At 39.8% G+C, this 72089-nt stretch overlaps 2 protein-coding genes across 2 annotated transcripts; both read left to right on the forward strand.

Annotated features, from left to right (window-relative positions):
* The first annotated feature begins 16424 nt into the window (after positions 1–16424).
* CCDC112 (coiled-coil domain containing 112) lies at positions 16425–25147 on the forward strand. Its single transcript, XM_041484140.1, has 10 exons — positions 16425–16533; positions 16868–16983; positions 18138–18259; positions 19865–19954; positions 21225–21300; positions 21878–22268; positions 23059–23466; positions 24208–24303; positions 24811–24929; positions 25007–25147. The coding sequence occupies exons 1-10, from the start codon at positions 16486–16488 to the stop codon at positions 25035–25037; spliced, it is 1497 nt and encodes a 498-aa protein (XP_041340074.1). The 5' UTR covers positions 16425–16485; the 3' UTR covers positions 25038–25147.
* Positions 25148–25391: 244 nt separating this feature from the next.
* Positions 25392–59615, forward strand: PGGT1B (protein geranylgeranyltransferase type I subunit beta). The gene is given in 10 exon segments (XM_041484141.1): positions 25392–25522; positions 30410–30528; positions 38813–38880; positions 44616–44767; positions 46199–46331; positions 51907–51952; positions 53621–53805; positions 54118–54226; positions 57483–57617; positions 57620–59615. Coding segments are annotated over 10 exon segments (1122 nt in total). The 3' UTR covers positions 57664–59615.
* The last annotated feature ends 12474 nt before the right edge of the window (positions 59616–72089 follow it).

The following is a 72089-nucleotide window of genomic DNA, read 5'->3' on the forward strand; positions in this document are numbered from 1 at the left end:
TGTAAACGGTTTAGAAAATATCATATGTTGAAATATTACTCTGTAATAATAATACCATAGTCCTAATAATGCTACCATGTTGATAACAATAATACCACATATTGATAGTAATGCCACAAAATTAAGAGATCCTGGAAAAAATCCACACAAAGCTGGATCCCCATGAAAGAGGGACTGACACTGACTAAATATTTAGCACATATTTGCACAAACACATTCACTCTGTGTGGGCTTTCCTAGCTGGTCTGTTCATTCTGTTAACACCATGACTGACCTTTTCATTAATCATTCAATCCAAACTCCCATCGTTCACCCCTAACAATTCCCTCTGTAACAAAACCCTCTCAACCACAAAAAAACCCCATGAACTGACAATCAACTTTGAACAATTCACAAGCCTGTCCCTCTTAGGAATCCCCCCTAATCCTTCTTTCAGTACTATTTTCTGCCCTACTACTTCCCACAACACCCATGACAATCAGAGAACTGCCAAACACCTTTTCACTCTCCAACTACAATTCTTCCACTTAATTACTAAACACTAATGATCCCACTAAACAAGGGAGGACAAAAATTATTTTTAAACCTAACATCACGTATAACACTCCTACTGATAATTTACCTTCTAGATCTACTGGACTATACATTCACCCTCAGCAATCAATCACATTTCCCTGTTGTGTATTTTACTGTCAAATTCTACAGCTCTTGGTGCCCAAGTCACTGCAAGACCCTTTCTGTGAGACTGCTGACCAACTTTCCTTTTACCAGATGAGAACATCCGCCTTTCAGTCTGGCCCAAGGACACTCAGTGACTCCTACACTATTTTAGTAAAAGTCCTCTTCTGGGCAGAGATGTAAGAAAACACAAAACTAAATGCACAAAAACTAAATATGCACTTTGGATTTTCTCTTGTGGCAAATGTCCATGGTTTCCCCATTGGCCGAGCATGTTTCCTTTCTTGGAAAATTAGTTTTTAGTTCTTCCCTTTTCATGTGCAAAATAAATATATCTAGCAATGAGTAAATATATAGCCACCCTGGGTAGGCCTGTGAAACGTTCTCAATGGCACTGTAAGCCTGTTCAGAACAGATATAGGAAAAATTTTGGGGCAGTATGTGCCAACTTGCTGTCGTGGGCATGACCCATGGGCTCTTGGAGGCAAACTGTGCACTGCCAGCCCTCTGCCGTCCATGCAGTCACAACCTCTGGGCACAGCAAACAGCCAGCCTGCACCTACAGCTCCACTACCATTTCGGAAACATCAGAAACTGATGGCTCATTAGAAACTCATGACTCAGGACATTTCAGAACTGATGACTTCTTTCTACCTCTGTGACCTTTTCCATGGCAGGCAGTAATTTCACAGTATTTATGTGGTATTAAAGGTATGGAAATGGTATGGTATTAAATAATAGGAAACCCAACATGTATGTATTCTATTTTAAGTAGTAAGATGGTGATCCTTTATTATCAAAGAGACATTCCTGCACAATCTGGAGCCTCATAGGAAGCTCTAACAGGTGAAGCTGTGTCTGTAGCACTCTTGGCTTGCCTGTGTGTCAGTTCAAACCTATGTCATGAAAATGCCCTTCTAAAAAAGTGTCAACATTCAGAAATGTTGCAATACTAAAGTTCTAATATGGTTATACTCCTAGAAATTGCAGATTTATTGGCATGTGTTTTTGTTTCAGGTTCATTTTAAAGTGTCTCCCAGGACAAAACAGGACAAAACTTCATGGTATTTTGCATTTAGGTCCAGGTATCTGAAAGTAAACTTCATTTATATTTATGTTGTCTTCTTCTATTCTAATAAATATGTATGGGATATGTACACACTTTTTATGAAGAAGTGAAATTTTCTAAGATGAAAAGCATCATGTATGATGAAGAAAGAAATTACCATAATAATACTAATTTGCATTTGCAAATATCTTTCATTTCAAGTGGCTTTACAAACCCTAGCTTTTGCTCAGGCTCAGTCTTTGTGTGGGCAGGTCTAAAGCTCATACACATATTTGCAGTAAGGCCCATGAATTTATTTGCACAGAATATGCAGAATCACAGGTATATTTAGTGAGCAGTGGAGTCACAATTGTATAAAGGAAAGCCTCCTGTGAGAAAGAAGGGATTACATTACAACAGTTGTTTGCCAAAGTAATGTTTTCAAACACTTCCCAGGTATCACTTGCGCCCAAGGCTCTCTTTCAGAGAAGCCAGGAAAGGACCATCCCTGAGTCCAGAAGGTGTTGGATCAGGCCTTCCTGTATATCCTCTCATGTCACAACATTTGAAGCACCACTTAAATAGCTCGTTTCATCTCATTGACATGGCATCTGCTTTATAATCACCAACTCTCTTTGTGGCAGCTGTCTCTTCATTCCCCAGAACATTAAACTAGCTCTAACTAACGAGAAAGAAAGTAAAATTAGTGTAACACTTCAGGCTTCAGCAGCTGGGTCTTCAAATAGGATTCCTGGCAAATCTGTGCTTGTCTGTAGCACATTCTGCTGCAGATGTACTGCTGTAGGTAGAAGGGCCCTTTATTGCACAGTTTCTAGCTGGATCTATTCGATCAACTGCAAATGTTTAAAATTAACAGGAGAACACCAGCCAAAAAAGGTGCTGATTAAATCAGAGTTAGCCCACTACACGCAGAAAATGCTGGTAGACAAGGGAAGTTGAATATATACCCAAAAATTAAAACACTGATATTGCTTGGTCAGGCGGGAGGAAGATACTTGGCACATTTGCAGCTTCCTAAGCCAGCAGAAAGATTGACCTGAATTAAATAAATTTATGTCTGCTGTGAACTGCACTCAATCAAAAGAAATAAAAATGATCCATGTTAGACTAATGACCCTTTTTATTTGCTATAAGAAATTTATATTTTACTTAGGAGCATCAGGTCTTTCCTCTAACATCTAACAGGCTTGGCCTCTGCTGGCAAAGCAAAATACAAAAAAAACCAGGTAAGATAAAAGATAAATCTTTTGCTGCTAAAGAAATCAAAATGCTAAATTTAGAATATATCATTCATAGCAAGAGGTACATGGTGCAGAGAACAGCAATGGAGTCCTTTTCTGCAAATACTTGTCAGGCGCCTGACAGGAGATCCCAGGCAAACGTGCATTTGGGAAGTGTGCAGTCTGTTCATCAGCTTTGGAAGCTATTTTGGGACAGCCATGTGTCTCCAGGTGGTGACCAACCCAAGAGCAGATTTCCACCAGAAATGCAACACTTCAGCCCTTCAGCAGCCTCTGGAGGCAGCGTCTGGATCTGTCCCAGTGTTAGCTTCCAGGTGATGATGGGCACCCTGCTGCAGCGGGTTATTCCCCTGTGAGCTGTGGCTGTGGTTTACCAGCAGCCTTTGCCTTTCTTGTTTCCCTCCCAGGCTGCTCCTCAGAGGCTCATCCACCACCTCTGATGAATTGGCCACACACAAGAGCAGAAGGCAGGTCTTGTCTTCTCCTGTGAAGTGCCTCTTGTGACCTTAATGTCATGTGCATTGGGACAATAACTTCTGGTGTTGACTTATTTAATGCATCTAACATTTTAGTGCATGCTTAAATTTATGTTAGTGTACCTTCAAACTGCAAGAGTAAAAACAATCTAGAAAGTAGAGGTCTGTATATTTATTTACATCATTTGAGCTCCTGCTCAAGCATTTAGATGTTTGATGCACTTTAGAGCAGACATTATAGGAACATATTGATATTGTCTAGGTACTGTGAAAGGGTGCTAACATTTTTCTGCAAGATAAATTTCTTGAACACCTTTAATATACTGATGAAAGGCCAGAAAAATGAAAATGTCCCTGGGACTAAAGAAACAGACAACTTGGATAGCAGTTTTAATGTTTCTCTTCCTGATCCACATTGTAATAGACCAGGTGTTACATTCTTACTTGTCCACAGGCCGAATTTTACAATGATTTAGAAATAAAACTTTTACTATTTTCATCAAAAGTCACAAGCCTGTACATTTCTAGATTGTGCATAAAACTTTCAAAAGGTGAGCATTCATTCTGTAGGACCAATTCAACATATTATCTGATTAATTTCTGTATCCATTATATATTTTCCTGTATCAACTTATTTCTGTTTGCCAAAAGACGGTTAAGATTTTTTTCAGTTAAAATTTTTATATTAATATTTTTATCAGATTGTATTGTATTCAAAATATAAGCACCCCTAACCACTGGTCTGCTAACAATTTAGGAAATTATGAAGATAACAGCAGTTCAGTGCCTTAATTCAAAAAGCACCAAAAGTGTTTACTGCCTGGTTTCTGGCTCAGTCATTAATACTCTCAGACTATGCAGCTTTCTGGAGCAGTTCTGCAAGCAATGCATTAAATTTGTAATACTGACCCGTCTCTGGCTTTTAGACAGCTGGCTTTTGCTCAGCAATTTCAAATGAAAATGATAACTGCTTTAAACCAGCTTTTTAATTACATCTACTGGGATTACTAATGCAAATGCATGAAATGTATCCATTTACTATTACTGGTTTTTACAATCAGGGGAATATCTGATTAGTCCATTTGGCTTTGGAACAAAAAAGCCCAAGGTGGGTCTCTCCCCCATGGTACTGCTTTCTGTAGAAAAGACAGCTATGATTTAACCCCAGATTAGCAGAGATTTTTAAAGGACTTGTGTATGTGTCCAAACTGATTTATAAATGGTATTTCTGCAGGGATAAGGTATTAATTGTTTAACAAAAATAAATGTGATCCTCATACACTGTTAACATAGTACAGCATGTCTGAGACTCAGTGGTCATTGTCTCCATTTTGCAAGGAAAGAGTGAACACTTCTATTTTAAGTAAAGTACAAGATTTACTTCCCAATAGTCCTTAATCACTGTAATGAAAGGTATTTCAATTTAATTATGTCTTACTTTAAGTAATAGGCCAGTTTTTTAAAGTAATGTAACACACTGAAATGTAGGTGGGTGTAATGCAGAGAGAGGTTTGTAAAGACAGAGGTTACTGCCACTATCTAGGTACATGCACAGATACTGTGGGGAAGAGTTCATTCTGAAACTCCAGGTAAATACTTGACAAAGAAGACGGTATAACAGTCTATGCTTTTTTGGTTTGTTTTGGGGTTTTTTGTTTGTCTGGTTGGTTGGTTTTTGTTTTTTGTTTGTTTTTTGTTTGTTTGTTTTTGGTACAGTACAGGAAGTATGTGTGAACATTCAGGGTGTCCATCTCTGGGCACCCAGCAGTCGTGTCACCACAGCAGCTGTGTGCAGGGCTGCCCCAATCCAGGACAGCATGGGGGAGCTGCACAGGCTCTTTTCATGCCCCCAGTCAACACCCAGCAGATGGCAAACATGGAATGAAAATGGCCTCAGGACTGGAGCATGACAGAAATGGCATTTACTGTTTACACTTTTTGGTGAGCTGTGACAGTAGCTACCATCTCAGGTGCACCCCGCAGAAAGCTTTCCACACTTCAGAAGGAATGCTTACAGGCACAGGTCTGGGGTTTAGTCATTCTGTGCAATTTTGTATTGCACTTTCTTCTAGATACAGTTTAATGCAGCATTTTTTGGTCAGATGGGGCCTAAGTCAGAAAAAGGGCCTATGGAGAGACATGGCCTGACTCACTAAAAAGGACACTATGATTGAAATGTTCAAAGCTTTACTATTATAAATTAAAATAATCTGGAAGAATTTGATTCTTTTGTTTTGGGTTAATACCAATTCCTGTGCATTAAGTCTCAGGATTTACACGAGGGTTGCATAAGGACCTGTAAATTCCCTTGCCATTGTTTTTTCCTCTAATTGCTGATTAGAGCAGCAATGGTCCTAGCAGTGATCTTTCTTTTAATTTCCTTTCTCTTCTGTGACCTTTACAAAGAGCATTTCAACCTGTCTGGCAAACCAAACACAGCAAAATAAGAAAACATTTTGAAGACATACTTTTAAGAAAGATAAGATAGAGCTGTTAGACAAGGAATGATAGTTAAGGTCATTTTTGGAAGTGCTTAAAATCAGACTATATATAGATAGCAGCAAGTTCCCACAAAAATGTGTCCTGAGGCTACCAATTAGTATTGGCATGGGGATTGTGTTACATATTCCTCTGTACCTTGGAATCTGAGATCACAAACATTTTGCTTTATGGGAGACCTACTCAACCATGTCCAGTTATCTGTGCATGTACCTGGTTACAGGATTTGGCATTTGGGTTAGGATTTAACACCAACAGACACTACATGTGACAGGACAGAGCTGACAGGCACAGGCTCAGCCTGAATGGGTGTCTCCACAGCCAAGAAGTCACTCTTATTTCCTGCAGATGGTCCAGCAGCAGTGCTAGAGAGGGCTCTGTCAGCATCTGCCTCTTCATCCACCCAAGTGTAATCTCATCAATAAAAGCCAAGCTATGTAAAAGCTGTATGAAATGAAAGGGTTACAATACATTTTGGTCAGTTCTCATTTGCATATTCCTGGGAGTAAGTCACGATATGACATAATAACCAGATTTGAAAGGTCCAGCATTGTGTTTTGACTTCATGGCTGTGACTGTGCCTGTCCCTTCACCCCTGCACGAATGTGCAAACATGATCAGAGCAGTTGTGAAGTGAAACATAATCTGGCAGTCAGACACACACATCACACTGATTGCACCCAGAAAGAGACTGAGGTCAGGATGGAAGGCAGAACCACAGATGCTGATCTGCAGGAACAACCATGTTCCCCATGGTGGGAACTCATTGTCCCAGATCCTCATCAAAGTCACCCATTTCCAAGTATGTGGCCTCTTATTTTGGAAAAAGCTTTGACCCCTGGCAGTGGGGTTCTCTCAGCTGGGGAATGGAATAGACAACACGTCAGCTCTTAGCCACCTGGGACATGGGTGCATTGGGAAAATCCTTCTGGGCCTTTCATATGGCTTTGGGAAACAACACCAAGTCGTCTTTAATGCATATCAGCATCTAGTGCCAAGGGCACAAAAGCAGAGTGTTAGAAGGACTGCTTTTTTTTGGAAGAGGTAGTGAAATGCTAGTGTGTGTGCTGATGTGTTAATAGAGGCCTCCGACACAAAGATCGTGCTGAATTCATGTACCTCACTGCAGGATGGTTCTCCATGTGGGGGAACTCTTCAAATCACATTACATCAGCATTGTCAGTGCAGGAGCGTGCCTTGGCTCATGTCCCTGAGTCCTAGCAAATGGTACTCATTTGAGTGCTCTGTGCATTGCTGTGACAAAACCCCACCACTTTGCAAACAAAAACCTGGAAACATCAATAGAGGCAGGAAAAAAAAAAAAAAAAGAAAGAAAGAAAATTACTCTTAGACACACTAGCATCAGAAAAGTCACAGTATTTTGTCATAAACTTTTATTATCCTCAGCACTGCAGGATACAACTGGGATACTAAAAGTTCTCAGTAGAGTGGCAGGCTCTGATTTTGTAATCTGACTAGCAGGAATGATCAGGATCCAGATTTGCTCTCCCTAAAAGAAAGTATACTGGAAAGAGCTCTTGACAGATGTCAGAGAGAGAGACAGTATATCAGTCCTACTGGAGTTCTCTGATAAATAAAATGACACAGGGGGGAAAGAAAGAAAGAAAAATCAACTTTGCTTGGAAATGGAGAAAATTGCCTAAGAAGTTCTGTCAGAGCATAAAACATTTTGCTTAATGGCAGAATTGCTCAGTGAAATAGTTTCTAAGGGGAATGTTGAACTTGAGGGATGTTTTCCAGCATTATCATGTACTGACCAAGAATATGCTTCCAAATGGACTATTGTATGCTCAGGCATTTAATACCTCTCTCAACACAGCTTCAGCTAAATATCCGTAAAGGGCACACATCTGTATTTTCTTTGCCTTGAGTAATAGCTACTATTTTTTTTTATTTATGTGGCACTGACAGTGTGTATTTGTTGATACAGAAGTGTGCCTTCTGACAAGAGAAAAGTCCTGGCATCCAGCTGGTCATTTTTGGTTCCCAATCCCATGGGTACCGAAGTGACAACTCAGCCAGAAGGCAAGGAGGGGAGTGGCAGTGGGAACAGTGACTTAAAATATTCTTTTGTGCTGCTTTAGCTCTGGGTGTAACTCATCTGTGTGGAGCTCAGAAGTATCCTGTGAAGACTTATGCAGGAAGTAGATTGGGCCTCTGATTACTACCCATTGGACACAGGAAGAAGTGAAAACCTGTGCATGTAATTTTTAGCAATAGTACAGAACAGCCTACACCAAAAAAACACCAGTTTGGCAGCTGGCCTTGTGATCATATTACTCTTACCAGTATTAAAACCACTTGTAATCTCACCCTGACCTTTAGATTTTGGGCCATACACAGCTAAAATCATTTAATTATCTAACTATTCAGGCTGTCTGCTGATGAATTATCCTTACAAATTCTCCTATTAACAGTCTGTTAATAGGAAACATACTGTGCTACATATTTTTGTCCCAATCTGCCAGGAAGTTCTGCAACATATAGTCAAGCCTCTCACCTTTCTCATGCAGGCTATTTTCTCTCATACACATAATCATCAGAATTACTCTTTCTTAAAGACTTCATTAAGGGAAAAAAAATTCATTGTATGACTAACAACATTTCCTTATCAGTGCCTGAAGCGTGGCTTAGGCTGATACAAGAGCTTGTTTGAGGAGAAATCAAGCATGTGTCCCTCACTTTTTCTGCAGTGCCCCACAACGCTGTTTTTTTCCAACCAAATATATTTCTGGTCCTGACAGGATTATCTAACTAAAGGCCACTGTGACGTGCAGGCTCACAGTTAGCAAGGATAGCATACTATACAAACACTCTACATATGTTTGCATGGGTTTTTTCTCCTAAATCTCGTATTCCAGACTCACTGCATCACTGTGCCTCCACTGTGAGCTATTTCACTGCAGCCATCTCCAGCACCTTGCATATTTGATACCACACTATGCATGTAAAGATTTTCTTCACTTAGATGCAAGTGACTGTGTTTTATGTATTCTGCTAGCCCATTCATTTTCATGGAAAACAGCTTGATAATTTGCAGTTCTGCCAACAGGCAGGAACTAATCAAAAGTGCTCGGCTTTCATTTTCTTCTTTAAAAGAGATAAAATCTGGTATTTCAAGAAAAGCTAAAAACATGAATAGGAAAGAATAAAAATTGCAAAAACATAGTTACTGACCTCTGTTTGGCTGTGACTTTCTTACTAATTAAATTGTTTTCAATCCCTGTTACCACAATCCCTATCTGACATTGAAGGTTTCCAACAGATGATTAAAAATAATGTTCCTTTGATCTATTTTCACTTTCTTGGTAATTTAAACTATTTTCTAATTTCTGTCTACTGCAGATGGGAATCAATAATGGCTATGCAGATCCTTCTAAGGTAGCTATACAGAAGTAGCAACACAAAAATAAAAGGGTCTATGTCACTTCGTGCTTCTTGTTGGCTAAATATGTGAGGAGAGATCGTTGTCTTCAAACACATCTGCAACTTCATTGACACAGAGTATGTTTCACGTTCTTATTATAATGTCAGCTTCCTAGGGCTATGCTGGGAGCCATAGGAGTGGCGTCATGAGGTGCCAAAAGGTATTGCTACGTGCACGGTTTTGTGGGAATGGCAGCAGACTACCAGATCAGTCCCTGCATTTGTAACAGGTGGTCTCTCTCCTTGCCCTGTTGCCTATCTGTTTCCACTTTTAAGTCTTCTACTGGATGTCTTGTTGCTCTAGTACTATTTTAAAATCAAGGAAAATTACAAATTATGACAAGAACTTAAATGAATGCCTTTAAAGACTCCTGAGCTCTGTTTCCCATCTCACTGCTTGTCAGTGCTCCTTGTGTAGTATTTCAGGTGGAAAAACCTATCCAAAGCCTTATCAAAAGCATCAAGTATCATTTGTGTCAACTTTTTCATACAGCAACATTCCTAATGACTTCACTGGGATGTTATCAGGACAGAAATCAGGAGTACTTATCCCAGAATCACAACTTTGAGAATGTATGCTACACAAGAGAGACCATGCAAGATCAGCAGAGCAGGCAATATGTTGAGGGTCTTCACTAAATCCCTTCCTCTAAAATAGTATCAAGATCCTATCTAACACCCACAAAATTTTACCATGTCTTGTGCTCAAACACTTACTTGACTTAATATTGGCACAGACTGGTATATTCTTGCACATGTACTGTCACATTTTCCAAATTATTCTGAGGCCAGGTATAAAATTAGAGGCAATATTTAATATGGTCTGGAAGGTGCTTCTCTTTGATAGATGGGTGTTGGTCAAATAAAACTCAGTGAATATGAATAAAACCTCTAGCAAACTGCTTGTTTTCATTGCAAGAGTAAATCTGTGAAAGCCACAAATGTTTAACCCTGTGCTACCAAAATCTGGAATAATCTGTGAAACTGGAATAGCCTTATGGTGGCCATGAAAGCAGTAAATGCTGTCCCTATTTCAAGTTTATTTTTTCATCTGAATTTGGACAATATTAGGGGGGGTTTGCTGTAAATGGACTTCATGTGCTCCTGTTTTAAACTACAAAGACATGTTAAATAGCAGTGAATGTGTCTTGCACCTTTCAGCCACATAGCCAGAATAATGGAGGTGAAAATTGTGACTATGATAGACATATGGTGTTGCTGTGCTGATTGTGCAGACACAGTCCCAAGTCACACACATGCTCTTTCAGCTGCTTAAGCATAAGGACTTAGAGTAACTACAAAGAAAAAAAATATAGAAGTACTACATTCTAAATTGCACCTTCTAATTCTGATCACTAATTTAATAAATATTAAATTAAATTAAATAACTTAACTCTCATAGATACTATAGCAAGCTGGTAGGGACCAGAACTGAGAAAAACAAAATCAATCATAAAACTTAAGAGTTTAAAGTACGCATTAGGAACTATCCTTTCTGAAGCACACACTTCCCTAGAGAAGCCTCCATTACATTGGTAAGGCGTTCTCATTTATTTGTCTCTGACTATTTGAGGTCTTCGGAGAGCTGCCCAGTGTGGCTTAAGTTAGTCAAATCTTGGCCTTCAGGTGACAGGAGGAAGAAAAGCTCCCAACAGCCCAAAGTAGGCAGCCAGCTTTTTGCAGAAGCTTCAGAAAAGGGCAACAAAAGTTGAAAGTCAATCACACTTGACTGCATTAATAACCAGTTACAGAAAAAGCAGTATAGGAGCTGATAAATTAAAAACTCATGATGAAAAAGTGGCAGAGACAGCTGCTGAGTAAGGTCTTAAAGCCCCAGCATGACTGATGTAGTAGTTTGACCTATACAGTCTGCCAGTTCCCAACACAAGCAGCTGCTAAGGTTGGTGATTGAATGTACAAGTGTGTACCAGGGACAGCATCCAACTTTTTGCTGTGTTGAGGTTTGGCCAAGACTAAAATCTTCTGTAATTTTGCCAGAGAACTCTTCTGTCCTTTGCTTGCCAAGATCTAAGAAGAGCAGTATTTTGGAACACTGGGACTTGAACTTAGAATTAACACCTTCATCATATCTAGAAGGATTTTCAAGAAAACCTTAGAGACTTAAGACGCATTAGGAAGTGCTTGCTTACTGGCATGCCTGCTATCTCTTTTTGTTTCTTTCAAGTACAGTTGTGAGAAATATTTTCCTTCTCCTTTTATAACAGAAAAGGGAGATAAACAAGGAGATAATTACAAAAGCAGAGAGAGTTGGAAATGATGTGAAAATATATTAAAAATTCTAGAAAACAGAAAAAAAAAAAAAGGGAAGAATTTGGAGGGAAAAAGTAATTAATAGAATTAATAATTATTCAGTTGTCTTTGATATAGTTATAAATCAGGAGACAGGGAAGAAAACAAAAATTATGCTCACTTGGGATGCTTGGACTTTGCCAAGGTTTTTTTCTTTTCCCCTTTGGTTTCCATTTCAATTTTAATGTGAAATCTAGATTTCAATGAGGGCTCAAACAGAGAGGGGAGGGGAGGGGAGGGTGGTTTACTTGAACAGATATTTCAATGGATACTTAGAATACAGCTTTTAAATTTTATTTTTATTATTCCTACCACCTATATTCTCCCATCTCAAGGTTGTTACTGGGTCTAGGGTCTTCAAAGAGACATGAGCAGTTGTTGGTTGTTATTAGGTTGTTTATTGCATGAATATATCAGTCTCAAAGGCAAAGAGTTCAAGGTGTTACAGTCTGTGTTAAAGCTTTTCTAGTATAGAGTCCCAAGCTGCAGCAGCAGCTGCAAGGCTGCTTTCTGGTCTACAGTCCCAGGTTGTGCAGGAACAGCAGCAGAAGCAACAGCTGTTTTCAGGCACAGAGTCCAATGTCCGGGGCAGCAGCAGTAGCCGACTCTGATGTTCCAGGCAGCAGCAGCAGGGACCACAGCTTTTCTTTCCTTCTTTCTTCTTCTGTCACCTTCTTCTCCTCGTGGTTGTTAATGTGTTGATGGCATGATGATCGATGATGATGGTGAAGCTGATGCTGAAGATGATGTTGCCGATGATGATTGGGTGTTTTATAAATAAAAAGCACCCCACTACGGTGCTTTTTATTTATAAAACACCCAATCAGCTAAAAACATGATTCTAAAACATTCTTTCTAAACCAGTCCGAAATTGATTCTAATGTGTGAAAGTAGTTCGAAAGTAGTGTCAGTTCTTACCTAAAAAAATACGTATATAGTATTATCTATTTATGCAAATGTACTATCTGTTTTCTTACTTCAAATTTATGTGAATAAGTTTATCTATTTACGTGAATAGTTCTATCTATTTATGCATGTAGTTTTATCTATTTTACATTAATAATTCTATCTGTTCTAGTGGCAAGGTTCTGCTATGTTTTTGATATGACTAGGGCTAAGTTACTGAACTATAAACCAAGCCTTAGGGCCTTTGCTAGTTGATACAGTCTCTTAAGGCACTTAGAATGTATTTCTACTTACTTAAAACCTAAAACTTAAACTTACTTAAAACTACAGCTTACACTTCTATTTACTTAAAACTTAAACCTACACTTGTACTTCATATCTATGTGGCTTAATATATCTTAATTTCTCTAAAGGCTTTAATTCAACCCTGCATTCATCTCCCTCTCTGAGGGACTCAGAGAGGCTTGCATTCCAACACTCCTACAAACACATACTGAAACTAAGTTACTGACTCCAGGCCTCTTTTCACATCTGGTGCTTTTAGTTTCTTTGGAACATCTACAGGGTACTAAAGATGATAGCCAAGCTACCTTTCCTTGTCATCATGCCACCAACCAAATTCCCTTCTACCTAAAGCTCAGCTTTATGCTAAAATGAGTTGAGGTGAGTGGAATAGGCACTCATTTAGGGAACAGAAAATTAATTTCTATAATGCCATTGTCAAGTCTGGAGCTCCTTGACTTCTGGGGCAAGTTAGGCACTGGCAGGAGAAGGTACTGGGGGACACAGACACTGGTCTGCAGCTGCAGAGCCACTACCCTGTCTGGGTCCAGGCTGTCAAGTCTGCCAGCACTCCAGGTCAGGACTCACAGCAAAAAGTGATGACCATTCAGTCCTCATCAAATAACAGGAAGCTGATGATATCAATATGGGGCCAGATGATGCCATAAAGAGGGATAGAGACAGCCAAAGGGCTGAATACAGGCTCTGCTATCTACAGACACTAAAAGCTTGCTGTTGGTTTCTTAAAAAAAAACCAAACCACAACAACAACAACAACAACAAAAACAAAACAAAAAAAAAAAAAAAACACTCCAAACCAACAACAACAACAACAAATCAACAACCCAAAAGCTAAGCCTTTAGCAGCTATCATGTGCTTCTCATATGACACCTGGTGGACAAAAGCTAAAGAGATGAAAGTATTCTGCCTTCATAGTGCAGAACATTGATCCTTACTCAAAACTGCATTACTGCACTTACTGCAGCACTTATCAGCTGTCCTCCATACTCTGTTTATCCACCCCACGCCCCCGGTCCATTATTACAGTTTCCCAGAACAAGCACTTATCACCCATGTATCTTCAACAGCTTTTTTTTTTTTTTTTTTTTCAGCACCCATATCCACTTTCTTTCTTCTTTAATTATTATACTAACTCATGCCCTGAGTTTGTTTAGTTCTGACTTGCAAGTCTGAGGCTAGGCTAGAGTGGACACACCATTTCCACAAATAAAAATGCAGGGAAAGCCCATGGTAGCAGCAACAGGGTGCTTTTATGGTGTGGGATAACTAGACAATTTTATGAATGCCTTCACAAGTGGATAGTTGCACTCAGAGGGTTAAAGGCTTTAGTTTCTTCTGATTATTAATTTACTCTTTTAAACTAATTCCAGTTTGCTGCTGTTACAGTGTCTGTCTTTTCTGCAATTGCCCTAATGCATCCCTGTTGAGGTCTCAGAAATAAGTTAGCAATATAAAGAGGGGGGAAAAAAGGTATTCTGAAGAAAAACATGTACTTAGAAAAGTGTTTCTTATGGGGATATTTATATCTTGTGGTGAAACAGGCGGTTTCCTCAAGGATCTCATGGATAGGAATATTGAGTTCTGGTGCAGTCCTGTCTCTCTGTTTCGCTCAAAGGATTTCAGAAAATGTCAGATACTACTGAATCAATGCTGTGACATATGAGGCCTCTGCCATAAATAAGGTGACCATGATCAATTGTTCGATTGTTGGCATTGCATCTTCAAGCATTTTTTTTTCTGTTAATTGCTTTTTTCCCCATTCTATGTGTTCTCTATTCCTTTAAATGTTATCAACTTTATTTTTTTCTATTTTTTCCTTGGTGTATTTCCATGGCTTCTTTTTCTGCCAAATCTCGGAAGATTTTATATAGCCAAACACACAGAGAAGTCAGGGATTCATTGACTTCAAACACCAAGCTAAGCCAAAAAAATAATGTGGTAGAGGTCAGAAGGAAATTACATAATTATATAGATTGCTTCTTCTGGATTCAGATTACCTGTTTGGCAAACAGGCCATCCAAGAGTTGTGGCATTGTATTTGGTCTGGCTGCGATGAAGTTAACATTCAAACAGCTGTGCTTTGTGTTTGTAGCCACAATGGCTGAGACCCATCCAGTGCTGGGCGCCTGGTGAGCCGTGCTCAGGTGACATCAGGGCTGTCTCTCCAACACGTCCCACAAAGGCCAGCGGGCCCGGAGTGTGCAAGAGGCTGGGAAGGGAGACACAGCTGGGACAGCTGGCTCAAACTGACCAGAGGGATATTCCATACTATATTATGTGAAAAACAAAAGCTAAAAGGTGGTGAACTTTTGTTATTAAGGTGTTTGTGTTCTAAAGCAACTGCTACATGTACTGGGACAATAGTCCCAGGAAGTAGCCAGACATCACCTGCTAAGAGCAATTGGGGAATGAACCTTTTTTGCTTCCCAATGTGGCCTTTGCCTTGATCTCAGTCAATGAGTTTTTCATCTCATTTTCTTCCCCTGTCCTGCTGAGCAAAGCAAGTGGTGAAGCATCTTTGTGGAGTCCTGGTGCCCATTCAAGGTGAACCCACTGCAGGCATATCCTGGCTGAAATGAAGTTTTCTCCACAGAGAGAACGAAGTAATGTCCTGGCACAGCTGAAAGCCAGGGTTCATCTTTATACCAGCATTGCAACTGGATGTCTGAGTCCCTGCTGCCCAAAGCCAGAAGTAACCAAATCTGACTATGCTCTGATATCTGAAATATCCCTTCATATAGTTTCCAGAACAACTCTGTCAGTAACTCACAAATAAAGTAAAATAGTCACAAAGATTGACCAGCCAGAAACTGGTGAACTACTGAGCAGTACCTGAGTTACTCTATGAGCAGAAACACCTTATTAAAGCACTTTTTGAAAAAAGATGCTTCCTGCAGAGCAGTCCCCAACAAGTGACCAATTTGCTGCTCACAGTAACAGGAAATTTGGAAGGGCTGACAATCACCAAAAGAAAGCAAATGCTAACAAAAATTACTTTTTTTCTCTTATACCCATAGTGAAGAACAAGGCAAAGAGGACTTTGAAACACTACTGAGAAGAGAATATTTTACAATTTTTCAGGCAGCAATCTGTGAAAACAACCCTCTTTATTTTATGCTGAAGAGTATTTTCAGGCTTTGAAATGTTCGCCTTTACTTTTTAATTCCTATTCTGCAAACAACAAGAGAACAAGTATAGTCATAAAATACAAAGAGAAAAATGTATCTGGAAATTGCTGTTAAGAACTTCAATTAGGCAATACAATGTCTTCAGCATAGCCCTTCAGGCAGCATCTGTGAATGCGTCTGTGTCCTGCAGCCGGGAAAACACCGGTTCCTAAAATCTCTGGTCTTCAGAGCCCGCCCCCAAGAATTCATTGAATCATGTGGAACTCTCCACATTCTGACAGGCTAATGAGGGTACACCCCGGCGCTCCTGAAGGAAGCAATCCATACAAACCCGGGAACACAGGCGAAACCCGAGCCGGCGGAAGGAAGGAGTTAATGGAGGCAGCGAGGAGCAGGCCGCCCCTCCTCTGGGCGGGCCGGCGGCAACATGGCCGCGCTGGCCCCGGCGCTGGCAGCGGCGGCCGGGCGGCTGCAGGTAAAGGCCGCCGGCACCCCGGCACGGCTCCCGGGGCAGCGCAGCCTCCCGGAGGAGCCCCGGGCTGCGCGGGAGTGTCGGGCTGGCCGCGGTGCCCAGCGCCTGGGACAGCCTTTCGGTGTGGCGGACTCGGCGTTTCTCGGTTGAACAGTGCATTCGTGTGTGCGGGCGTGTCACGCCCCTCACTCCACTTTCGTGCCCCTGCCGCTTAAATTTACTTGAATCGCGCCAATAGAAAACTGAGCTTTGCACTGTGGTGTTGTCTGCTTGAAAGTAACCAATGAAAATAAAAGAAAAAAAAGTTTTTAATAACAATTGATTTTGTTATCTACAGAATGAGAGCTGTTCCAGTACTCCTGGTGCTGGCCGACAGGTTCAGAGCTGGAAGATCAAAGGTGAACGAGCTAAGAAAGTTGAATTCATAAGAACTGCAGAAAAGCTAAAAGCTCAGTAAGTTAAACACTTTATCATAAGTACATTTTCATTCTGTTCTGGAGGTAACATTATTAATTCGAGGTTCCGAGTAAGAATATATGATAATGAAATCTTTAGGCTAAAGGTATCCTTTTCAGGAGCTCAACTGTGGTTGCCACAGTAGCTCAGGATAGGCTTATGAGCTCCAAAATGCCCTGTTGTGAGAATTACAATTGAATTGTTTGGACTTACGCCAGTGGCCAGTCGTGTAGTAAGACTTTAGTAGGAATTGCTGCTCTTAGGTGCACCAGAAAAGGAAATGTGTGAGGCACAATTGAGTTCTCAGTCTTCCTGCTTAGCTGTGCTTACCCTCTAAGGACATAAAGCCCTTAACAAACAAAAGGCGCACTGCAGCAACAGAAGATTGAAAGACTTCATCTAGAATATCTAGGCCACTGTTTTCAAAAACAAGGGTTCAAGACAGCTCAGGCACAGAAGTGATTTAAATCTGCTTCCCCACATCTTGACCAAGTGCTGATGACAACTACACTGGCAGCTGAAAGAACAGGGAGTTTTCTTCTCGAACGGATAAGCTTTATGGGGAATAGCTAATGTAGCCATCTGACTAAAGGAGAGGTTTGCAGTTGTAAATCCTGATTGAACAGGGCACTTAGCCTCACACCAATGTTTCACCCTGCGTGTCTGAATCGAGTTCACCTTAATTACCCTGGATCCTGGGTTGTGGTGGGAAATGTGACTGGTGGATAATGTAAATGTTCCCAAGCCGCTTGAAGCGAGGCATGCCATTTAACTGTGGCTCGGCATCCCTCTGTAATGTTGTCTGTGCTGGGGCTCCATCTAGGCGTGCCACTGCATTAATACAGCCTGTCTGCCTGCACTTCCCAGGGAAAACTCTGGCAAGGCTTCCAGAGAGAATGCATGCACATAAAGTGTGTAGACCACTGCATGCCACTGAGGTGATTTCCTTATTAATTTCTTGTTAAAGTTCTTGAGATACTGTGGTGTGTAGTCCTATAACTGCAGAAATATTTTCCTTGAAAACAGTTGTAGAACAAACCAGGGATTTGTGTAAAATCTAAGATAGTCCTGTTAACACAGCCTGCACATTAACTTTGTAAAATCTTTGTGCTTTGTTGAGTGTTACTCACTTTGGCACCCTTTCTTCCTAGGCTTGCAAATATAGAAAAAGACAAAACTGGACACCTTTATAACAGGAAGAGTGATTTCAGGGTAGAATACAGATTACTTGAGGAACTGGAACACAGCATGACTGACAGCAGGAAAATGGAAAGTAAGTGAGGTTTTATTTGGCCTTGTTTGCTTTTGGGTTTTTTTTTCTAATATGCTGTAGTTTTTGTAAATGGTTTAAAAATCAGTAGTACAGAGAGATGAGTTTAGATGGAAGATGGATACTGATAAGTGTGGTATTTCACTGTCTTAGAAAGAGACAGTTCACTGAGTTCAGTAAAACACAGAAGCATAAACATTTTGGGCCTCATATGTTACTAACTGTTATCTTTTAATCTTCAATGTAAAACCACTGTGGTGGAAAAGTGTACTGTTCAAGAAACTTGGAATCAATTTTGTGTGTATATTGCAAAACCTAATGTAGTCCAGCTAAGGTACAGTAAAAATATTCTTACCTCAACATTCACACACTGATTTTTGCCTTTAAATATCCGTTTAAACTGTCCTGTGTTTGCATTTTTTGAGTTTTTGGGCAGTGAATATTCCTAGTTCAAATAGTGCTGTGAGTTGGTACACAGTCTGTGCTACAGTATCTCTTCCACTTACAGAGTATAATATAGTTCAAGAAAAAAAGTTACTCCCTTGACTCACAGTACCTGAATTCTTTCAACAATAGTCGTATAAATCATGCTAAGCCATGTGATACAGATCAAAATAAGTTGAAGAAAGAAAAGTAATACAGAAACAATCAAAAGTATACTTTCTTACAAATTTGCATGTGTTCTGATATGCGCCTTTTATTTAAGGAGTCTGAGAATGTCCTTTACATCTTGCAGTCCTTAAGAAATGTACATTTTTGAGGAATGACTAAGCTAATAAGTTCAGAAACTTTTTTCCATGAGTAAGAAGGGAGCATGGCATATGGATGGAAATGATGCTATGAGAAAATAAAGACGACAATGATGAGAGCACTACATGTCAGATGTGAAGGAGTATATCCTAAAAGATATGAAAATGTACAACCCCCCCCCCCAAATTCCCATTTACTATTTTGAGGTCTTTCAGCATGATCTGTATGCTGTAAGATTTTCTGCAGTCTTAGCAGGAACTTGTACTTTCCTTAATCCAAATCTTTTAGGATAGAAGATACAGGTCCTTAGTATCTAAGATGTAGCCAGAACTTCATCCTCTTCAGTGATGTATTTATGGACTCACAAGGAGCCAAGTGGTAACAATGCAAATAAGTGCACACGTGCTTGGAGCACATGAAAACATTGATTCTTCACTGTTTAACACAATGAATATATGAATCTTGTTGAAGTAGTACATTCATATACACTTTCAAAATTTGTTTTCTCTTCATAAATGGGTGTTTTGAAGCCTAGGTCAAAGTCTGCCTCAAAACTCTAGAAGCTGTCACCTGCATAGGCAATATTCTCAAAAAGTTCCCCTTTAGAAATGGCAGCTACTAATTTTAAAATCTGCTGATGCTGTGTAGGGAGCTAACATGGACCACAAGGTCATCTACATGCAATTACCAGTTAAAATGCTTAGTACTGTGGCAGTTTCTTATCATCAAACAGAATTTGTGTCCCTGCTTAGATCAAGTCCCTGGTTTATTCTGGACACTTCATTGCTCTTGTTCTTGTACTGAATGTAATGCACAAAGAAACTATTAGAATTATCAGCACCTTATTTTATTTAACAGAAGCTAAAATTCTACAGCAGCTATCAAAAATACAAAACAACGTGAAGAGACTTCAGCAGCAATTGAAAGATGTGAAGCCTACACCAGAGTGTAAGTCAAGCCGACAGGTTTAAAAACATTTTCCTCTGCAGATAGGTTTCTTGCATAGTTGTCTTTCTCCTGGAGACTTGGGACACTTTAAGATTTTGCAGGAATCTGGAAAGGGAAGACTAAACCTAGAAATGGCAGAAACCTTAGAAATGGTAAAAGATTGTGCAGTTCTGTGTGGAAACAGAAATTTACTTTATCTTAAAAGTGGCGTACGTTTGTTCCTTGAGGTTGTTGAAAGCCAGATTTCCCATCTGTCTTATGCAAAATAAACTTGGTATTCTACTACCAGGTAACCCCTTTGATCTGGTAAGAGGTCACAGAGTAGGTTCTACAGGGAACTCATTTCTAGCCACCGATTTGAAATATAGACTGGAATATTCCACAGGGAATGCTGCAGCAGTTTGTTCAATTTGGATGTTTTAAAACTTTTGGGAAATAGGTTCTGAAAGAACCATCCTCATGTGGTGCCTACTACCTTTTGTGGAGCTCAGGTTGAGGGCCTCCTACTATCTGAAGGCTTTCTGATGCTAGATAAAATTCATCCCATTTCATTTATTCAGTGTTTTATCTATCAAAGAAATCATTAAACTGTCAGTTAAGATACTAAGAACTAATAAGGCATGAAAGCTGAAAAATTAGATTTAGTTACCAAAATACAGTTAGTTGAACTGCATTCAGTGTGCCCATAGAGATGCTGGGCTGATTTAAAAGATATTTTAATCTAATCATATAATCTAATCTAATAGGTGGGTTTTCTTCCACTGCAAAATATATCTTCTCTGGACAGCTGTATTACCATCTTAAGTCAGGACTACAGCATGCTGACGGTACAGGACAAAGTCTTATTCTGATGTTTCTTTGTCAGCTTTGTAAAAGTAGTTGCCTGCAGGTTAAATAGAATTGCTGTAGTGTGGTGTAAACCAGAGCTGAGTGTGCTTAAGTCATTAACTGCATTGCTATAAGAAACAAAAGTGGAACTCTAGTATAAGTCTGTCTTATTTTGGACATCAGTTGAAGGTTAGTCAAGGTGAGACTTCTTTAAGGAAAATAAACATTTATATTGGCATTTGCATCCAGTTAGCTAAGTCCTTTCATAACCACATGCTTTGAATAAATAAGAATTTCAAGGCTGTTTGAGACGGAAATGCGTTTTTTGTACACTGGGATATGTATCCTGAAAGTCTCCGCAAGTCCTGCATTACTGGATAGTGCTGATAAATAACATAGACTTCTTAAGTTATCTGCTTTTTTTCTTCTTTTCCTATTTTAGTTGTTGACGAGATCAAGGAAATGATGGAAGAAATAGAAAATGCAATCAATGCTTTTAAAGAGGAACAAAGGCAAATGTATGTTTATGTATGCTTCAGCTACTAGAAAAAGGGCTGTTGTAAGACACAATGAAAACTGCATTAATCTAGCAAACTGTTCTTATGATTTACTCTCTTGGTAGTGATTCCTGTGGTAGGTAAATCAAAGCACAAGCTGTCAGCGTTAGATTCTTGATAAACTGACTTTTAGAGAGGGTGTTTATACAGCTATTGCAGCATTCCAATATAACAAGGATTTGCCTATGAATAGGCTTTTTAGAGAGGCTGTAGAAGAGATTAGATTGTGGCCGGGTTTTTTGTTGCTGTTGTTTTCTAATCGGGTTTGGGGGTTTCTTTTCCTTTCTACTCGTGTCAGGAGGGGATTGAGTTAATTGTATGCATGCCATGAATGTGTTCTTTCAGTAAAAGGGTAACTTAATTCTCATTGTGTAGGGCTTTATTACCGATCATTACAACTGTGCTGTTACCACCTCAGTTCTTAATCTTCGAAGAATAGCTCTTGTGTGGCATTGAACAATTCCAAAATTCATTTTTGGTGAATGGAGAATCAATACTGGATTTTTTTCCTTACATTTCAGTGTTTGTCTCTTTTCAGATACCAACAGCTTTTGAAAGAGGAAAAAGCAGCCATTAATGAGCTCAGTCTCTTTGAGAGAAGAGTGGAACTGTGGGCATTAGGGAGCTCAACAGCAGAAAAAGTTTGGAAGTTACCTTCAGCCAGGGTCACAGTTGATAAAACACTGGAAAACCACCTACCCGAAGAAGTAATAGAGTTTGAAAAATTTCTTCAGCGAACAGGGGGGCGGCAAGGAGGCTGGGATGATTATGATCATCAAAATTTTCTGAGAATACGGACAAAATACAGAGGAAGGCTATCTTACATGGATGAAGCCCTTGAGTATCTCAGCGGAAGAACAAAAGAAGATATAGAACAGCATGACAAATGGTATCAAGAATATGTAATTTTACATGAAAGAAAGAAAGAGGTAAAATAACGACTCTAAGGCTTTTGAAGATTTCAGAAAATGTATTTATTTTTGAAATGCATACTGTCTTGTTTATGTATCTGCCTTTCTGGTTGTAGTGCTAGTCAGATTTGTCTTACAGCTGATAGTATATAACTGAAGTCTTTAGCATCCCCAACCTGCCAAAGTATTTGTCTTTAATAATTACAAATAGGCAAAGACCTAACAACACAGAGAAGTGGCCTGTGTATTGGCGAAGTATATTACAAATGCTTTTGAAGTCAGTGATTTAGCAAGTTAGGTGCCAAGCCCAGAGCAGTTAGTGATCCTGTCCTCCTGTTATGTTTGTCTCTAAGTATGTGTGTCCCACTGTATAAGCAATACACCTAAGACAGACTGACATGTAGAATTATGATTCCCTCAAGAACTATCTAAGTAATAAAAGATGTACTGACATAAGTACTATAAAACAGTGGGTTAATAGGAAAGAAAGCAAGAACTGAAATACGTTTACATTAAAAAAGTATATTGCGTCAACATTCATAACTAGTCAAAGTTATTATGATTGCTGTAACTGAAACAGTTTTAGCAGACATCTGTTAAATCTGCTTGTGTGATCCATAAAATAGAAAAAAAAAAAGAGAGAAAACACATATAGATGCTTCTTGGTTTTAGGTTATGCCTTCAGTAGACTTTTAATCCCTATGTGCATTTTGTGTTCTTGGAACACATATCTTCATCAGACTGAATCAACGTGAATATGTAAAATTTTCATGAAATCCTTGGATTTTTTTCCCATGGTCTCTTGCAGTCAATTAAAAAGTGGAAAGAAAAGCAGCAGCAAGAAAAAGAAAGAAACTTGAAGGAGAAAGAGAAATCAGAAAAAATGCTCAAAGAAAGATGGCTACAGCTTGAAGAAGCTCAGAAGCAAAAAGTAGAAGAAGAAAGAAAAAGAAAACAAGCTGCAGTTGAAGTCTGGAAGAAACAGAAAGTAGTAGCATTTGCAATAGATCAAGCATCACAATTAAAACTAGAAGAGAAAGAGAAAAAGCAACAAAAAGAGCGCCAAAGCCACGTGAAGTTATTGTTGGAAAGGAATACCTTGCAAAAAAAAGTCAAGGAGGAACTTGAAAAGCTTGAAAATGAGAAGAAAGAGGAAGCTGAAAAGGAGGGAAGGAAGAAAATTGCTGCAGAAGAAATTTTTAAGTTTCAAGAGCATGTGCGTAATTTCACCTCCATTTTTGCATGTCATTGTTGTAAATTTGATACATCCTACTACAATATAATCAGTTAAACAGGTTTTGAAATCCAAGTATCATTCATCTAAATCCACTATTGATTCATTAGAAATAACAGCATCTACTGCAGATAAACAGTATGAAACTTGAGTTTAGACAAAGATGCTCCTTTTCTTCAATATCTAAATTCTACAGGATTACTCAAGATCATATTTCTTTATCCATGTAGAAGTGGTTTTATTTCTTCAGTAAATTTTTTTTGAGAAAAACTACTTGGGCTATGCTGCTTAAGAAGACTTCAGAGGACCTGAGTATTGTATTCAGATGGGAGGTAGAAAAAGTTGTTTGAATAGCCTGCAGGTTTCAGTACCTGTTAGGCAAATTCAGATCCCATATCTATGTAAATGCAGTTACTGGAGAACTGATATTATTGTCAGCATTCATACTAAACTTTTATAAACAGAGTTTGAACTACTACTTTTTTTATTTCCAAGCCATGTAACTATAATTTGTTTGTGAAGGACAAGCTATAGCATGTAGCTATGTAGTGAAACCTTATTCTTTACTATTGCAGTAATTTCAAAACAAAAACAAGAAACCAACCAAAAATAAACAGAACAAAAACAAAAAAAAAAAAAGCTGTGAAAATGCTGCATGTATATTTTTACATAATTTGTTTTACTTCCAAAGAAAAGTTTGCTTTTCCACTCATTATGTTTCAGGATCTACACAAACTGGAGCTAAGAGTTCTGCAGAAACATGCTAAAGAGACAGAGAAACAGGAAAAAGAAAAAAGATTGGCAAAGTTAAGAGAGAAGGTAACTTTTTGTTTGTTTTAACCAGAGATGTGTGCAGCTTGGTGGTTTAAGCAGATTTTCTTTTCATTGATCTAAAAAGCAATTGTTTTAAATTTTCTAAATGGTTGATGAAAGAAACCAAAAAGTCATGCCTGTTATCAGTAGACAGAATTGCAGCAGGCGTAGTTGTTCCTCTTTAAAAAAAATGGGAAAACCCCCTAGAATTTATGTGTTTCACAGTACTTCACTGGGTAAGGCCTCTAAAAGCAAGCTCCAATATGGGTGGTGGCTTTCATTTTTTCAAATAGATTTCTACCATTAGTTAAAGAAGTAGGCTGTCTCCCAGAAGCATTATGCGTACACTGGGTTTAACAAGAGTTTAACCTTTTAAATTATTAAATGATTAACATTTAATGACAGCAAGCGGTGTCTCTGTCTTTTACGGTGGAGACCCGGTGGGGGTCATGTAGCTCCTTTTGTGATGAACGAAAAAGGCTAATTATTTTTGGTTGTTTGTTTCACTCTGAGGTCGAGGTTCGGGTCACCAGAGACCGATCCAGGTTGAACAGACCTTCCAAGGGCTGGGAGGAACGCAGGCAGGAGATGGCACCAGCAGCTGCAGAACCGCTGCTGCGCCTTTCTCAGAGGTGAGGAGCGGACCGATGGGCGTGCAGCATGACACAAGCGCACTTCTATACTTTAAGCCTTTTTCTTTTCTTGTCAGAGCTGTCCCAGCCTGGAGAGGAGGGTCGTAGCTGCGCACCAGCCTGTCCCTGCCGCAGTGCGAAGCAGCAGCCAGCACTTCCCGGCACGGAGCTGGGCTGACCCACGGCGTGTATTACCTCTGTGTTTTGCCAGTCTCGGGTTCGACACGCCGGCTCTCAGACCGGCCGGTGTGATGTCCCTTGGCATTAAAAGCGCGTTTTCCCCGTTGTGGCGGCCCCTTAAGCGTGGGATCGCCACCCTGGCCCCCGCCGCAGTGCACCGAGGCGCCCCTTCCCCTTGCCCCGTTCCCTTTCCCTCTGCTTCCCCCTTCCGTTTCCCCGCCCCGGGGCGGGCGCCGCGGCTGACGCGATCCGGGCGCGCCGGGCGCGGGCAGCAGCGGCGAGATGGAGATGGCGGCGGCGCCGTGCCCGGGGGAGCCGGAGCGGCTGGACTTCCTGCGGGAGCGGCACGTGCGCTTCTTCCAGCGGTGCCTCCAGATCCTGCCCGAGCGCTACTCGTCCCTGGAGACCAGCAGGTAGCAGCGCGGCGGGAGGCGGGACGGGCGCCGCCGTGTCCGCCCGGCGCCCCCCGCCCGTCCCGGGCCCGGCCGCGCTCCCTTCCCGTCGGGCGGTCGCGGTGCAGGGAATCCCCTCCCGGAGCGCTGCCGTCTCCTGCGGCCGGGAGCAGCGCCCCGCGGCCGGAAGGAAAAAACATCCCTATAAATCTGCCCACCAGCAGACGGCTCCCAAAAAAATATGTGTTAGTGTAGGGGTGTAGTCACGGCTCGCGTAAACTGCTTGATATCCACGAGGGAAGACCTGTTGATCCTTCTAATCTATTTAAATCCAGTGCTTCACTCTCTTAATCCGCTCTGGAAGCCATTTTAAAATAAATCACCTAAGCTTTATTTCGGCACACAGAAGACTCCTCTTCATGTAACAAATAATTTAAAGTCTTCATTACCTAGTATAAAAGAGAAAATACTAGTGAACTATGTCCCTCACTTTGAATTGGAGTGGCATTTGTTCCTCTAATGGCTTCAGGATGTACTTATTTGATATTCTTACTTTGAAACCATAAGAATACCAGTGATGTGATTATCAAGCTGCCCTTGATAAAATATTGGTGACAAGTAGATGGTTTGATAATCTTCTTCAGCCAATAAAATAGTAAGATTCTTTCCACTTTGTAATGTCTGGCAAGTCATCCTGTGTGGAATGCTCCGTGGCTTTGATGAGGTCATCCTGCTTTATCTTGGTTGAGAGCACAAACACCTGGCATAAACATGTAAGGACTAGAACACATAGTGCTGAGCTGTGTGTGAAATAAGTCCACTTTATATTGAAAAGTTAGAAATGGAACTGCTGTAGAGGGGCCAGCAGAGGGCTCAGAAGATGGTTAAGGGACTGGAGCATCTGTCCTGTGAGGAAAGGTTGGGTGAGCTGGGCCTGTTCAGCCTCAAGAAGAGATGACTGAGAGAGGGTCTTACCAGTGCATTCAAGTATCTTAAAGGATGGGTGGTGGGAGGATGGGGCCAAACTCTTTAAGTGGTCCCTGTGACAGGGCAAAGGGCAGCAGACAGAAACACAGGAAGGTCCATCTCAATATGAGAAAAAGCTTCCTCACACGGGGCTGATCACTGAAACAGACTGCTCAGAGAGGTTGTGGAGTTTTCTTCCCTGGAGATATTCAAAACCTGCCTGGATACAATCCTGTAGAAACTGCTCTGGGTAAACCTGCATTAGGAGAAGGGCATTGTATGAGATGATCTCCAAGGTCCTTTCCAAATCTCGCTATTCTGTAATTTTGTGAATTTTTGATTGCAGAGCTGTAGATCATTTATTCATTAAAAATTAGCTGGTGTTTCAGTCTACTTTCGCATTCATTTTGGGTGACAGCAAGGGGAAGACAAGGCATCCTGTGCCTAACTGTGTTTAGGCCTTAAAATTATCAGAGCATGCAGATGTATTAGAGTGATAATACATGTAGCTAACATTAGCCCCACTGACATTTGAAAGGAGCTAAAGAAATGGGATGTCTTCAGCTTTCTTCCTTCAGAGAAGGAAGGATCTAATCACGTTCTTCCATGGGTGGGAAAATACTTACAAAGAAAGATGGAGGTGTACTGTTTGCAAGGGATCCTGGTGACGGGCAGGAGGATGTGGGAATGGTGTACTTAGGGGACAAGTATATGGCTGTAGGAAAAATATTCTTCACTGTTAGAAGAGTTAATGGTAAAAAGCTTGCCCATTGAAGTGATGGAGTCACCTTTGAGGATGTGGCTTCTCAGGGTCCTGGGTCATCTCCTCTGAGGCCCTGCGTTCTTCAAAAGGTGCGACCACTGATCTCCAGGGGCCTTTGACAATGTAGCCATGTTCTGCAGAGGTGCACGCATGTCTGTTGACAAATTCTGAGTGGGAGTTTATAAATGCATAATCTCCAGTTTGATTTCAAGGGTGTTAAGGTTCCCTTTTTGCCAGTTCAAGGTCACTGAGTTCAGCAAACCTTCAGCAAACCTCTGGAGCTGATTCATCTGCAGAAAGAAATGCTGTTACCTTTTTATTTGAATTTCTCCTGTTCCTGAATTGGAATAGTTGTGTTTTGAGTTAAATGGGGAAACTCAACTAAATTTAAGAGACATTTGTTAAATAAATAAATAAATAAAGTGGTTTGTCAGATTTTTTTTTTTCACTGCACTGCAGTAGAAAACTGTGTTTGTTGTCACCAGACAAGGATGGTAGAGAAATTTTCCTCACTGTGATGGTGCATTCCAACTTAAGCTGTAGATTGTAAAACAATAACGGAGAATAAAGAAAATTCATTTCGTGTTCTCTACTCAACTTCCTGCCTCAAAGCCTTTGTAATTATTTTTATCTGTAGTTATTTGCATGCAACAGTAGTTGCAGCAAGAGTAGTTTTGAAGCATTCTTTGATATGCATGATTGATAGAGTTCTGTACACACTGCTTGTTAGTACCGTGAGGTTTTGCAGGAGAATGCAATTTTCTGGTCTCTGAAGTCTTTAAGATTCTGGTACTTCATGGTGCTCTTTGTAGCACACTTAATCAGTTTCTCAGATTTGTCACTTCCAATGCTTTTTGAATTCTTCTGTAAAACTGTAGCCTTTGTCTTCTCTTGAAGCCAGAGGGGTCTGAATCTGCTATCCAATTTGTTATCTGGTGGCCATCCTCTGTGGAAATGGCTGTAGATAAAATTTTTACACTTCTTGGCATGTGTCTGTCACCTGAGGTGCTGCTGAGTTGCTTTTGCTAGCATATATGTCTGTTAATTTTTTGTGAGGGAGGACAGCATATGGACTAAAGATGCAGTACCTAAACAGCTGTGGTGTAACCTGTGTATGACCAGTGGTGCCAGACACTCTTGCCCATTGTAAATAAATTCCATCACTCTGCAGGCTGTTCTGTAGTAATGCTGGAGACAGACAGTCAGCTCTTAATAAGTGAACTGAACCCTAACTGTATTTAAAACCACTTTTTAAGTTCATATATTTGACATATATAAAATGTATGTATAAAATGTATAATATATGCATTTTTAACTGTAGGTGAGATTTGTTTGTGTTTTATGTATAGCCTTGTGGTTTTGGACTTTGCAGCAGTTTTCTAGTGCTTATGTTGGCATATTTGTGCCTCACTGGAAGTAACTTAGCTGGGTAAGATAGAGTGAAAATGCCTTTTTAATAGTTCTAGTAAAAGATTGTCAGTATTCATGAAAATCAGAACAGTCAGTATTTCAAATAAATAGTTTATTGTAGCTGAACAGTAAATTCCTTTGTTTTTTTTTTTAAGAAAATAGTGATTTTTTTTTTAATTAGTTATTTGTTATCTAGGGTCAAATTCTGGATTAAACTGAGATCTGATCAATGGAAAAAGTTGATATAAGCCTTGAAGTGTAAATTTTGCACTTTGGAAGACAATTTCTTTGTCATCAGAAGGGTTAAAATATACTCCTGTTCTACATAGAAATATTTTTGTGTGCAACATACTTTGTCTTTCTCTACTCAAAAAATTATTTGAAATAATGACAGTAAATACACGTATTTTACCAGCCTGCTGGTAAATGCTGGTAGGAATGTCAACCTAGGAGGTTGTGCCACTGTATTAAGATTAACATCTGCTGTGTTGTCATTTGGCTGCTGTATTTTAGTTAGAATAATTCTTTTGGATGTGTGCTTTGGGCTGACTCACATGGTCTTACTGTTTGTGGTTCTGATGCAGAACCTCATGCAGAAATTGTCTGTGGAGGCTGCTGTCCACATGTGTCTCTTCAGAGGTACCAACCTCTGCCCAAGGTGACTCACCAGTTTGTGAGGTAAATATGAATTACAACTTAATTTTGTAAAGAAAGTTGGTATTTCTTTGGCGTACTGAATTTTAGTTTCTGCATGTGTAGCAGTTGTTTCATAATCCATCATCTTATCTGGTGTATGGAGAGCAAGAATTTCTAGAAGGATCGGCAGACAAGTGTGGGTGGCAAAATAAACATCCAGCTAATTTTAGTCTGAGTCAGAACATCCAAGGTACCATTACATGAGCATTTCCTCTCATAGTAGGTTCTCCCGAGTTCCTAACCCAGTGCTGTTGCTTTGGTGCTGTGTCAGAGTGAGTAATGCACTGTTGGAGTGCCATGCCATGGATGGCTGCAATGGCTTAAAACAAACCCAGTAAAGAAGGTGTTAGTTAGCAGGTACGATAGCACACATTCATGGGAGGAAACAACTTGTGGAGAAGAAGGATATTCAGCGTGCTAGCTGCTCCACTGCTCTGTTGGACACTTGAACGTGACTTGCTTAATTTTAGATGTTTAAGTAACGTAGTCATCTAGGCTGCGTTACACCCAAGGACTAGAAATAAGTACCTCTAGGTGTTAATTCATTCTATATGCCTGTTTATGCATTATTTGCTTACAAAGTAGGCTTTGCTGTTTGACATTGACATCTAAGCATCTGACATTGGGTTTGAGACACAGTAAGAGGCAGCTTACTATAGTTAAGGGTTACCTTGCATATGTACCTAATGCATGTTTAGGGGATTGTTCAGTAAGAATTCTTCACAGAGAACTAGTGCTCCATATGTTGGTATAACCTAGTTTACTTTGCAGTGGGTTGTTTTGTTGGGGTTTTCTTTTGGGTAAACAGGCTCTTATGTAAATTTTTAATTGAAGTATCATTATGTAAAGGGGGGGGCAGCTTATATGAAAAACCTTGATGAGGCAAAGAAATGTTTTCAGTACAGAGAACATTATTTTGTCCAGTAGATGACTTCCATGTATTCTAAGCTAGGCTCTATGTTGCACCACTGTCAAAGGCTGAGAATTCATAGATGTGTCTGTTGCTTCAACCATTTGTTAATTTCCCCATGACATTTATGGTGGGAAGTGTAAGTCTTATCTTTTTCTTTTAGGTTGACAATTGCATTTTTCGCACTCTCTGGTCTGGATATGTTGGATTCCTTAGATGTGGTGAACAAAGATGATATAATAGAATGGATTTATTCCCTGCAGGTCCTTCCCACAGAAGACAGTGAGTGAGTTTTTAGTTTTTTTTATTGATATTAACATTTTTACTTTTGCTTTTTACTTGGGGAATAGTGGATGACTCTTGTTTTTATAAAATACGAGGTTGAACTTCCTAAAGTACAGTCCTGATAATTTCAGGTAGTGATGTTGAGCAGATCTTGGATATAGATACCTCACAAGTAATAAAGCTAGAAAAAGCAGAAATTAATTTGAAGATCAGCCAGTATAAAGTAGTATAATAAATTTGCACCTTTAGGCATTTCAGAGGAATGTTTCATATGGTTCTAAAATAATGCATATGTTGTAAAAGTATTACAAGTGTAATAGTGATTATATTGACTTCCACTTCAATGCCAGGACCTGTGATCACAGGGTTGGTTTTTTACAACAGCTTTTGGAGATTCGGAGGTGTAAGAGTAAAAAGCAAAAAGGATAAACAGAGTCCCTGCTTGATGTTCCTTAGGTCTGTGAAGGTTGAATTTACCCTAGGTTTTGAGAAGGAATAATGCTGCTGGTGAATCCCCGCTGTCCTCAGATTGAAAGGTGCATAGCAGAAAAGCTGGCAAGGGAACTCGCAGGAAATGTCCCTTTCCTGGTTGGTTTGACAGAAGTTAGGGAGGTGCTGTTCCTGTGGGCTAGTTGGTGTTGGCAGTTTTTTGCATGGCAGCCCAGGTGAATGGCTGGTTGCACTGCAAGGGGCGGGAAGGAAGGAGGGAGACATGGGTGAGGCACTGCTGCTCTATGACAGAAGGTTCTGCCATGTTAAATGCTGGTGTGGGCATAGCTCCAGGCTGGTGGTCTCTAGAGAAAAGGCAATTCCAGTTGTCTGTCTGTAAAATCATGAATACATCCATCCATGCACTTTGGATGGATGTAGGCAGAAAATTCTGTGTTTCCTTCTATTATTCATTCTAATTATATACAAGAGATAGGGTCTCTAAATACAACAAATTAGGTCTCTAAAATCAGTTCTATGAAATAAGCATATGGAAGTCATGACTGCTGATGCTTTATTTTATGGTAATAATAAAATCCTTTTTCTTACTGTGGAGATTTAGAAACCATCAGATCCACCACACGAACTAGTTCTGATAGATTTCTTTTTCTTGTATTGCATTCCAGGATTGATTCTTGAAAAACAGAAGTTTGGATTACATAAATATTCCTACAAAGTTTTTTAGTGATTAGAAGGTTCCTGTGCCTTACTGTTAAGAAATCTTTCCACAGTGTACATGCTTTGTTTCTAGGAGTTGCTCACTTTGTGACTTTTATCCCAGTCTTTGGGACTTAATTCCAAAAGAAGAGGGAAGTTTGCAAGAAGAGAAATTAGAACAGGCATTTCTGTTTGTTTGTTTGTCTTTGACAGTATGTAGTAATTATCTAGGGATTCTACCTGGTCAGTGTTTGGAATATTGCCATTGTCTGAAGCCTCCTAGGGAAGGCAGTAAAAATACCAGTGTGCTGATGTGGAGGCTGACAGTTCACCAGAGATGTGCTCCTTCTTTTTCTAGCTATCATCCCCGCATAAAACTGAGATGAGTTTTCGGGAAGGCACTTTTGGCAGCGCACTCTGTGCTTTCCAAGTAATAAATCTACTTTTCACTAGAAGAACAAGCTGCCCTTCAGTCCTATATTTTTGTATTATACTCTAATAACTCCTGTTCTTCCTGTGCTTTTGGTAATAACACTGCTCTTATCTGGTCACTTGACCGCTAAAACTTCAGCATCATTTGTATTTCGTTTTTGCGTTTTTTGTTGGACAATAGAAAATGCAAAGATGTAAATGATGCTGATAGCAGCAGGTCTAAATGTGAAGAAGGAAACACCTACACTCCGATAATGTCTACTTCCAGTAAAATGTATTGGCTCTCTGGTTTATAATCCTGGGTGGGTGCAATGCTTGTTAATTGGCAGCCTCCCGGCAGCAGAGCTCCTACTCCCTCTTTTGGCCTCTTTGGAGAAGTGACTAAACTGTGGTAGGCTACAGCACTGAAGTTCTTGGTTTAAAGTGCTTGTGCATCTCTGGTTAAAAGAGGACATTGCTAGCTTGATGGATTGGAATCTGTCTACATTAAAAAAAAAAAAAAAAAAAAAAAAAAAAAACAAAAAAAAAAAACCAAAACCAAGAAAGCACAACGTTTTACTTTTAAAGAAACGTGCTATTGCAGCGTTTTTTTCATGCTTTCTGATAAATGTCTCTTTCCATGGAATATTGGTTTGTAAAAATTTAAATTAATATACTCTTTTATAATTATAAATTCCACCAATCTAAAGTAACCATACTGTATTCAATGAAAGTCTTCACAAAGTTTGGCTTTGGGACTGAAAACCAATTTAAAAGTTACATATTAAATGGTAATATGATTTTACAGAATCTTGGGGTTTGTTCTTGGTTGCATCAGTGGTTGAATTTCTAAAAGTTTCTATCAGTCAAAAAGAGAATTCATGGAATTCTTATTGGAAAAATAAATTTCTTTGCTTTTCATGTTTTTTCCTCTAAAGGCTCCTTTATGCGCAGTACTTAACTTGATTTTTATTAAAACATTTTTTTAAGGTGACCAAATTTATATTATTTTGCCAACTACTACTACCTTAGGGTCTTTTTTCCAGTGGATGGGAGACAGAGTAGTTGGTGCTCCACAAACTTAGTATCTGTTTATTTTTTACCAATAACTATAGTTATTGTAGGTGAACTGGCTGGGCTGGAATTAATTTTTTTAGTAGTAGCCTCTAATCTGCTGTGTTCTGAGCCTGGTACTAAAAGAGTGTTTTAGTCTTTCAGCTATTGCTGAGTGGTGCTAGTCGAGGCTGGTTCTTTTTGCCTCCTCTGCACTCCTTTTCCCGTGGCAGATATAGCAGGAGACACATCCAGGACAGCTGACCCAGGCTGACCTCAGGACTGTCTGGAGGGACACTCCACACCATCTAACATCATTTTCAGCAATAAAAGCTTGGGAGGAGAAGGAGAAAGGGGACAATATTTGTGGTTCTGGCATTTGTCTTCCTGGGTAACCCGTACACTTGCTGAGACCCTGCTTTCTGGGAAGTGACTATGCACCTGCTGGTAAATTAATTCCTGCTTTGCTTTGCTGTGTGCCCCCAACTTCTGCTTCACCTATCAAACTGTCTCTGTCTCACTCTGTCAGTCTTCCCTTCATCTCTCTGTTTTCTTGCCTCAGCTGCTGGTTGGAGTCAACCCACCACAGCAGAGTGTTACAGAACCTGCTAGAAAATTCAGAATTTGGTGGTTTCAAACACTGCTTAGATAAAGTCTCACAATACCCTGTGATAGTCTTAAGTGACATGTTTGTATTTACTGGTATGTAATGTGTCTGATGGCTAATGATAGCTTCACTTCAAAGGTTTGTAGCCTTTGAAATTTTGTGTGAAACTAAAGCTCAGTAATGTAGAGATCTTGATCTACTGAGTAAGAAGGCAAACATACGCTCTTCAGTCTAATCAAAGTGCACTTAGGGAAGCTGAAGATTAGGTTCTGTCAGGATAGACTGTATTCTTCTGTGGGTTTATTGTAGCTGTGATTCAAACAAAAAAATGTCCTTTTGGTACCATAAGCTTAGCCTCGAGTCTTCCAGAGACTGGCTTAATACCACTTCTAATTAGGAGGGAATGGCAGCACATCACATGTGCAAACTGAGCCTCACACAGAAACACATTCTTAGCTGAATGCGTCCACTTACTGCTACCTCTACTTGTTTGAAGGACCCCTGTCTTCTGTAACTTATGCTAAATAGTTTGGCTTTATCTTGCTGAGATTTTGGCCATTGTTACCCTTCCTTCCCTTTTAGTGAATGCTTTACTTAGGTGCATAGCTACCATGTCGTTTTTTTCTTTCTTTGTGTGCTCGCTGCAAGAACGATGTTTCCTCCTAGAAAGAAGTTGAAATCTTAAAAAATGTTTTTTTTCTTTTTTCATTTTGAGTCGGATAATGTTCTTTTACAAGCCTCGGAGAAATGATACATTTTTAGATTAAAATGTTGCTTTTTGAAGTGTTAGTGAAATTGAGGAAGGGTGGACGAAACACCCTCTTTTAACTAGTTGCTTGTTCTTAAGGTCATGTCAGTGTTTTACTGTTTTTCCTCTCATAGTGCAGCTCCTTGACAGAATTTCAAGTTTATTTTAACTAACTAAAGTGCAACTCATAGCAATTTAAGAAAGATGTATTCCAATTTCTTGCAAGTCACATTCAGGGCCAGTTCAGCACTTTTAAAAGAGAGTGAATCCAGAGCTTTGTACTCAAGTAATCTAATTACACAGTGGAAGCACACTGCTTGGCCATATTCATCCACCATCCTCCCCCACAGGAACAGTGGCATTTGTTTGACCCTGCTTGAGAGCTTGCTGCAGTGGCAGAAAAACACGCATTTATTTATCTAACAGAAGGTTAGCTTTGTGTCGCATTGGTGAGCTGTGTTGATTGGGAGTGCCAGTGCCAGCCCACTATGGGAGAAGGAAGAAAAGTGTACTTTTTGACAGCTGGATGCTTCACTAGCTTTGCTGTACTAAGAAATGGAACCAAAAGGAATACCAAAACTTATTTTATGTGTTGGTCTGAATCCCCAGGACCCATGGATATTAGACTGAAAAACCTGTATGATACATGACAGACCTAAAACTTACTTTTGTCAAAGTCTAAATTCAGATTTGTATTAATGAATCTTTCTTCTTATGTGGCAGTACTGAAAAAAATGTATAAAATGACATTGACTTTTTTGAAATCATCAATACATGTGAGCTTTCTGATCATGAGTTTCTTGAGCAAAAATGCAAATTTTTTTCCAGCATAACTGTATTTTATGGCTGCATTTAAACATCCAGTTTATAAATCCAGTTTATCTGGATGTATAATGGACTTCCATTTTAGAGAATGCGACTTTGCATTTAGTGACATCCTCTAGTGCTTTAATTTACAGGAGCAATTACAAGCTCTAGATCAGTGGGAAGAGCTTATGCTTACTTTTATTTGGATGTACTGACTGAATCAGTTAAAGCTATGGGTTTTTTATATATTATAAGATGTTAGTAATGTATGTAAACTCCTGTACTTAGCAAAAGGAGACAAGTCTTGCAGCCAAAGGAATGCATGGATAATCTGAATGTGAAAAATTAGTGGTAAAAGTTTATCAATCCTTCCATGCATGAGAAGTCATAAAATATAAATAACAAAAATGCCCTGTCTGTAAAAAAAGAGATCTTAGTTGTCTGTGGTCATCGCTTGAAGCTCTTTTTTACATGTCTTAAGGACTTTCTGGCTTAAGGACATATAAGTAACATCTTTTTCTTCACAGGAAAGTTCTGCATTTAAGCATGAAGTCTTTTGGTTTTGGAAAAGGGTCAGTGTTCTTTAGTTGTCAAATCCGAGAAGTTTTTTCAGGTGTGTTTTTTCAGCTTTCAAACCACCACAAATAGTTACACAGCAATATATGAAATATTTGTTACTTTTTGCTCTGTCTGAAGCTCCTGCAGAAAGTGGCTACATAAGGTTGATGGTGGAAGTGAACACCAGGTGGTACCATTTCACAGCTGCAATTGAGCTGAGGCACAGCAAACTCTGCTGGAGCTGAACTGACCACTCCAGCAGCTTTTCCCCAAGCGACATAGGCTGTGATCACATCCTTTTAATTTGGTTCTGTTTTGTTTTTAATTCTTTTTCTGATTCTGACAGCCCATTTTTGGTTCAGAAAAGTGAAGAGTTTGATTAGCAATACTAAGGTATTGCATAAAACAAAAAGTACAAGCAAATAGCAATAAAATAGTAAAGTCAACTTTACAGAAGATGAGATTTCATATGGTAAAGTTTCTTTCATAAACTGAAAGGCAGTAATTTCCTGTAACTTGCCTTTGGTTTTCATTTGCTTTTCAACTAGTGTGCTCACAGGATGCTAAAAAAACATTTCGAGACACTACATCAGTGTTCTAGAGTCATGTGGTTAAAAGCAAGCTGTTTTCACTTCCTGTTTTAATGCTTCTTTAGCAAGTCAGAATTCTATTTTTTACTACAGGTACTGTGACTAGAGATTTAGCAACTCACTTGTAATAGTCTAGGAAGGTCTAGGAAGCATCTATTGCAAGCACATTAATGCATTTATTTTATTTGATCCTGAATACAGGGTCAAATTCCCTGCAAAGTTTGCCCTAAAGTTTTCCCTAAAGGGCACGTTGGTCTTCTGTTTTTCCTAGGAGCCAGTGTGTGAAGTTTGGAGTGGGAGATGAGAAGTTCTGACAAAAAGTGTCAAAATAGATTTTAAATTCATAGTAATAGAGTTAAAAATCCAACTTTAAAATCCAATTTTGAAATTGCAGATGCTGTTTTCTAGTTGATAAAAGCTTAGTAGTACAAGAAAGGTTTTGAAATACTACATGAAAATTGAACATCTAAAGGAGCAATAGATTATGATGTCATTACTTTATTTTTAATCTATTTGTGTAGCATCTGTGAATTCAGAAGGCAATCAGAGTGACCCACTAGCAGCCCACAAACTTGGGTTTCATGCTGCCATTTCTACCTTGATAATGAATTACAAGCTACGCTCCAAAGGCCCAGGGTTGGGGATCGGTATTTCTGAGGTGAATCCTTCCATCTAGCAGCTGTCGTCTGAGTTCTGTTCAGCTGCAGAGCTGTCTTAATTGTAGCATGTATCCTTTGCAGCAGGCCAGAATAGCTATGTTAGTAGCATAATAACTCTTTTCTAGGTGAAAAGTTTCCACACCAGTATCATTTCAAAGTGAGTGTTCTAGTTTGATTAAGAACTTAAGACACTGGTTCGTTTTTACTGAAAATGAATGTGAATGGTGATTTTTTTTTTTCCCCTCCCACAATGTTGCCTAGGAAATCTGGGACTTACCAGGCAGGAATTCTAGGTCTTCTCTTACTGATTTGTTCACATTGTGTCATTTTTGAAATTGTGATTTTTTTTGGCCAGTGTCCTTTGGGACGTTAGATTAATCTTTAAGGCTCATTTCATTTTTTGCGCTTTCCAGAGGCTGAGGCAACATGAAATGCAAGTCTTTGACTCTGCAAATGAGCAAACTAATGTTCTCTGCTGAGAATGTTTACATTATAATAAAATAAAACAGCTATTAATTTTTTCTTTTTGTTTCTTTCTCTTTCTTTCTTTCTTTATGTTTCCTCTGTGTGGATCAGACTATGGCACACCAGCTTTGAAGCAGGCTGAAGTTGATTTTGCTACATGTGTAGAATCATTAAGAAGTATTTTTGACTGAACTGTGGAGGAAGTGGAGAATTGCAGGTGTTTCGCTCCATATCAGTTAGCTCCAAAGACTTGTCAGGCAGAGAAACTTGCATACTTCAGGCCAAGTTGAAATTCTTAAGCTAATAAAACCTTTCTAGTTTAAGTTTTGCATATATACAGAGTATATTTAGAATTAGAAGGTAATATGCTGCTAAATTACACCAGAGCTTGTAGGCTGCATTGCATAGTGACGTCGCTTAAACCTTTCAGCTTTATAACTATTCATTCTTATTTATCTGGTGCAATTTTCTCTAATATCCATGAGGATTTTTAGCTTAAAGGCTGAATAACTTAAAAGAGGTTGACAGTATTTAGGAACAACCAGCTGCTCTTAGACTGTGGCATTCATTAGGTTTTTAGTTTCAGACGCTGGGCAGTAAACAGCTGAGGTTTTGCCATGCAAAGCAAGTTTGAGCCCTGCAAAGCTGTACTTAAACTCTTAACATGGCTCTGTGTTTACATGCTCAGGTATTGCGACGCGTTTGAAACAAATTACACTGTATCACTAAAAGAAATGTTTGATAGCTACAATGTGCTTAAAACTGTTGACTTGTTTATCCTTGAACATGTTGCGAACTATCTTGAAACAGTTCTGCTTGGGAACAGATGGTATTACCAGGCAAGAATCCAGAGAGGAATAAAAAAATATGTTAACTCTGGCCATTTTCCCAGGGGAGCAGTCCTTTTCTCTTTTTTTCTTGTGAGCATGGAAGGCAAGTCTGTGGTGACACAAACTGTATTTCCACCAAATTAAAATCTGATGCTTTGTGTTTTCTCACTACAGTAGTAAGTAGGTTAAGTTTGCTTGTGGTATACTTTTTTTTTTGTTTTGTTTTGTTTTGTTTTTGTTTGTTAATCAGAGATATACCAAACTAAGGCTGGGAGAGACACGTGCACACTTTATTAAGGCTGTGAATAGTGTTGAACTAATGGGTCTTGATCTCATTAGAGAATTATGGTTTATAATAAATGTTTCACCAAAACAAGTTAGTTGAGTATTGTTTTAATCTTTTCCAGGATCAAATATGAATCGCTGTGGATTCAGAGGTTCTTCATATTTAGGGATGCCATTCAATCCCTCCAAGGTCAGTTAAGAATGTGTATGTGAAATGTTTTCAATTAGGCAATAAATGATCTTGTGTCTTTTTTTATAATATTAACTGTAAAATTACAGAATGTCTGGAAGGCAGGGAATTTTGTACTGTTAATACTGAAATGTTTGCAGAACTTTTAAGAAACGTGCATAAGAAACATACTAAAATGATACCTAGAACTTAAATTCTCACAGCAATGAAGAAACTGACACACAAATTGTGGCTTATCTCAGTGCAGTCTCCTCCTTCTCTGGTCTTCTCCTAACAAAGGAAAACTTCTCTAGCTGAAGAATTGTCATGAGGTAGAGAAGCTAAGCAGAATAACCCTAATTAAGTGGTGCAGAACGTGCTGTTCTTTGGTATCATAGAAAGGTTCAGGCTGGAAAGAGCCCTTAAGATCATCTAGCTCCTATTCCCTTGCCGCAGGCAGGGACACCTTCCACTAGACCAGATTGCTCAGGATCTCATTCAGCCTGGCCTTGGATGCTTCCAGGGAAGGTGATTCCACAGCTCTGGACAATTTGTTCCAATGCCTCACCACCCTCACAGGAAAGAATTTCTTCCTAATACGTAATCTAAACCTGCCCTCTTTCAGTGTGAAGCCATTCCCCTTGTCCTGTCACTGCATGCTCTGGTAAAAAGTCTCTCTCCATCTTTCTTGTAGGGTCCCTTCAGGAACTGGAAGGCCACAATTAAGTCACCTCAAAGCCTTTTCTTTTCCAGGCTGACAAATCCCAATTCTTTTACTCTTTTCGTAGAGGAGAGGTGTCCCAGCTCTCTAATGAACTTAGTGGCCTCCTCTGAATGTGTTCCTACAGGTTCCCATGCTCCCTGTGCTGAAGACCCCAGGGCTGGACACAGCATTCCATATGGGGTCTCACCAGAGGGAAGCAGAATCCCCTCTCTTGCCCTGCTGGCCACACTGCTTTGGATGCAGCCCAGGACACGTTTGGCTTTCTGGGCTGTGACTGCTCATGGCCAGGTCATGTCCAGCCTCTCACCCACCAGAGCCCCCAAGCCCTTTGCTCTCAATGACTTCTGTTCTTCTCCCAGCCTGCACACTCCCAGTCTGGGGTTGTCCAGACCTGGGTGTAGTACCTTACACTTGGTCTTGTTAAATCTCATGAGGTTCTCATGACCCATTTCTGGAGCTTGTCCAGGTCCTTTGAGAAAAGTGAATCCCGTCTGATGCCAGTGTGTCTGGTGCCATGTAGGCATTGTCAAAAAAACTACCTAAAATCTTGGCAGTGGTACTAGCCAGGGAGGCATGTATTGATAGACTGGGCCTGACTCTTTCTTCCAAAGTGAGTGTCTGCAACTGCAAGTGTCAGTGTCTGCAACTGGTATTTCTCTTCCTGTGTTGAATCATGCATATTTAACTGCACCTGATACCCACCTGGACTTTAGGCACATCTGTTCATCCCTGTTCGTCATGGCGATAAGAACGGATGCTTTGAAGCCCAGTGAACTGAGGTTCAGTAGAGTTAAACTTGCATATGAAAAGAAAATGCCTTTAATAAAAGACAGAAATGAGGTTAGTTTAGTGGTCTCACAGATTTTTCATCCACTTTTCAGTACAATTTGATTCTTCACTCTCAAACACAGGACAGAACTACTCTACTGCTTTCGCAGTCCTTCCTACACACTCGCCTCTACTTTCCATTTCCAGCTGTATCACACCTTTAGCAGCTCTACAGTGTAGTATTTTAAATACTACATTATTTAAATAGTATTTTTAAATAATAGTAGTAGTAGTAGTGCATACTTTTGGAAACCTTTTTCAAATCCTCCCCAGCTTTACGAAGCTAGAAGAGTTTATTCTGGATATTGTTCTGAGGTCTTGTAAAGGACCATCTCTGTAAGATTGGCAGAGCATTGTTTTACCCTCCCAGTACTTTCTGTTTTTTTAATTTAATTCTCACCTTCCAATAGTAAATGCTTCATAGTGAAATATTATCTTTACCGGAAGTATGTTGCTGTCCATTGGTGTCTTAGAATGTGTTGACCACTATGCATTTGAGCTGAAGGGGTGGAATCAAGTTACCTCTAGAAATTAGCTGCAAGGTCACTATCTCTAGAAAATTGTTTGCACGTGGATGTGGTTTTTATGCAAGCATTGCAGTACTTTCTTTGTTGTATCTGCATTTCAGGGATTGCATCTGTTTGATTTATTAGCAAAGAAAGGTGCAAAACATTTACAGCATTGTTGCTTGACATGTTCTGAAATAACTCAGAAAAAAAGATTTGAAAATTCACTGCCATGACTCTGGGATGTGTTTACGGTCATATAATTTTTCTTTTTTCATTATTTAAAAGTGTTCTGTTAAGTCTGCCATGAAAAATATTTTTTGAAAAAGCCTGTAAGCATTTTGGATTCTCATTGACATTTACTATCTGTTACATGCCATTACAGTGATTTCATTCTTGAACTCTAGGAGAGTGATAGCCAAATCTATTCAGTCCCTAGGGGCCCTTCAAAATAAGAAAAAAAAAAAGTGAGGGTTATGTTAGAATATCCAGCTTTACTAAATCTCTCAAGAGCAGTCATTTGGGTTTGATTTGGGCGTTGTGGTGTTTTAGCTGTTGCCTTTGAGGTGTTTGAGAGTCGTGTTCTTTGCAGCTTTTTGGGACAGAAGCAAAAGTGAAACAAAAACATATCCACCAACTCACCACACAGCCCTCATGAACTGTGACAGTCTTAACTCTGAATGTAGGCTAAGAGTGAGTCCTCTATCATCACATTCAGAACAGTATTACTTTTAGAATTAGAAAATAATTGTATACTGAAATGGCTCCAGATTTTGAAGTGTCTCAGATTTGCTGTTACTGCAGTTTAAACTAGCTTTTAATTTAGGAGTGAACAGTCTCCTCAAAGTTTCAGGTAGGCCTAGGTCTTTTCAGTATGTTGGAAGTGTTGTGATTCAGTTTTAGTATGTTGAAAGTGTTGTGAATCAGCATTTAGTTTTCAATAGCTGCAACTTTTATGTAAGATTGTGGTAATTAACATATGCTTTCACTTGGGGGGAAAAAAGATATCTTTTATGTTCCTGCCACAACATTGTATTTTCTCAAGGCTGCAACACTGATACTGGTGAAAGATGAATAGTTATAAATATTTTGCAGAGTGAATTAAAAAAAACCCAATAAATAGAATACAAAAGTAAATGTAAGATAAAAATAAATACTGTAAAGACCCAGGTAAGCCTGGGCCGAAATATCTCTGTACTCCATATTTTTTTATTTTAAGCAAACCTCTCTGTATTATATTTTTAGAAGTCCTGTGCAACATGGTCTACTGAAAAATGTCTCTGTCCATGGCAGGGGAATTGCAACAAGATGACCTTAACGTCCCTTCCAACCCAGGGCATTTTGTGGTTCCACAAAGTGAGGAATGGCAAGGTCTTGCAGAATAGTTTTGAAACTATTAAAGAGATTACAGAAGCAGAGACACCTTGAATTAGTGGCTAGATACTGCATTTGGCAACACGCTGTAAGTTTTACTCAAATTAGCTAAACCAGCTAAAATCATGTGCTTTAGATGGACTTAAGTCATTATAACATGAAAAAGACGCCTCTAAAGCTGTGGCTACCCATGTCCAAGTGAAGACCCCTGCCAACTGAACACCTGAAAAGTGTGTTGTGAAATACATCAAAGCACGCAAAAGATAGATTGTCAAATAGCTATTTAGTAGGCATTTCTTTAGAAATTAGATAACTACATACTTGTGTATTTTGAAAGCACAATTACGCTTCTTGGCTGTAACCAGGTGCGTTGGGTTGGTGGACTTAGCACTCAGCACTTGCTCTGTGCAGACATGTCAAAACCACTTTGCTCCGTGTGTGGATTGGCACCTGCTTGAAGGAACCCTGTCTTGAAAGTGGGACTGTGCCAGTGCAAGTGCATGTTTAGTAGCATTCTTTGTCAGTGTTTGAAGAGATCTTGCCCATGCTTCTGCAGCAGAGAGAGTTTATTGGCTCTGCAGTGGTCACTGGGAATTCTTGGTGGCCATGAGTTATGTTTTAATGGCTGTTCTAATTGATATAGTAGGGAACACAGTTGTCACATCACTGAGCCAAGTTTAAATGTTTGAAAGCTTCCCCCCAACTTAAATCTTTCAAGTGTTAATTCTTTTAAAGAAGGCTGAGATTGTGGAGAACATGATGGTAATTCCAACAGAATAGAACTGTTTACTCCATCTCTGAGATCTAAGTAAATCTATTTCATATGGGACCTACAGACTAATTCTTACAAAAGGCAAAGTGCATAGAACAGACCCTGGTCATACCCCCTTTGTTGTCTTCTCAGAGTATATCTGCACCAGTGCATTAGCTCAGGTCAGTAGAGACCACTTAACAAAAGCAATTTAATGTGCCCTGTTTGTCTATTTAATGTGTAGGGTAGGAGACAGTGATGGGAGCACTGGCAGTACAGAGATGGGAGTGGGAGCTGTTGGGATTTGTGATGCCACCTCAAGAGAGGGTCTAGGACTGGAAGTAAGGGAGAGGAGGTGCAGCTCTCAGCACATACACTCCTGTTCTCCTTCACTGTTACCAAACTTTTTTAGTGCTGCTGAACCCATTTCACCCTGTTTTCTGCCTCCCTTTCCCAATTGTCTTTGATTTCCTTGTGTGAAAGCAGTCTCTTGCTGTCCATTGGGTAATAGTAATTTTTCTACCAGTTTCTTACTAGAAGCAAAGTTTTTTGGCTTTGGAAATAAGCATGACTTGCCTGAAAAATACCAGTTATACATAACATAATATTAAATTTGGTTTTATGCTGCTTTTTCTTTGTGTTTTTAGGATGTATTGCAAAATAAGAATTGCAACTGATTAGGCAATAATGCTAATAAAATATCATTTAAAAATCTATCTCTACTACTCAGTATTGAAATAGATTTTATTGTGTATAAAATAGTTATCTTCCAGTTGCTCCAAACTGAACCATCCCAAGTATCCACAGTATTTTACATGTGGTCTTTGTTTTCATGAAGTGGTACAGTCCAGGATGGGCCTATAAAATACCATAAAGAAAAACAGTAGTTTTAGCACAGCTGTATCAACCCCTTCCCCATTTCTTTGACTTGTATTGTGGGACTAGTCAGCCTTTTACTATAATTTTTGCTTCTCAGTTGACATTCAGTGATCCTTGTGAGTACCTTCCAACTCAGGATATTCTATGTTTCTGTGATTATTTGGTATATAAATACTTTGTTTGAACTCTGATTGTTATTCTAAAATAGAGATGAAAGTAGGTAAGAGGCTAATTTGGTATTGCTTCAGTTGTCAGAGAGATTACTAACAATCTCTCATACTGCTTTCTCCTTGTAGATCATTATGTTGCAAAATCTCTGCTGAGGGGCCTCCAGAGTTTGTCTCTTTAAGAGTGCTTACCCAGCTGACAGGAAGCTAATGCCCAGTGGTGTGTCAGGACAAACTTAGGTACAGTTGAGGAGATCCCATTTTTTCCTTAATTGTTTCACAAATGGAGCTCTTGGAAAAGCTTTTTTCCAAAGGCTCCTATTGACCAAGTGTTTACAATAGCAGCAGAGTTAAGCAGTAGCTTAGTTTGATAAGGAAAGCTGAGTAGGATACCTTCAGTTTAACCATAATGAGTGAAGGGAAAAGTAATTTGTTTACCTCTTACCTTAAAAAAAAAAAAAAATATTTGCTATAGTGTAAGCTCTTGTGATATTTCAATATTTCTATTTTTTTTCCTCCTTTTTTAGGGTCCAGGTATATCTCATCCATATGATAGTGGGCACATAGCAATGACTTACACAGGACTATCATGTCTAGTTATTCTTGGAGATGATTTAAGTCGAGTAAATAAAGATGCCATACTGGCAGGACTGAGAGCTCTCCAGCTGGAGGATGGAAGGTAAACAATATTTTATATGCTGCAACTCCCACTACCCACATGTGGAATGAAACGTAAGAAACTTGGTATTTATAGAAGTAGCTATAATATTGTTGTTCTATTAGAAAAATAGTTTGATTGGTAGTCACATGAGTCATAGAATATATGCTGGCTTTTTGGAAGTAGTTAAGTCATCAGAGAGTACTGACTAGCTCTTTGAACCAAATGGAGGCTTGCCAAGCAGCAAATCCTAGAAGAAACAATTTAAAATTTATTTATTGTCACAGGTAATTCAACATTTACCTATTTTTGTATATTATAGAAGCATTTAGGTAGTAAAAGACCTTTGAGAGCATGAAGTCCAACTCTTAACTCAGCACTGCCAAGTCCAGCACTTAACAATGTCCTTAAGTGCCATATCTATGTGTCTTTAAAATACCTTCAGGGATGGTGATCACCATTTCCCTGGGCAACCTGTTCCAGTGCTAGACAGCCCTTCTGATGAAGGAATTTTTTCTAATACCTAATTTAGGTGACTAATCTAAACTTGAAGCCATTTTCTCTGTCCCACTAGGGAGAGGAGACCAACCTCCACCTTGCCACCTTTCAGGTAGTTGAGTGATAAGGTGTCCTCTTGGTGTTCTTTTATCCAGGCTGAACAGCCCCAGCTCCTTTGGCTGCTCCTCATCAGATTTGTGATCCAAACCAGTCCCAGCTCCACTGCCCTTCCCGAGCACCTCAGTGGTCTTCCTTGTCTTGAGGGGCCAAAATGGAACACAAAGCTAGAGGCGTGGCCTCACCAGTGCCCAGTACAGGGGAATGGTTACTGCCCTGGTTCTGTTGGCTACTTTCTGGTGCAAATATCCAAATCAAGGCATTCATCATCATCTTAAGAGTCTCTGAGATTGTGCCAAAATAACCCAGATACAAACATTTTTAAATGTTCATAGAGTTTGGTGCGAATATAACAATAACTAATTAAAAACAGATTCACCATTTGTATTAGAAATCGTAGTATTAGCAATTACCTTTATACATACCTGGAAACTGGTCCTCCAGTTGCAGTAGGGAAAGAAAGCCTTGTGAGCTATTAGGATTCCTAGGAAGTCAAAGAATTCTGCCCAAAAGAAGTAAAATGCTAAGTCATGCATCTGTATATACTGTAATAGGTGAAAGACTGTAAGCATAGACATCTTGGAATAAATAAACACCAGTATTGTTATGCTGCTGGAAATAGTTTCTCAGGCTCCTAAATGTTTAGAGTTCTGTGCATTTTACTCGGCTTAGAATCACATTTTCTAAAAAGAAAATCTAGTGTAGCTTTGGGTTATATTTATGAGACTACTGTAAACTAATCTTTAAAGAAAACACTGTGCAATGCTTTGAACCACATTTCATGTTTTCTGGTCTAACAGGCGAAACAGTGTTTAAAGACAAAAATGTTTCTTTCAGTTTCTGTGCAGTGCTGGAAGGAAGTGAGAATGATATGAGGTTTGTGTACTGTGCTTCCTGTATCTGCTACATGCTCGATAACTGGTCAGGCATGGATATGAAGAAAGCAATAGACTACATTAGAAGAAGTATGGTGAGTGTTCACAAAACGTTACTTCTTCCTATGCTTTAAGGCTTTAAGCTTTTTTCTTAACTATGGCTAAAAAAATGTCTGTCCAAACTGTATTACGGTAATTTCTTTATTTTTTCTTCCTGCTCTAGCGAGTTGAGAATTACAAAGTACATTGTTTTTTTGCATTTGTATTTTCATTAAAATGCTTGTGGTAGGAAGATATTTTTATTTGGTGTGTTTGTTCGTTGCAAATTGTATTAAAAAACCTCTTTATTTAAAATAATTAAACAATTGAAAGCAGGTTTTTGAAAACTAAGGTGTGATGTTTGTGTAACTTAGGAAAAAAAAAAGTGCATAAAGCACTTTGGAAAAGTGTACCAATAAAATCCTCATATTTCATTGAGCTGTAGTACTGCTTTTTAAAGGTACACAGATTCAAATAAACTAATTATTGACTTCAGTTCATGCCTAAGTGTTTCCAGTCATGCACTCCATAATTTATTTATTAGATACTTGTAATGAAAAAATATATTCACGAGGACGTACACATTTTTTTTCTATGTCTGTGCAAATTGTCTTTGTATTCAATTGGAGTAAAGAAGATTTCCATTTTTTTTCATGTTGTTACATTAGTTTAATTGAATTACATTTTCAAAGATTGAAACACAATCTTTTAAGGAAGCTGAGCAAACTTGAAAATTGCAGTTCCCTTAGTGTGAGTAAACACAGATTAAACTCTTGTGGTCCACAAAGAAGACCCAAATTTGATGACACACAACTTCTGTTGTAAATGACTATTTTCAGTAGTTGCTGTCAGCAGCAAGATTGTACAATTTATGTGAGAAACAAGTTTAAAAAAAGACTTCAAAATCTCCTGCTTCAGACCAAGTTGCTTTTTATTTGTTGTTTATTTTTAAAGGAGGTAGTTGGATGCCTTAGTATTTCTTACTGTACACCTCAAGAAGCATTCTGGCACACTGCCATAGTCCTGGACAGACTGAGATGATCAAGGCCAGGGCTCAGTCATACAAGGATAGGGACCTGCAGTCTGTTCACATCCTAGTAGCACCTTTTATCCCATTTCCCCCTCTGTTTCCCCTTGCTTGTTCTTCCCCAGTCTGCTTTGATACTTCTGTTTCTTACCACTGGCCCTTTCCCTAGCCATCCCGTAGTAAGTTGTGCAGTTGTGTTCTGCATTCCCCAGAAAAATGCCCATGAAAAGTGGGTTTCTATACAATTCTGGAATCTTCCTCCCCTGCCTCCTGTAAGATCCCTTCTCCCATAGTTGGTAGCTCACCTTAGTTAGCATGGGTTCTCAGCATGAGACTATCCCTGCTGAATCCTTTCAGTGGTTTTCACCCAAGGACAGTGACGTATCCATTCTCCTTTCACAGTCTGAGAGAGGAGCTTAGGCAGGGTGCTTGCTCTTACTGATTAGGTTGGGAGTATTCTTCCTCCTCTGATCATTTCTGGACCTTAATGTTTACTGAGATCAGTCTTTAGTCAAATAGCTTGGCAAAGTTACAGTAGGAGAATCAAGTGTTACAAAAGAATGGAAAACAAAACCCAACTGCAAAATCCTCATTGTGGTTCTGTACATCACACTGTCTGTTAGTTAACCTTGTGAACATTTGAGTGCAGTTTTGATCCCAAAGGAGATGGTGGAACTCAGAATGGGACAAAGAAAGTTGAGTTGAACTGTAAAAGGTACGAATCAGCTTGTGTAAAAGGAGTATTTAATATACTAGGAGTCTTTATTCTGGAAGTGAGATTGTTAACTGGAGTGTGACAGTGATATGTAATGTAACAGGCAGCTCTGAAAAAATACAGAGAGGGAGTAGCAACTGTTTCTTTCTAAGAACAGACAGAGAACTTCATATGAGGCCATTGACAGGGCAGGTAAGTGGAGAGTTTTTGAAAGTTTAGAGCTTTGAAGTTGTACTGGAGATTTATTGGGTAGTGTGGTCTTGAACCAAATTTAAACTTTGCTTCTAGAGCTTAGAATTAATTGTTGCACCTGCAAAATCCAGTCATTATGTTCCTATTGGAAAAATAGGTACCATTTTAAAAAAACCTAATAATTGAAGCCATATAATGGCAAGACATCTTGGAAGGCCTCCTACTAATACTTCAGTTCACCAGTAAAGTAGAACTAAGTCTTGGCATGGTCAAAGTTCAGAAGACACTGTGGCTTATCACAAAGGTTGTGTCTTTTCCTGGCTAGCTCAGAGAATAACTTAGATAGGTCCTATAAGCAGTCCTCTGTAAGGAGCAGTCATTCCAGCATGTAGAAATGTACAGCAAGACACACTCTATTTTTGTCCAGGTTTACTGTGAACTGGTAGGTAACTCTACACTGTGTTCAGTAGGACTTCTTTAAGCCACTTGTGTGCTGTGAATTCACTGCAGAGTTGATTGCACATGTACACTAGTTCTGTCTGTGTTTACTGGGTTTTCACTCCTTGGCCTACCAGTATTTCTGTGAGTTAATTCAGTTGCAAGGCGTCTGGCAGTTCTAGGAAAAACATAAAACTTTTGCATCCTGCTTGGTCACATTTAGAAGCTGTGAATGTGTTTGAAGAAGTCTCAAGACATTCAGGGAGTAGCCCGTTGTGAAGATCATTTCACAGCAGTGGTTGTTCTTTTCTTTTATTCATTCATCTCTTTCTGCCACTTTCCTTGAGATGTATTTCAGTTTAATTATCTATCATAGGAGCCAGATATTTCTTAAAGTGTATCTCATAAATAAACACAATGACTGTGAAATGTGGCATCCGAGAATGTTAGCTTGATTTCTCTCCTTAAGGTTTTGTAGATGGTGCTAGAACTAACCTATACAATGGAACAATTTAAAGTAAATTCTGTTTGAGGTTGTTTCATTTGTTACTCCTTGTGTAACTAACGGTGCCATTAACAACTATAGGCTTTATTGTTAGTGCTTATTCCTGTTTTGCTACAGTGTCACCTCATTCTGTCACTTTCTTTAGTTATAAAAAAGAAGGGTTTGCATTGCTTTGACAGGAAGGTGTGGTTTTGATTTACTGTTGTGTGTCACTCGTGTGCACCTAGATGAAGCACATGACAGTTAAAAGAACTCCTTTCAGTTTTTCAAATTGCCATACATGTGAAGTGTAACTGATCTGGATTGAGAATAATGTAACTGGTTAACCACAGTACTCTTTGTTATAAGCTTGTGGACTTTTCAGCTTATTCTTTGGAATTTGTTGCCTTTAGTGATGCAGTGTAAGAATTGTGACATACAATTGAATACCACTGAATGAGGAATTGCATTTGTTTAGTTAGGCATGTCAAGAACAGCAAGAGATTGGAACATACACCATGTTTAAAATGTTAAAAAGAATTGCATCTTCATATAGAATAGATAGCCTTCTTGTTGTTGTTTGACTGAAAAAGTGTTCATACAATGCTGATCACAAAAATAATTCTGGACCAGTTTTAAGTCAGTAAAGTAGTCAGATTTCAACACCCAATTTTTAGCAGTGTAGATTGACTCTTGTCTTTCACATTCAAAATTCAGATATATCACTAATCAAAAGACAGCAAACGCTAGGATGCTGAGAATTTGAGTGACTTCGTGACTTCCAGAGACTCAGTAACACTGCTCTTTGTAACAACACTTTTTTTTTTTTTTTTTTTTTTAAGTAGAGATATTGCAAGAAGCTTTTAAAATATCATCTGCTTCTTCTAGTATAGTCTTCTTCAAATGCACTTGTATTGGTCTATTGATACATGTAAACTGGTTGTAAAACTTGTAGACTTTGAAGTGAAGATTTTACCAAACTGGATTTTCACATTTCCTGGGGACAGTATTTAATTATGCAGTTTTCATGCTGCAATATCAAGAGCTCCTTTTGCATTCAATTTCTGGAATCTTTTCAAAAGGACCAAGAAATGAAAGTATTCCCTAGCTCTTTAAGGCACACAAGTCCCCAGAGAGCAGCTGCTGTCTGTAAATAAATAGGTATCAGTTAGCCAAGGGTCAGTTATTGTCTGTTAGAGTTTAAAGCTAATTATACAGCTCAACATAGCAGTGTCTGGGATGGACACTTAATAGCTTTTCTCTAGAGCTAATGACTTTGTCATACATAAAGCAAGCCACCTCCTCTTAAAATTGCTGTTCGTAGAGTTAATTAGCTTTGCCAGCATAGCTTTTCTAATCAGCTTGCCTTTTCTTAGCAATTAATGCATCTGTGGAGTGTGGTAGCACATTTGTATTGCATTCTCAAAAGCTAGTGAAAAAGGAAGAGTTCACACTGTGTGCTTTAACATTCAGAAGTTGATAGAGATTACTAAAATTTACTGGTTCAACTCTGAGAAATCAAGCTGCAGCTTGAAGTGTATGTATCAAATATACAACTTGCAGCAACAACTCAAAACTAGGAGTACAATTTTAGTGTAGCTTCTGTGTCATCTTCTGTTCACTTTTTTTCCCTCAATGTCAGCTTTAAAAGCTCATGCACAGAATAATCCTTCGGTAATTTCTAAAGATACGATAGTCCTGTAGCCATTCTTTGGTTAGGACTGTGGGAGTCATTATTGGTTTGTCAAGGTGTCCTGTGTCTACTAGCCACTGTTTTAGAGAAGACATGAGAAATTCATAGTCAGCACCTGGAGGATGTGGGGGAAAGATTTTTGGTGCTTTGTGTCTGATCGGATACTGATCCAATCCTTAATTGAGCAATTGTTGTAGAATACATTGGGCCTATGTAATTTAACTTCAAGAGTTACACCTCATTGTTCCTACTAAGTAGGTATTTGTTCAGAGATAATTCATTAAGTGTACTATGAACTCTTATAAAATAAATATTTTCCATTTTATGAATAATTTCTTTTGTGATGATCTTTTGTTTCTTTTCAAGTGAAATGATTGAATGGATTTTTAGGGAAGAAAGATTATTATTCTTACATTTTGTTCCTAGATTGCTTGTGACAGACATAAACTATGATACTCTTGGTGCTTTGTCAGATTTGAGTTTCCCCTTTTGTTGCACTTAACAGAGTGGTTTTTCAGCGCTGCAGTGATATTTTTTAACAGTAATATTTGATGGGCCAGTTTAAGTTTATTCAAATGCATGTTATAATTTTCTTCTTGCTTCTGGTTCCCTTCTCATTGTTTTTTAAAGCCTGATGTACTTGCTTCTTACTGAAGAATTGCTTGGATTTAAGTATTCTATACACAGTAGTACTTTGCATTTTACCTCTTTTTTAAAAGTTAAACTGCTCTTGGATTAGAGACAGATTAAGTTTAATTCTGTTTTGTTTTGATTGCAAATTCTTTTTTTTCTTTTTATACCTGCATTACATGGTTTTTTTTTTTTTTGTGGTTTACCCTTTCAGGTTTCTGACATGTCACAACTAAAATGAATTCCATGAAAGTCATAAAAACTTCCTGCATTGAAAAAGAGCTGATTTGTTAACTGTGTTGTGGCAAGAACTTATGGAGGTTCAGAATTTAATGAGGTTAAATTGTGGCAATGATCTGATGATAATTTTGCTGGTAAACTAAGAATTGCAATGTCTATCAAAGTGCTGTGGTTCTAAAGTAACTGCTTTGTGGGATTTTTTTTTTCTTCAGTCTTATGATAATGGCCTGGCACAGGGAGCTGGACTGGAATCTCATGGTAAGAATGTCAAAGTGTTCTACACCTTCCAGAGTGGTATTGAAAATGCTGTAGGAGGTGCAGGGTATGCCATACTTTTCCTTCTTTTCTGATTTTTAAGGAAGTTGTGTGAGGAGGAGCAAATCCAAAGCATACCTCCAATATCACTTCTTCCTTTAGATCTAGCTTATTATCTGAACAGACAGGCTTTTTTTAATCACTCCCATTAATCTTATCTCATGCGTGTGTTGTTGAAAGGTGTTGCTTGTAGTTCTCAGCTGTTGCTGACAGAGCAAACTTATTCCACATGCACCATTGTGACTCTGAGGATTTTATCTGCAAGAGATTTTGTGCGATGTAACTGATCATTTCCAATTTCAACAGCTTTGGTAAAACATAGAAACATTTCCTCTGATAGATACAGCATCTTGTGGGTTGTGGGTTTAAATCTTGAAGTAACAGTTAATTTTTGTAAAGAGTTGGTAGATCTGAAGATAGGAATCCCCAAGAGACTGCGATTTTTAAGCAAAATGTTTCTGTGCCATGAAGTAGCAGTCTGCTTGTGACTGAGGAGTTTTTGGCTTTTAGGTGACTGATACTATATCTAGTGCTGTGGTCTGTTTGCCTGATTGGGCCAAGGTTGGACTTGATGATCTTGAAGGTCTTTTCCAACGTAAATGATTCTATGATCCTATCAAATGTATGTTATCTTTACCCTTAGTATTGAGCTTCGTTAGGATTTTGTCTGTTTCCTTCTTGCTGGATCAATAAAGCTGAAAAATTTAAATTATACTTCTAGGTATTAAAACAATTGGTTAATTAACTTTCTGTAGAATGTTAGTGATAACAAATAGCAGTACTTCAGCACTGCATTTCAGCATCAGAGTGAAAATAATCTTACAGCTCCTGGGGTCTTCCAGCACCAGGGTATTATAAGGAACTTTGGGGCCCAAGTCTTCTGTCAGCAGCATGCTTATGGTCTTTCCCACCCTCTGATTTTTTCACATCAAGTATTTTACTCAAAATAAAGTTTGATGGGCTTTAAAAAGTGGTGGCTGGGCTACACAAAGAACATGAGTTTATCTTTTTTACCATGCAGTTTCCTTGACAGCAAAAAATTCCTTAGAAGCACAATTTGTATGTATCGCAACTATGAGAGCCCAGGAACCTTTTCACCATATTAACTGTGCACTTTTTTTTAAAATAATTTTAGTTTGGATTTTCTTTTTCCTTCTGCTCTCCAGACACTTCTGTCTGTTTATATTCTCTGGGGGATTGTGTCCGAGGCTGGCTTTGGCATCTCTGCTTCAGTCTGATTGCTGGCATTCCAATAGCTTTCTTTTTTAAGTTACAAGTGAAGAAATATTTCTGTTGCAATTCCATTTACTTGTTTCTGGACTGCTGTGTAATGTAAATTGCACAGCATTGTGAGAAGAAACAGTTTTAAGAAAATGAGCTGGTTTATTTCTACAAGAGATGGGTTGAGGGGTTCCCCCCCCACCTTTGACATACCTGCTGAACTAGAATATTCTTATTTATTTGGATTTTAGACTCACAATTTACTTTTTCATACTTTTAAAAGTCCATTGATTTAATTGCTAATAGCTTAGTTAAAGTTCTCACTGAGATCATACAGACTTCAGAAAATCTGTGAATCAAAGCATAGCAAACCCTGCTCTCTCTTCACAGGGGGCTCTACATTTTGTGGTATTGCATCACTGTGTTTGATGGGCAAACTGGAGGAAGTTTTTTCAGAAAAAGAGCTGAACAGAATAAGAAGATGGTGTATAATGAGGCAACAGAATGGATACCATGGACGACCCAACAAACCTGTAGACACTTGCTATTCCTTTTGGGTGGGAGCAACACTGAAGGTAGTGTACAGAACAGGTGTAGGGATAGTTATTGACTTGTTTTGATTTCTTTAAGCACTATTTTCTTTGCTTGAAAGAGTTAGATATTTGACACAAGTGCACCAATATTCACCAATGACTATAAATGTCTTTCATCTTGCAAAAAATGTCAGAAATGGAGGTTTACCAGATCAGTGCTATCTGTGCTGTTACTGCTTATCTCAAAAATAGGCACTATATTCTAGTGTTAAAAATATACTAAGACTTAGTTAAGACGTAGTGTTAAAAGTATACTAAGACTTATATTACTGTTACAATATAATTTCTTTTCAGCTCTTGAACATATTCCAATATACAAATTTTGAGAAAAACCGAAATTACATCCTGTCAACTCAAGATCGCCTTGTTGGTGGATTCGCCAAGTGGCCAGACAGCCATCCAGGTAAAATAACTTCTCAAAATTGCATTGAATGCGTTCTAAGTAAGAAACAAATTCCAGCAGACATCTGAGAGGTGTAAGGGAAACTGTATCCTTCCAAAAAATAAAAATACCCAGAAAAGCCAAAAAAACCAACCAACCAAACAAACAAAACAAAAAAAAAAAAAAAACCCTAAAAATATAAAAGTGTTTTCATTCTTGAAGTGGAAAGAGGAAGATGAAGATTTTCCTTGTTCAGCCACAGAGGAAGTGAACTGTTGTTTTTTATATTACTGTTAAAAGAGTATTATTGTCTATTTTGTATGTGTTTAACTGTTCTGCTTAAAGGAATCTCTGTGTTGTAGGAATCTCTGTAAATTGAGTTTAATATATCAAAATATTTGTTTCTTTAGTAAATTAATAACTTAAGCATATTCAGAAGTCATTGATATATGTAAAAACAGTCAAAGTTTACACAATCATGTACTGTGATTTACAGGTTGTGTTTATACAAGTATGTCTGACAGTTATTATGCTTTCAGAAGTGGATAATTTGAAGTAGTGAAAAAACTCAAAAGGATGTTAAAATTTTGTAATTTTCAAAGTTGTTAGAATTCAATTAAGGTATTGCAAGCTTCTGAAAACAAAGCTTGTGCCAGTAGTGTTTTCAGTGCCTATTTTGTACAGGGAAGGTAAACTGTCTATGTAAACTGACCAAATAAGATAAAAATTTAGTCATAATAAAGGAAGAGTCTGTTTAGAAACTGTGCCCTGGTATTTGATCTGTTGATAATTTCATTTAGAACAACAGTTCGGATTTTTTCAAGGTGAACCCACACTGAAAATACAGTGCTTGTGATAGATTTGCTTCTGCCTCTTCCCTGAAAACCAGTTTAGTATTTCTGAGGAATTTAGATGTATTTCTTCCTCATCATAGAGATTTAACAGTATCATTTGGAGAGAGTGTTTTGGTTTATCTTAATGAAACATTTACCTTGTGAGTCAGAGATTAGAAAAGTCTATTTCAAATACCCATCATGTGTTAACCTGTCTTAATTTCCTTTTATGACAAGGTTGTCCCCCTGGCTGACCAAGGGAAGCCAGTTGATATAATCTAAGGCTTTCAGTAGTGTTCCTTCCAAGATCCTTCTGGACAAACTGTCCAGTACATGGCACCTTGAGTGAGGGACAGTTCTGGTGACACAACACAAAAAAGACACGGAGCTGTCAGAGAGTGTCCAAAGGAGGTTACGTAACAAGGATGGTGAAGGGCCTTGGGGTGAAGCCGTGTGAGGAGTGGCTGAGGTCCCTTGGTCTGTTCAGCCTGGAGGAGAGGAGACTGAGGGGAGACCTCACTGCAGCTACAACTTCTTATGAGGGGAAGAGGAGGGGCAGGCACTGGTCTTTCCTTTCTGGTGACAGTGACAGGACATGAGGGAGCAGCCTGAAGTTGCATTAGGGAGGTTTTGCTTTGATATTAGGAAAAGGTTCTTTATCCAGAGGATGGTTGGGCACTGGAACAGGCTTTTCAGGAAAGTGGTCATATCACCAACCTGAGAGAGTTCAAGAAATTTTTGGACAATGCTCTTGGGCCTGTGGTGTAACTCCTGCGTTGTCCTGTGCAGAGCCAGGAGTCAGACTTTGATTGCCTTTGTGGGGTCCTTCCAACTCAGGATATTTTATAATTCTATGATTCTCTCTTTTAGTACAGTTCTGACTGTTTGAGATAAGATTTTAAAAAAGCAAGATAAATAATAATTGTTTTCCTTTGCTGTGTGTGTGCATGTTTGTGTATTTTCCAGGCTTACTGTAGCATTTTTTCCTCAGGCAGATGGTGGCATAAGTCTGTGCTCATCTTTCTAAGGAAAAAGTAAAAAGTGCAGTTCTGATACAAAGAAAGACTATAAATGCAACATTGCAAAGTTTGCTTCTCTGTTTTCATTGTTATAGATACACAACTGAGCTTCCTGCAAGCTCAGTCTCATATCTGAACAGCAAGTTGTCTTTTGATCATTTTGACACTATAAAGATTCCTTAGACTTAATCAGAATTGGATTTTAACTTCTGTGGCTCCTGCTTTGTAAAAGCTCTGTTTAAATTGGGAACTCAAGCTGTTTTTGCTGTGCAGTAATGTTTTAAAGAAGAAGACTAGAAAAAATTTCAGAAGACAGTCAACTACTGGTGATAATCTATGTGTTATATGGACTTGCAATGTTAACAAGTAACTCTTTCCAGCTGATTATTCAGGGAAATAATATTTTGTAGTCTTGCTGTGTTCCCATGCTAACAGACATCAAAATATTGTTGGTTGTGGAGGTCACTAGCATTATTTAACACAGAACTGACAGGACAAGAAGAAACAGCCTCAGGTTACACTGGAGGAGATGTAGATTGTATAGTAGGAAACATTTCTTCACCAGAAAGGTTGTAAAACATTGGAACAGGCTACTCAAGGCAATGTTTGAGTCACCATCCCTGGAGATACAGTATGGCACTTAGGGGCAGGGTTTAAGGATTGGAGTCTGATCTTGTCCAACCTAAATGATTCTGTGATCATGTTAGTGAGATACTAAATGATTGACACCTACACAGAGTGCTACGTGTTGAGCTTTTTCAAGGGGCACATGAAATTCCCATCATCTTTCTATCTTTCACCTGTGATTTCAAGGGCAGATAATCCAATCTAATAGCTTGCTGCTGCCCAGAGGAGGCAGACTCAGCGAGCTGCAACCCTGGTGTAAGGTGGACATCAGGAGCAGCATGGAACAGGAGAATAAGCGTATCCCATTTTGGTGGCAGTCATCTCTTGATCAAGCTGCATGAATTCTCGTCCTTAGGATAGTCGCTGAGGAAAATGGGAAGCTAGGAAAAGTAATGCCTTCTTCAGTTTCTCTAAGCTGCTGTTGGCAGCTATTTCCACTAATTTTGTTGCTTCAGTAGTTAGCTGCTCATAAAGTAAACAGCCAAAAAAATGCTTGCAAGAAAAAAAAACTTGCTTTCTGGACTGGTTATTTTCAGATACTTAAATCCTTTTGCTTTTTGGCTGTGGCACTCAGAAAAAATGAAGTAGTGTACAAGTTGTTATAAAAGAAATCTGGACCTTAGTTCATACTGGTAGCTCTGGGCAGAAGTGTTTTCCTTCCATCAAAACTCAAGTTTAAAATATGGCACCTAATTATTTGTTTTCCTTTGTTGTAATTACTCTGAGGTGTTTGAATGTGGGCTGAGTATTGGCTGTTACAGCCTGAATTTTTTTTTCCCTTTTCTGTCTGTCTTTCAGATGCTTTACATGCCTACTTTGGGATCTGTGGTTTGTCATTAATTGGAGAATCTGGTATTTGCAAAGTTCATCCCGCCCTAAATGTAAGCACAAGAGCATCAGAGCGTCTTCACCACCTTCATCAGATCTGGAAAACACGGACTTTAAACAGCGCTCAGACAACACACACCTCTCTACATGACTGATTTAGACTTGAATTTAGTTCTGGTAGCATAACTGTAGCCCAGGGTTAAAAGCCATGTATAACCAATGTGCTCTTTTAAGTGCTGGAGTCATACAATCAGATCTGTGTTGCTGGCATCACTTTGATAGGGAGTTGCCTTCAGCAGGTTATTCTGCATTGTGAAATGGGGAATATTTTGATTATATAGAAATTTGTCACCGCAGACTGTAAATGGCTTTTCAGATGGCTTTACTTCTAAGAAATCCCTTGAGGCATTTAAACTTCATTTTAATTTTATTTTTTTAAATTTGTGCATACTGTGTCAAAATATATAATGGGGAAGTATTTTCAAAATTGTTTACATATCATACAGTATAGCACAGAACGTTGAAGTTCTTTATAATCTTACTGTTTGACATATTTTTGGGTAGAGAATCTCTCACATTAAGTCTCAGTTAAAAATTACCTATTATCATCAACTTTCAGATTCCATAAACTTTGTTTTTCATAAACAAATTAATTAAATACAAATAAAATTATTTTATTCAATATACTGGACTTTTAAGGTTGTGTGGCCTTACTAAATGGATCTCATAATTCTTCTGAATAGGTTTTACACAGATGCAGTGGATTGTTAGCCAGACAAAGAGTTTTCATCTGAAGTAGTTTCTTCATGTGAAGTTCACTAAGAGTGTGGCATATTGATGTGCATCAGTAAGAGATTTTCAGCCCAGTCTTTTGGAAGCATACCTGTATGCAAGAGTAGCATTAGAACCTGCTTCCAAAGACAAACCTTTGCAATACATTGAAGTTGTTCAAATTAGAGTAATGATGAACATTCTCAGCTTCTTTAGTGCTTTACTAGTGCCTTACTTTGTATGCTTGAAGTGCTGTTCACAGTTGAAGCAAGTAATTTTGCAGCTGGTGTGTTTGTGGCAGGTCAGTTTGTGCATTCAGTAGACACCACAATGTCTTTCTACTTGCCAGTCATTAACAGCACTTTTTTTTTCTAAAGGTTCCAAAGACAACTGAAGACTTCCTAAAACAGGTTAGGTGCACCATTTGCCACTGCTGAGCCCAAAGAAACAGGATGTAGATCTTTTTGGTCAGCAAAAAGAGCTTTGGGGATAAACATGATTCCTGTTTTGCAATGCAGGGCAAGTGAGAAGGGTCGTGTAGCTTGTACCCCTAGCACACATGTCAGAGAGGTCCAATAGGTATCTTTAGGCTACGAGAACAATCCCATTGCCCAAACCTGTAGCAGCCTTCCTACCTATATAGATAGGTTTTATTTCTATAGCAGATTAATTTTCATGGCAGCTTTGGGAGCATGACTAGTGATGGTAATCTCCTTGGAAAAGCAGAGGAGGAACAGGGTGGGGTGTGTGTGATCTAGACACGTCCCAGTAGACACTTTACTTGGAGGAGGAGAGACTCAGTAGTTGTAAAAACTGGAAAGTCCAGAGGGGTGGAACCAAGAGAACTGTGAGGTTAGTACTGGAGAGGGGGAATAAGGTGCTTGAGTGGGACTGTTGCAGAGTAAGAGAAATGAAAACTGAGAGATACTGAGGCTGGAGGCAAGAGAGAAGAATGTGGAGCAGTAATGGAACCAAACTGGTGGAAATTATTTGAGTTGCTTAGGGTAAGATTAGGGAGCGAAAGAAAGGTACTGACTCGAGGAACATGAAGGAGTTAAGGGGAACAGATAGAGTTTGGGAATTGGTTTTATTGCCCACAAGCCAAGATGACCAGAAGTCCAGCCACAAGTAAAAAGAATTGCAAGATACCTAAAAGAGAAGATCTCCCAGACAGGGGGCTCACTACAGCAGTTTCTGTGGGAATCACATTTTCCTGGATAGGTTTAATGGGATATTGGACAGCAAAGGCTAAAGTAGTTTCCCTGAGCAGAAGTCTCTAAGGTCATGGGGGTCTACCTAGATGAAAACCCATTTAAAACCAAACAACAAAAATCTTGAAGTAAAAATTGATCAAAAAAGCATGGTATTTTCTTGTCTTTACATCAGATGGTGACAACAAGTTGACTTCATGGTAGGATAGGTTGGGTTTCTGGAACACAGTGTAGTGCCAATGAAGATGAGATGTAATTGTAGCTATCCATCCTCACCACTGCTTCTCTGCCTTGCTGGTGAACCATCTTTGAGTTTTTTAGCTTTTACTACATACCGTGGTAGAGGCAGTAGCTTTGAATTTCAGAAGAGTTGAATATGGTGTTCTTAGTCTCTGCTGGGAAACAGTCTAAATATTTGTTCTTACTTAGCTTAGTGAAAAATTATGTATTTGATTATCATGAGGCAAATCCATACTTGCAAAATCCTGAACTATGGTTCCTGACTTGTCCTATGTGTGACACATTCTCATCTGTGAGGCTCATCAGTCTCTCAGCAGAAAATATGGGGGTAACAGTGAAAAATCATACTATGTGAACAAGAAAAATTCTCATGGCAAGAAATTTAACCTTTTCTGTCTCAAAAAACAGGTAACATTTCTTGCTTGTTTTCTGTAAGCTACCCTGCGTTCTTTATATGGATTTTACATTTCTTATCTCCTTGGCCCCAGTTATTCTACAACACCTTTTCAGGCTGCATGTTGACTGTGGAGCTAGCTTTTCCTAAAGGTTGCACAAGGCATATTTGTTTCTCATTAACCCAAAGTTTGATGAAGGCAGCAAAATACCTATGCTTTCATCTCACATTGAGTATGTAATTGCTATAATTCTTTTGAAGTCTTTAATCTTTTTTAGGTTACTAAAAAATCAGTACTAATAACCACTTCTGCATATGTGATTTGCCATTCTGAATGTCCCAATTTATGTCAGGCAAACAGATTATGAACATTGAATGTTCCTGTGTAGCAGACATCTGGATTCTGACTGTATTGAATTGTCTCTCTGATTTTTGTGGTTTATTGTGTCTTCTGACTAGAAAAATGTTAAATGAGAAGTAAGTGGACAAGAGTTTCACAGAAGTCCATAACCTAAAATCACTTATAAAGGGGATACATCAAAATAGAGCTAAAACTTAAATGTGAACTGTGGAGTTTAAATGTAGCTAGAAAAAGCAATTGCCTACCTCTAATAATTTTGTGTTACCCACAGCTTTACATTGCTGAGACTGAACCTACATAAGGAATTCATGCATTGAATGGCTTTACCATGTGCTTGAGGATGTAAAACCTCTTGGCTATCCGGCTGACAAGTGTGAGTGCCTCTATCCTATCTGAAACACTCGCAAACTCTATGTGTGGCCCAAATTTCTCTTCCAGAAAAACAGCTTTAAAATGTTGTGTTGAACAAAGGAAGTCAAATGTATCTTTTCGACAGGATCTGAGGTCTGGGGATTTAAACATTGTCACTAGGGCTTTCAGGCCTACTTGATTTGTACATAGCTGCTGACAGATGTGGTAACATCATTTTGGAAGGCTGCTTCCAAGCATGTTTGTATTTATGAATTTTCATATTGATAACTGTTTTTTCTAAATAGAACAATCATCATCACTGAAAAAAAATAGCAAGTAAATTGGGTATTGCAGAAATACCTGAAATGCATATGCTGAAGCACATATTAAGAGTACTGTGCTCTATGCTCTATTGCCCAAGGTAAAAGACAAGCTGAGAGGAGCTGAAGAAGCTGCATGAAATATGCTTTCTCCATGGATGCCAGTATAGAAATTAAATATTCTATAGAAACTGTTGTCTTCCCTAAAAAATACATTTCAACTTTGTGCTGAGTGAGCCATTCAGTATGGGGTTGCCTAAAATAGAAGGGAAGAAACAGTGATTTCCAAAGTCAAAGCCTTTTATGGACTGCCCACCTCCTGGCATTTTGGAGAAACTTGCTATCAGTGTCCCTGTGGAGGGCAAAGAGATGTCAGGACATGCATAAGAAGCAGAGAGACCCTAAGTAAGAAGATGCTGTTGTTGCAACTAAACATGAGACATCTCCAAAATGTATCAGTTGAATGAGATTATTGGTCTGTTTACCTTGATATTAAATACTGTGGTGATTCTGAAAAGCTCTTTTTTTGCTGTTGCAAGAAAAGACCACTTAACAGGTTTTCCTCACTGCGTATGACACTGGGTGAAAAAGTAGTCTCAACATCTTTATACTAAATGGTTATTAAATTACTCCACTGAGTGGTTACAATATGTTGTAGATTTACACTTTCTGTTCACCATTTTTAAGCTTTTGTGTTCCTGGTCTCTATTTGCCTGATTAGTTTCTGAGTTTAATAAAAATCAATGAACTGTTGAGAAAATGAGGGAAAACTGTAATTTCTTTTTAACTGTAGCTCTTGTCACATGTTTTTCTCCCAAGTTACATGTTCTGGGTGAGGGCCTATCTTCCGAAGGACACAGAGCATGACAGCCTCCAAAGCCTTCTTCAAGCTGAACCCATCAAAGGCAGCAAACCTTGACACTGCTGCTTTATTTTTGAGGCACTGGAAAAGTGCCTTGTTTGATAACTACATTGTGAGAGCACAGAGTCATATAATGGTTTGGGTTGGAAGGGACCTTAAAAATCATCTCTTCCAACTCCCCTGTTAAGGGCAGGGAAACCTCCCACCAGATCTGGTTGCTCAAAGCCAAACCCAACCTGGATTTGAACACTTCCAGGGATGGGGCATCCACAGCTGCTCTGGACAAACCTTTTCCCAGTGCCTCACCACCCTCACAGTGAAGATTTTTTCCTAATACCTACTTTCTCAGTTTTAATCTGTTCCCCCTTGTCCTGTCACTACATGCCCGTGTAAAAAGGACCTCTCCAACTTTATTCAGGTACTGGAAGGTGCTGTAGGTCTCTCCACAGCCTTCTACTTCCCAGGTCAAACATCCCCCCTCTCAGCCTGTCTTCACAGGAGGGATGTTCCAGCCCTCTGATCATCTTCGTGGTCTCCTCTGGATGCACTCGAGAAGGTCCATGTCCTTCTTATGCAACACTACAAATAGGATTTCACCAGACCAGAGCCGAGGGGCAGAATCCCCTCCCTCCCTGCTGCCCACACTGCTTTGGATGCAGCCCAGGGCACATTTGGCTTTCTGGGCTGTGAGTACCCATGGCTGGGTCCTGTCCAGCCTCTCACCCACCAGCACCCCAAGTCCTTCTCAGAACAGCTGCTCTCAATCCATCTGTTGCCCAGCCTGTCTGCAGGACCTTGCACTTGCGCTTGGCTGTACCACACTCCATGAGGTTCACACAAGCCCGCTTCTCAAGCCTGTCCGGTCCCTCTGGATGCTCTTCCTTTCTTCTGGTGTGTGGATTGCACCAAGCAGCTCAGAGTCATTGGCACAGTTGCTGAGGGTGCACTCAGGCCCACTGTCCCTGCTGCCCACAGGGATGTGGAACAGTGCCAGTCCCAACACCAGGCCCTGCAAAAGCCCACTCATCACTGGTCTCTGCTTGGACATTTGGTGTTGACCACAACTCTTTTGAGTGATACTGTACAGCCCATTCCTTATCCATTGAGTGGTTCACCCTCTCCAGTTTAGAGCAAGGATGTCATGTGGGACAGTGTCAAAGGCTTTACATGAGTCCACATATATGATGTCAGTTGTACTTTCCACATCCATCAGTGTAAGCCCATTTTAGAAGGCCACCAAAATTGTCAGGCAGTATTTGCCCTTAGTGAAGCCATGCTGGCTGTCACAAATCATCTACTTGTTTTCCACATGCCTTACCATAATTTCTAGGAGGATTTGCTCCATGATCTTGCCTTCCACTAAGGTGAGACTGGCATCCTTTAAAATGTTAATCTGCAGATACAGGCTCTGTACTTGGGAATGGGATTGGACAGGCTGCTATCACTGGAGAACAAGTAGGATTCTGAGGAAGAATATAGTCCTGACTTGCAGTAAAAAGAGCAAGTTAATTGAGGAAGAGAAAATCTGTATGAAAACAATCTGCCTGCTGTCACTTTGAGAATTAAAAACGTTCGGGAAAGAGCTTTCAACTTGCCATACAAGCTGTTTATATTAAATTCACAAATGCAAGGAGGGAGATATGAATGTAGCAGCTGAGTTTTGACAATTTTAGCCTGCTTGTGAAAGTGGCTTCCATGTTAACTCCTAACAGTGATGATAACCAAGCTCTAGTACAAGGACCAGGAGCCACTGTGTTGTGTTGAGTCTGGCTGAGTTCATTTTCCCTTAGCAGCCCTCACAGGGCTGTGCTTTGCACAGGCAGCTGAAAAGGTGCTGGTAACACAGCGGTGCTTTGGTTGCTGCTGGGCAGTGCTGGCACAGCGTCAGCCAGTCTCCCCAGCATTCGTGCCTGCCCCATCAGTAGCCTGGGGCTGGGCACAGTTCTGGGAGAAGACACAACCAGCCCAGCTGATCCAAACTGACCCACGGGATATTTCGTAGCATATGATATCAGCCCAGATATAAAAGCTAAGGAAAGGAGGAGGAAGGGGGATGTTTTTTATTTACAGTGTTTGCCTTCTGGAGCAACCACTCCAGGTGCTGAAGCCTTATTCCTCAGAAGTGGCTGAACATTGCTCGCCAACAAAGGGAAGTAGAGAATAAACCTATTTTTTTTCTCTGCCTATGCATGTGCAAGCTTTCACTTTTGCTTTAGTAAACTGCCTTATCTGAACCTGTGAGTCCTTTTCAATCTTATTTTCTCTCTCCTGTCCAGCTGGGAAGGAGAGTGATAGAGCAGTTTGGTAGACATCTGGTGCCCAGCCCAGGTTAACCCACCACACCTGTGCACCACTGAAGCAACCACTTTGGATGCTCAATCTGGGAGGGCATGGAGGCTTTCATGAGGCTATTTCTGCAAGATCCAGCCTGGGTTTCCATCCAGAACTCTTCCTGTGTTCCCTTTGCTCCAGAGACAAAGGCTCTGCCTCACCCTGGGAGGGAGGATCCTACCTTATCCTTTTATGTGAAATCTGCAAAACAAAAATTTGAAGTGAAAATGAGTCAAGATTTTCTGTGGTTTATCGCCTTTCGTGAGTGCTTTTTGGACAGGTGCTTATGCTGCCTAGAAAGCTAAAAAGGCAAGACTGCTGTTGAAATTGCATACTGCCTTTGTTTAATTTAAATGTTTCCCTAAGCACAGAGCTATATTTATTTGCTGCTGTGCTGTCCAGAAGTCTTTAACAACCTTCTTTAAATTACAGCCAAGCCTTACTAAAATCAGCTCACTTGACCAAATTGCATTTTCATCTTTGTCTCAACATCCATTCTGCTTATTTTATCATTAAAACCTCCTTTGAATTCAGACCCTACAATGGGGAAAGGGATCATCTGTGTAAACCTGTTGCCTGGGGAGCATTTGTCAGGGCTTCCCTTTCACAGCAGGTTAGACTAAGAACTGTTGGGCATAGTGTAGGGACAGTTTATCCTGCCTTGGGCACTTTGGTGGACTAGTTCTTACAGTTCTTTAGATTTTTTATTTTTTAACTACCCCAAAACCCCAACCTGTGGATTCTTATACCAAGGAGAGTTTTGCTCTGGTGGGACAGTTTATTGTGGAGCCAGTCTGTGAGGTACATAGATGGGAAGGCGGGACCGGGGGAAGGTTTCTATAAACAGCACAAAAATACTTCATAAGGAAATCAGAAATCTTAGATAGATTGGGCAGACATGCCTGGTCTGTACACTTGTATTTTACAGATCAGCTGTCCTCGGGAGGTACTTGCTGTCCAGCATCTTTCCAAAATATCCTCTGAAATATGCAGTTCTCTAGTGAGGTCAAGGTCAGGAGTCTGCTCAAGAGAAGTCCTGAGGAGGCTTTCCAACACAGGCACAGAGCTCTTCTGTATTTCTGTATACAGCTCTATATATAACTCCCTGTATGTGGCCAGAATGAGTCCTGCAGGGCGGTGATAACTTGCCCTCTGTGACTTCCCAGTTGCTATAGATAGCTTCCTGTGCACACCATGCAAACTGCTACTACCACCAGTTTTTTTCTGATGGCTCCCTGCCTTGACATCTGTTTTTAGTGTAAAAAACCTCCAGCCTCCAACAACCTCATTCTACAGAATGAGGAGCTGCTGGTACAAGTGAGGACTGTGATGGTGGGCATCTGCAGAAAAGGTGTTAACTGCATTAACAAGGTGAGCTTCCCTGGCCATAAGACAAGTCTTGTCTCCTTCCCTTCTGCCGGCCCTGGTTTATCCTAGTTTTTATTAAACACAGGAATGAGGGAACAGCAGAGGCACATATTTACTCTGCCCAGGATGCACACTCCTCCCTGTTGAGGGGCGTTGCCAGCTCAGAGCACGAGTTGAGAATGGCAGCTATCAGTGGGAAAGCTGTTCCCCATCCCTGTGACAGCTTCTGAGCTCAGTGGCCACCTGAGCCAAACCTGGCCAGGCATCCCAGCCTGAGCTCTGCCCCACAGGCCCCATGCAGAGCAGTGGGAATGCTCCTGGCACGCTTCTCCTTCTGCCTCTGGATGGTCCTAACATTGCATTTCCCTTGCCCTCTACCTGTAACCTCTCGGGACTGTTGCTTTCTCATCTCCTGTGACTCCAAGTCATGGTCCTTAAGCCACAGAAAAGGCAGGCGTCACAGGTCCCTGCATAAAGCAAACACAAGCACACTGGTTTTGGCTGCAGCAGAAACCTGAGCAAACATGCAGGCATTTGAGATGTTACGCAGCGTCTGTTCCCCAGGGAGGGCAGTTTTTTAAACCAAAGGCTCCACTGACTGTGGAGAGCAACAGTTCCCACAGTTTCCCTTCTATAAAAGGAAATTAAGTTCTGCAGCAGCTGTTGATATGATAGCCAGTCTGGACTGGACCCCCCTCCCATCCCCTTACTGTCTGCCCAGCCTACTCCGGCTACCCACAAGCCATTTGTCCTGTCAGAACAAATTGAGCTTTCTGGTGCTTTTTGATGCTATCTGGATTTGGGGTCAACAGGGATGTAAAGCAAGTTTGGTTTGTTTTTGTTTTTTTTTTTTTGTTTTTTTTTTTTTTTTTTTTTAAATAAGTGAACGCCCCAATCTCGGTCACTTCAGTAAAGTTTTGTGCTCTGGAGACACTGGCAAATGAAGATTCATGCACTTTATATGTGCCTTCTCTTATGGGTTCAGACAGCTCTAGCCTAAACACTTCTGCTTGTCTACTGCTGTCACTCAGGAACAGATTATTGTTTGCTTTAAACTAATGGTAAAAAAAAATATTAAACTGGCTAAAATGTTCAATTTTACACAACATTTTACACACCTCAGTTCAACATAAATGCAGTACAATTGTAATAAATAATACAATATTCCAAAGTATGAGTTTGTCTGGCTTTAACCTCTTTGAAAGCCTTGCCTGACCAGTTATTTGGGGAGGGGACTGAGAGGGGTCATCCTTGGCACACTAACATGCATTTGACTTTCCTCTCCACAGCAGGGCAAAGTGAGTGTGCCTCTGTGGATTTAGGGTGTTGCAGCTGAATTGGAGGGAAGTCTGTTCTGCTCGGTTAGGCTGCTGCATCAGGGAGGCCTGGTGAAGACTGCTGTGCTTGTCAACCAGTCTGTAGAAGTCAAAGGAATGCAAATAAATTTGCATGGGAATCCAGGGAGATTTCATTTCCTAGAAACTGCAGAATAGTGTGTAAGTACTTGTGGGCCATGGCAGGGACTTAGATCATGGAGGGCTGTGCTTCTGCTTGTGACCCATGAGATGAAGGCAACCAAGGCCACACAGCAAGGCTGGCAACAGCTCACTTTTCTCAGTGGTATCTGTGGGACAGCACCTGGAGCCATGGCTCTCTGCTTCTGCACCCTCTGCCTGGCTCTGCACCTCGTGATGCTTCGCTTGCCCTGCAGAGCAGCACACATGAGGAACCAAGCAGAGCCATGATTTGGGGGTTTGGACCCCAAATACTGCTGGCCAGGAACAAATTTAGGCCCCACATCCTCTCCACACTCCACACAACAATTCCAGGGAGCAGGAGTGTCACTGTACTCCACCCTTGGCTTTTAATTAACACTAAAAGGAGCAATTCTCTTTGTAGTGATTTCAGACAGAGTCTCCCAAGTGACATTTCTGACCTTTTGCTCTGTGATGCACATCCCTTTATATACATTAGCCACTTGTTCTTTGACAGGTCACCAGTGCCTTTGTCAGCCTGCAGCGGGGGAAGGAGGCACAGGGGCTCTCAGCAGTGCAGTGCTGCCTGCCCAGAGGCAGCCGAGTCAGTGCTCCTGCAGGCAGCTACTCCAGCAGCGTGCCTAAATGCTGATCCCAGCTGGATACTGGTGTTAAATGGAGTTACTAGTGCGGGGGCTCTGGAGAGCCTCAGATGCCCAGCGGGCACACAGGTAAAGGGCAGGCTCGTGCTGCTGCTGTGTGACACCGGGAGGGTCAGCCTCGGGCACAGCAGGGTCTGCGTGTGCCTTGCTCTGTGCAAAGTCAATCTGCAGGGAGCTTAATCCACCTTTAGAGGGGATTAAAGACTTTATTAACCCATGGGTAAATGCAGGGGATGAATTTCACTGTAGGAGCACAGCATGCCATTTTGAAAAAGGAAAGTTAATGCAAACCTAATCCTGGTATAGTTAAACTGAAAGAAAAGTGTAAGAGCCCAGCTGACACACTTAAACCTTGAAGGCATGAATTGGACTGGCCTTGTAGAAGGGTGTAATAGTCTCCAAAGGCCAGCGGAGCCTAAAAAGCTTTCATGTCTATGCTTCATTCTTCAGAGCCTTCACAATGACAGACCTGCCCCTTTTGCAAAACACACAAAATTACCAAAACATACATGACAACATTTGCATGCAGATCTCAGCAGTGATCATCTTTCCCTTCTCTTTCTCTGATTTGCATGTCTCTGATTTCTTCATTAGATGCATTGCTTTAAGTAACTGAATAGTCAGTAAATTAATAGACTCAAGCTTGCTGTGTTTTGCTCAATTAATATTTGTTAAAACTCTAGATAGCCCAAATTCTCTTTGTATTGTCAAACTTGATTAACAGTCGTTGCAACAAAAAATGGCAATTACATGATATATTCATGGTATGCATAATTATGTACTTTATTCCTCATAAATATCTAATAACATACTCAATACATTAAATATTAATAATGATCTACATACTTAACCCATATTTTTTAAATGAGCTTGTTCCCAGGGGCATGTGATACTCTGCTAGTGTCATGTGGGACAGGCTAGGAGGACATCATACATAAAGATAATTTTTCAAACAGTACAGATGCAGTTCTCTCTCTGTACTTTATTTTGTATGCTTGTGTCTCAAAAATACTGAATGAATATATTAATGGAACTTGAACAGAGATCTTTAAAGCAAGACAAAAAGCTTAGAGATAGATATCTCCAGTGTCAAAAAGGTCTGACCACAGCAGAACAAATTATTTGGCTCTAATATATAATGGATTGGAATTCACTTTTTAATTTTATTACATTTGCCAAGGAATTACAGCCAGAAGTAAGAGAAACGAGAGGTACAGGCAAAGGGTGAGAATCTTTCTTCTGGCCATTAGCAGTCAAGTATTTTGTGTTAGCCACTGCTTCAGTGTCTCCTGTTGTTTATTGGCCATATTAAGTCCTATGTGTTTAGTGACCTTCATGTTTTTGCTGTTTTCTATTAAAGTACATGAAAATAAATAAAACACTGTTTCAGTCTGTGGTGACTGGGGATAAAAATCACTAAGAAAGTTTAGAGACATGGAAAGGGTAAAAATCAAATTCTCCAGCAGAAAGTAAAGATGTGATTTTGCAGCTGTATCATGCAGAGATCTGGGGATCCCAGGCTCAATCTGAATCCTGACTGGAGTTCATTAACGTGGTTGTCAGGGTGAAGGCGCAGGAGTTGGCCACCTTGAAAATGACATCAGTTAAAATGAGGAAGAGATGCAGAAGCAGACAGTTTTCTGACTGCTTGTCAAGAGACTTTGGAAACATTTGCTCCTCTGTTTACCCAAGAGCAGCACAGGTGTGGGAAAAATAGCAGAAAAAAATGCCCCTGTGGTGCCTAGAAAAACTAGAGATGGGGTTAATTGCAGGGAGAGGTTTAGGTCTGCATGCAAGTACTCTGCTCTTTGAAGTAGTTTGGTCTCATTTGTCCTGCTTGCAACACCTTTCCAGCCATCATAAGGTCTTATCTGTTTCATGGCAATTTTTTTCTGCCAGTGTCAGTTCACATCTACATCACTTCCCGCAGAAGGAAGGAGTTTATATAAAATTCATAAACCATTCACATGGATTCTCTTTCATATTACTCAAGTAGGATGCAGACCTCTGAAGGCTGTTTGGAGAATAAAAGCAGGTCACAGTCTTTACCAGGCATGCACACTCACATTTCAGACATGTTTCTTCCATGATGTCAAATGTTTGGTCACACATGCAATTCAACAGTGAAGTATTTCATGCCGAATACTAGCACAGTTTTCTACTAATTTTAATATCACCTTCCTTGCATCTCCATTGTTCAGTGGCATAGGAGTTGTCTGAGGTGAAAGTACATCTACACAGACCCATTTGCATCCTATAAAATGGAACTGCTCTTTCTCTCCTTAATACTGAATGACTTGTGCTAGCCCTTAACCATATCACCCCCTGCACTGGTTTCAAACACCCTTTAAGTAGATTTCCTCAGGTGATGATGGCCAACAAGTTCAAGTGTGTTTACAGGAGCGCAGTGGGGGAAGAGCAACCTCACCATGGTGCTGACAGCTACTGAGGGTGTGTGGTTGACTGGATTCCCTGTGCAATGGAAATGGGAAAATACCTCACAGTCCTAGGGGAACAGAAAGACAAAAGCATCTGAGTAAGCTTCACCATTCAGATTTAGTTTAGAAGTCAACTAAGACAGAGAAGGAGATCAAAGAGAAAATCTAGAGCTGCCATCGTTGTCCTGGGAGAATCAACATAATTCACAGGTCAGGAAGCACAAATTTCCTTTGTGTTTTAATTTGTGTACCAACATGCCACAACAGAACCCTGTGCTGCATGGCATTTCAGGATTGAAATACAGGACTGTTTTTCTACTGATATAAAATTATACCAAATAGTTTATATAATTTGGTAATCTTATTTTTTTGGAGACCTGCTTCAAGTTTAAGGAACAGAAAACAAATATGATCCTGTATGTTTCATTTTAACATAATATGACATACTCTTAGATAATTTCATGACAACAGAAGGTTTGAATTTATTTTCAGACATCCTGGTTCCTTAGAAAGGAACTGATGTAAAACATGAAAAAAAAGAAGGAAAAGTACGAAAAGCAATTTCATAACTTGTATTTATGTAGAACAGTTGAGGAGCTCCCAGCTATTTTCAACATACAGCCCACCTCAGTAAAGGTTGTGTAAAACACAGCCATCAGTTACCAAGATGGGTGAAAGCCCAGCTGCAGCGTGAAGCTTCCCCATCTGTCTGCGACCTTCCAAGTGCACATTCCCCTGTCAGCCTTCTGCCAGTAAGGCAAAGGCTGGCACAAACTTACTGCTATCCACAGAGAAGTAAACGGGAGCCCTCAGAATGGCTACAGGAACTGATACCTTCTGCAGAGGATAGTCCCAAATTCCTAGTTAGTCTGGATCTATGGAGAGAGCTTATGTAAATGATGCTGAACTGTCCACAGGGCTCTGCTCAGGCGTGCTGGACTTGCAGAAAAACACATTTCTGCAGGGCTGATGGCAGAGAGCGATGTCATGCAGGGGCCAGGATCATCCTGGCTAGAGCTCCTTGGGAGGATGCCATTGCTGAAGCTGTGAAATCAATGCAAAAGTGGTTTGTGGCTTCCTCATGCTTAACTATCACTGGCAGCCATCTGAACCTGGAGCGCTAACAGAGCTAATCCTGAAACAAGACCAGTCCAGGAAGAGATCATGAAAGAACCATCAGCTTCTTCCATCTTCTCCTGTATCCTTCCTACCCTGGCTGATTTCATGACTTGAGCTACATTTACATCTCTTTACATTTACATTTACATTTATCAGTTTATGGAAGTGGGACATGAGGAGGTGAAGGAGCAAGGAATCACCCTTTTTTGTCCTAAATCCTTGAACTGCAGCACAGGCTGGCCATAACCTACAAGGTTTGGCAGAAATGGAGAAAAAAACACGCAACCCAAATCCAACTGTTGAAGAAAAAAAAAAACATGAGACAGCAGCCAGAAATTCAGAGCACATAGTTCACAATACTGGTGTGGTTTGTGGCTAAAGAACATAAGACAGAACTCTGATTTGGAGCAGATCCATGGTGCACGCACGGGAGGAGACTCTTGTCTCACATACTTTGGCTGGTGGCTGTTGGGGGTTGCTTAACCAAGGCATGACAAAGCTGCAGTGAGATTCAGGTGCAGGCATGCCTCCCGCTGAAAAGGTTCCAGTGGAGAAAACAGCTTGTGCTGTGGAGCACAAGGGGTTGTAAATTCCCTGGCTTTTCACACAGCCTGTCATTAAGGAGCTGTAGGGTCAAAGGTATGTTTGCTCTTGGTGCTGGTTATCGTTTGGAG

Source organism: Pyrgilauda ruficollis, unplaced genomic scaffold (assembly GCF_017590135.1).
Source record: "Pyrgilauda ruficollis isolate IOZ18807 unplaced genomic scaffold, ASM1759013v1 scaffold64, whole genome shotgun sequence".
Classification (NCBI taxonomy): Eukaryota; Metazoa; Chordata; class Aves; order Passeriformes; family Passeridae; genus Pyrgilauda; species Pyrgilauda ruficollis.

What these genes read in the sequence shown, in the direction of transcription:
- CCDC112 (XM_041484140.1), top strand. Translation starts at nt 16,486, where the DNA reads ATGGCCGCGCTGGCCCCGGCGCTGGCAGCGGCGGCCGGGCGGCTGCAG. An exon ending in TGTGAAGCCTACACCAGAGT is followed by an intron (nt 19,955 to 21,224) that starts GTAAGTCAAGCC and finishes TTCCTATTTTAG; the next exon opens with TTGTTGACGAGATCAAGGAA. An exon ending in CTGCTGCGCCTTTCTCAGAG is followed by an intron (nt 24,930 to 25,006) that starts GTGAGGAGCGGA and finishes TTTTCTTGTCAG; the next exon opens with AGCTGTCCCAGCCTGGAGAG.